General features: G+C 33.3%; 3 protein-coding genes and 1 pseudogene across 3 annotated transcripts; 3 read left to right on the top strand and 1 right to left on the bottom strand.

Moving 5' to 3' along the window:
- Positions 1-31,458: 31,458 nt before the first annotated feature.
- On the bottom strand, positions 31,459-42,191 carry LOC131639494 (uncharacterized; annotated as a pseudogene).
- Positions 42,192-48,295: 6,104 nt separating this feature from the next.
- On the top strand, positions 48,296-52,806 carry LOC131639485 (protein NUCLEAR FUSION DEFECTIVE 4-like). Its single transcript, XM_058909977.1, has 3 exons — positions 48,296-48,871; positions 50,989-51,905; positions 52,031-52,806. The coding sequence occupies exons 1-3, from the start codon at positions 48,536-48,538 to the stop codon at positions 52,542-52,544; spliced, it is 1,767 nt and encodes a 588-aa protein (XP_058765960.1). The 5' UTR covers positions 48,296-48,535; the 3' UTR covers positions 52,545-52,806.
- An 8,086-nt stretch (positions 52,807-60,892) lies between these two features.
- Positions 60,893-61,270, top strand: LOC131639493 (uncharacterized). The gene has a single exon (XM_058909987.1). It carries the CDS (start codon positions 60,893-60,895, stop codon positions 61,268-61,270), a length of 378 nt encoding a protein of 125 aa, XP_058765970.1.
- Positions 61,271-64,525: 3,255 nt separating this feature from the next.
- LOC131639492 (uncharacterized) lies at positions 64,526-65,436 on the top strand. Its single transcript, XM_058909985.1, has 2 exons — positions 64,526-64,621; positions 64,819-65,436. Exons 1-2 carry the CDS (start codon positions 64,526-64,528, stop codon positions 65,434-65,436), a joined length of 714 nt encoding a protein of 237 aa, XP_058765968.1.
- The last annotated feature ends 6,653 nt before the right edge of the window (positions 65,437-72,089 follow it).

Here is a 72,089-nt window from a genome sequence, read left to right as displayed (position 1 = left end):
CCTTTTTCTTTCCATCGGATGTCGTACCAGGCTTTCACCATTTTTGTTTTCAACCCTTGAGGATCATTTCCTTCCTGATAGAAGTAGATTTCCACTGTAGGGCCAATGGGTTTAGTTGAATTTGCATACCCGAGTTGTCGTCGAGCTAGGACCGGATTGTAGTTAATTCCTCCTTGTGTACCAATGAGGGGTACGTTGGCGAATTCTCCACAACTTTCAATGGTTTCTGTACCGCAGCGAGCCAAGGTATACCACTGAATATCATTATTAGTAAGAGACATAAGTCTTTGAGACCACCGTAAACCTTCCCGGTTTTCCGTGAAAATGGGAGACTTAGGTAAGTGTGAAACAATCCATTTGAACAACAGAGGTGCACAACATACAATAATTCCACCACCTTGGTGATTCCTATGATGGACAGAGAAATACATGTCACCAAGCAGAGTCGGAATGGGATTTCCATTCAAAAAGATCTTTATGGCATTGATATCAACAAAGTCGTCGATATTGGGAAACAGAACCACCCCATAGATGAGCAAGGCTAGTACAGCTTCAAAAGCTATCATGCTACCAGTCTCGATGAAATCAAAGGCTCTCTTTATTAGAAACTGTGAAGGCAAACCTGGAAGGTTTCCTTTGGTAGTCCAATTACTCTCTATTTCAGATTTCTTCAAGTGGGTACCTGCTGCAATGACTGGTGACTTAGGAATGGCTTCCAAACCATTGAAAGGTATTTTGTCAGACACAGGAATACCCAAAAGATTGGCGTATTCTTCCAAGGTTGGTACCAACTGATATTCTGGAAAGGTAAAACACCGGTAGACGGGATCATAAAACTGAACCAGAGTTTTGAGAAGTCCTTCATCAACATGAGTGTTCAAGATAGGCAAAAGCTTTCCATGGCTTTTCCTAAAATCAGAAGGATCTTGTACAAAAGATGCTAACTCTTTCAGTCCTTCCACATTAGGCTCTTTGAAACCGTACCTCTTGGTATGCCTTTTTACCCACTCCATAATCTAATCCTATAATGTTTGCAAAGAAAATTCTCTAATTGTTTGGAAAAAATCATGTTTTTATGGAAAAAGATTTTTTTTTATTTTTTATGGATGTATGAATGCATGGATGTATGGATGCCACATATTCAAACATGGTAAAGCGAACATGGTAACGCAAACATGGTAACACAAACATGGTAACGCAAACATGGTAATGGTAACACGAACATGGTACACACAGGTTCAAAGGTCCAGCGTCACGAGCATGAGGTCAGAGAACCAAATATGGGATAGTTCTAGTTAATCACCTGCAAAACATGTTCTACTGATACGTCAGAGTCTACATTTTTCTTTCGGATATTACCGGCTTTCCACAATTAAACTCATGAGCCAGCAATATTCTCAAGAAAAACTCGTCTGAGTGTGGTTCTCCGCATGACAACTAATCCAAGTCTTCACCTGAATAGTTTCTGCACCACAACCTAATAAGGCCAGGATGGGTTGGGGTTCTACGGTCTCTCAGCTTCTACGGTTCAATGAAAGCAACAATGTCTTCGCAATTAACTCGCTAAACATATATTACAAACAAGGAACCTCCACTGAGCGGAAGGATTCTCACGTGCGCCTGCACATGACTATACCCTCCACCTAATTTCTTATGTGTACTTAATCCGGGTTAGGATTTGTCCATAATGTATCACTTGTAACAGAACCACAGATGTAACGAAACCAAAGAACCAAACATGTAACAAGAAAAAAATAAAAACAAAACAAATAGAAATAACCCTTTCTTTGGAAACAATAAAAAGATGGTCCCCAGTGAAGTCGCCATTTTTCTGTCGCGGGCGAAAAATCGTTGTCTTTTTTTTGGGATGAGACACCTGATGCCTTCTTTGGGCTCGAGTGCTCAAAAAATGATTTTTCTTTTGTACCGACCAAACTTTTTATTATTTCCAAAGGAGGAAAAGGAAAAAAGCTGCAATAACCTAAAAGTGGGGGGAGAGATCTTGGGTAAGAGGGTTGGTTATACGAAGGGAAGGTATTAGCACCCAACCTATCTATAGTACTCTATAGGTTTCTTTGTTTTGTTTATTCCATTCTTGTTGTGGTGGAGGTTCTTGTGAGAAAGAGGTGGGACCTAAGGTGTTTGTTTGATTATGCTCGCAAAGATCATTGCGATCCTCTGCATACATATCCCTTAGAGGGAATCAGAGCATCTGTAGCTCGGGTCTACGGGTGCTAAGGTTTGAATGGTTTTTTTGTTTTGTTTTGCTCGCCAAGGATCGACCTTGTGCCTACGTATTCTCAAAGGGATGTTGAGAAAGTCAGAGCAATCGTAGTTCCCACTTATGCTAGTGGAAGCAAAGGAAAATAGACAAATGTCGTCTAAATGCTAGATGTATCTAATCTATATCATCACATACATCTGTTTGTTTTTGTTTGAAAATCTTTTCATTATAAGCCCGGGGCCATGCCACTTAGGGTGCTTAGAATGATAAAGATGTTTTTGTTTGTTTAACCAGCCTTGTGGCAAAAGTTTCAATGAAGTCAGCCTTGTGACAAAAACTTTGATTAATCAGCCAGCCTTGTGGCAAAAGTTTCAATGAAGTCAGCCTTGTGACAAAAACTTTGATTAATCATCCAGTACGGTGGTAAAACAGTTTGATTGATTAGCCAGCCTTGTGGCAAAAAAAGTTTGATTGATTAGCCAGCCTTGTGGCAAAAAAAGTTTGATTTTTGATTGATTGATTGTTTGTGATGATATAGAAGAGATACTCCTAGCATAGAGATGAAAAATGTCTAATCTCCTAGGGTATTTGTTTTGGATATTGGGGATGCTTATAAGAAGCCCGTGGGTCCTTGTACGAAGCCCAAGAGGAGGCTATCCGAGGGTCCTTGCATTGTAAGCCCAAGAGGAGGCTATGGGAGGGACTATCGAGGGTCCTTGCATTGTAAGCCCAAGAGGAGGCTATGGGAGGGTCACTCGTTTGTACAAAGCCCAAGGGGAGGCATGGTATAGCTGGTCTGAGCTCTTAGAGCGATTTCACCGGGAAACCATACTCTATGTCCTAACCTAAACTAGTGGAGATTCTTTGCACGAAGCCCAATAGGAGGCTATGGGGAACCTAGTGTTGTACTAAGTTGAACAAGCACACATATCACACATATGAACAAGTACAAACAAATATGCACAAGTACATGAACAAATATGAACAGTTATACATATATGACAAAGTGTGTGTATATAATGGAGTTTATGAAGGAAATATACCTGTAAGCATGATCCATTTGTATACATGGGGCTCGGGACTCATACTCGGGGAGAGGTCCACTTGAATTTATTCAAAGCTATGTAAACAGGTATTTACAAAGGCTTGGGACTTATACCTACATGGAGGCCCATGGTATATTTTTGGGAAGATTTAAAGAAACCTTCATTTTTGGTTTGTTATTCAAAGTTAAAAATCAAACTGATTGAGATATGTACAAAAAGGTGTATGTACAATGAAATACCTAATTTCATGTACAGGAATGGGTATGTACAAAAGGGGCTTGGGACTTATACCTACATGGAGGCCCATGGTATATTTACAAAACATGGTTGATCGTTTTATTTACAGACGCGTCGTTTGTTGTTTTGAAAACAGTTTGAAAAGTATTGTTTTGAAAGAGTTTTCTGTACAAAGAAAAACTGTATAAAAGGAAGAGGAAAGGGACTTATACTCTCTAATATTCGAGAGGCCCACATCGTTTTGAAAACCCATTGATCAATTAAAAGATTTAATCAAAAGTTTCAAAAAGAAATGGTTTATTGTTTTTGAAAAGAATCGCGATCGCTTGTTTTAAAACGATTTGAATTTTGAAAGAAGTCAATTTAATCAAAAGATCATCCTCAATTAACACTTAGATAATTAGGATTTGCTTCAAAAAATATTTACAAGTTACTAAGTTTGAAAATCAAATGAAAAATAGTATTTAAAAGTATTAAAATTACTTAAAAACAAGTCATTTTAAAACTATTTAAAAATGTATCAAATAAATATTTTTTGATGATTTTTTTTGATATTCTTAAAATATATATATATTAAATGAGAGGTGTGTAAAAAATGAATGAAAAATGAATTGATTTGGTTAGTTAAATAATTAATTGAAGTTTGTTAAAAAATTGAAAGAAAATAGTGATAAAAAAAATGTTTTGGCCCCCATGAGTGTTGAACCCGCGCCCTCTCTCTCACAACTCAAAAACTTAACCAACCAGACCACGCGCGTGGTCTGTTAATCTCTTGCAATGAATTAAATATATTTTGAATCAAGTTCCTAAGTTCAGTTTCAAAATTTGGCGCCAAGAACACAACCCCCAAATTGAATTTGAAAATTCTGAAAACTGAATTGTTTGGATCAAGTGAATAGCCTAACTTGCTCGATTTTCCATAAGGAACACAATGGTATCATTTAATTGCATTTATTTTAACTCTAAGGCTATCAATTTTCTGATGAACACGAAGAACCCTAATTCTGAGTTTCAATCTGAAATCGTGTGTAGTTGATGAATCATGAAATTGATTGAGGGCTATTGATCAGTGATAGTGCAGAAACAAGATGGTAAACCAGTTGTTCATTTATGATGCATGCATGTATGAGTTTGAAGTTGATAGGCACTTACCTCAAAAATGCCAAAGTTGGAGATCGAATTTTGCAGTAGAGGAGTTCCAGTTGTTATTTCTTGATCTGAACAGCATCAATGGACCTTATGGAACATGTTTGAATGCTTGGAACAGTTTGAATTCACTTGGGCAAGGCCATGGAACCTGAACTGCAGCTGCTTGGAGTGAGAATCGAATCTGATAATTCTGAGGTTACAGATCATATGTGAGTGCTTGGATAGTTCATATGTGATGTATATGAGGTGTTGGAAGTGTTAGTTTGGACAGAAATGTTCTTGAATGGATTTTGACATGATAAGGCCATGGTTATGCATATTTGAGAAGTGAGGTAGTGATTTTTAGCTTGAGGTGTTTTTGGGGTGTATGAGTGGTTCAAACAAGTTTCAAATGATGTTTATGAGTTGTGGGAAGCATCATTTTGCTCAGAACTTCAAAGGTTTAGAGGTTGAGCATTTTACCTCTTTGAAACTTAAGAAACTTGCAATTCAAGAAAGAAGAGAGAAAACCTATAATTGTGAGGTTTTGGTGTGATTTTGAATGAAGTTTGGACCTCTATTTATAGGCCAAGGATTCTGAACTCCAAGCTTTGCAAGTTGATCAAAGAATGGTGATTTGGCATTTGGAGATAAAATGGAATCTTTACATTTAATGCATAATGGTTAAAAGTGACTAAACCATGGTTAAACTTCAAGCTTCTTATCCTCTTCCATTCTGATCTTCTAATCAGAAAATATCTTCAATTATTGTCTTGATGCATCATTACTTGCATTATTTGGCAAAATGGTTCATAACTTAGTGAAAATGGCTTGAAATTTCAAGTGAAAATGATCACTAAATGCATAATTCAAAACCATAGCTATGCTCCATATTTTTTCATGCTCTTGGACATTTTGGAAAGCTCATGTTACATACTTCAAAACCCTAGTTGAAAGTTTCTTCAAGACTGTCATACCCCAAAATTTGCCCCCCTGATTGTATTTCTACGGGTTTATGCTTTGCCTATTATTTACATAATTGTGCATTTATTTACACATACTAATTATCATGGTTTATGGGTTTAATATTTAATTCAATCTTAATTTAAATTGAATTTTAAATTAAAACTATTAAACCAGTTTAATTCATTACACTAATATTTTATCATTTTTTGTATTGTTTGTTTTTACTAATGTGTTTAGGTACAAAAAGAAGAGCCCAATCTTAACCTCACACAAGGCCCCTAAGTTCCTTTAAATTTATATTATTTTATTTATTTTATTTATTTTATTTTGAAATTTATTCACTAAAATTCAATATAAGAATAAATAAATAATAAGGAAATATCTAGGGGATGCTTGCATTCATTTTTTTGAGCACACAATTGACCTTGCATCTAAAAATTTCGTATGGCTGGGGATTGAGAAGATTTAGGCCAAAAATAGAAAAATTGGAACTTGATTTTCAATCAAATAATTATTATTCCAATCATTGATTCTGTTCTTTTTTGTTAACCTAGACAGGCTCCTATATAAACATAATCATTCAGCAAGCCAAGGGTTTTTTTTTTTTTTTTTTCAGAAGGACTCGGCAGTTTGGTGAACCCCTAATAGAAGCTAAAATACGTGAAGCCAAAGAGGATTGGCAGACTAAGAAATTAATCGATTCTGACACAACAAAGCATCAGAATCAATACCTTGGCTATTTCTGGACATAACTGTGCCGTCACCATCAATCGGAACACGCTGAATCAATACCATAGCAATCACGGTTTGCTTCACCATATCCAAATTCGTTTTCTTCAATTCACGCAAAATTAATTGATTCCGACTGCATATTCTTGTATTTAGTGATGTTTAGAACGTGTTTGATTGCTTTGATTTGAGTTTTGGTCCAACTATAGTCGTTCACCATTGTTAGGGTTTTAGGACCTTCAATTGGGATCTCTCGGTTTAGGGCGAATTGGCCAAAACCATCGATACCATTGGATTCGTTGGATGATTTTTAGTTAATCCAAGGCCTTAATTATGATTTATAACTTGTTTCGGTCAAGCTTTGATTTTCAGGGGCCTATGGAAACAAAGAGAAACCGTGGCCAAAAAATATTCTTGTTGCAGGTACTCAACGAAGGGGACGAAGATGCTGGGTGCGTGCGTTCTGAAGTTTAAAATTTCGCTTTTGAATATATTACATGACGCACGTATCTTAATCAGCTTGGGAACGTGGTACAGACGATTGAAGCATAGCGCTGGTATTCAAAGAGGCCTGGGTTCGATCCCAGGCTGCGCATGTTCTTTTCTCTATTTTTTTGTTAACGTGTTGTAATGTTTGTTTCGCTGATCCTGCGCTGCGCCTCCCCTACGGATCACGATACATCCTCACACCAGGGCCCTTGGATCACCATCAAGATGGATCTGACGCTCCAGCATTCATCAGCTCCATCATGGACCTTCACCAGCAGAGCACACACGATTCCAGCTAAGTCCTCCTTTTTCTAATCTTTTATTTTATTTATTTACTTGATTATGCAACTTGTGTTTTGTTTTTTTATATAAATTCTTTTAAAGATCAATTTTAAAGAATAAAACTTCTTTTAAATTTCTTTTTTTTTATAAAAAAAAAACATAATAAAATAAATATATTTGATTTAATTACTATCAAATAATTTTATTTTAATTGCTTTAAACTTAATTTAATTTGTTTAAATTATTTTTTTAGTTAGGTAGATAATTTTTATTAATTGATAAAAATAAATATTAGGGTTAGATATTTAATCGAAACTTGATTTTTATCGATTTAATTAATTAGGTTGAAAAAACCAATAATTAATTAAATGGATTGTTATTTATTCTATTAAACTTTGTCAATTCGTACCCTAATCAGGGTTTACGAAGATCATGCCCTACACTGAATGTTTTCTATTTATGCCTTTTCAGGGTTACTCTTCAAGCGCCTTCCGACTACGCGCCCGATTAAGACTCAAAGCTAAGTACCGTATTTATTTTTAAAAGTCTATTTTATTTCCTTTTGATTTTAGGGTTTGCCCTTAACCTTTCTTGAACTGTGCATACATTCACCCTCTTCTTCTGCCTTTGCCCTTTTCAGGGTTAACCCCGAGGCTTCTCGCCAACCATATCAGATCAAATCAAGCTAAGTACTTTTGTTTATTTTGTTATTTTAATTTCTCTATTCTTTATTTTTAGGGTTATAATGTTTGCCTCCGAACCGATAATGCACTCACCCTATTTCTGTTTGCCATTTTTCCGCCTTTTCAGGTTTGCCAAATGTCAAAGCCTCGCATAGTCGGTAACCCTAAATTTTGCCCCTCGTTTTTATTTTATTATTACTTGTGTCAAACCCCATTGGGGATCCGCTGGTTTCATTGTCCCCTTCCCTTTTATTGCTTTATATTACTGCGTGGTTAGTAAAATAGGGAGTGCAACCCTAAATTAATTAGAATAACTAAACACAAGATAATATAATCTGAATTGAATCACATGATTGGTGCACACACGCACGCTTTTGGGTAACCCTCTCTGTTGCCTGTTGCCTGTTGCCTGTTGCCTGTTGCCTTCGTTTTTCTGCAGAATAAGCCATGTCCCTCGAATTCGAGGATACCTCAGTCGTGTTGCCTCGATAAAAAGGTCATGACCCTAATGATGCTGCCTTCGATACACAAATGACCTCGACCCTCGGATGTTGCCTACGGAAAAGGCTGAGGTATCCTCTGGTTGCCTACGAATAAGGCATATTCTGATCCTTGCCTTAGACTACCTGCCTTCCTATGGCATGGGACAGTCTTATGGCAAAGGATATTTCGATGACCCTTCAACCTCCAAATGAAAGGCTTCCTGCCCTCTTATGGCAAGGATAGATCCTTTTACTCTGAAAGGCTAAAAGAACATTTTTCATCTAACCAGGTAATTTGCCCTTAATTGCATGCTCTGGTTTAAAAACATCTTTCTACTATTTTCTAAACACTTTCAAGGCTACGCTCATTTACGAGCTAAAGTCCTTGTTTCTTCATCTTCTATACATTTCTAAACTTTTGGTTTCAAAACGAGCAAAGCAATTAAGAGCCCATGGAAAACCATGGATGCAAAGGGTGCCTTACACCTTCCCTTTGCATAATTACCCCCCGAACCCTATTTTATTTAAAAGGTTTTTCCTGTTCTTTTAGCCTTTCCGATTTAATTTGGATAAAATAAAAGTCGGTGGCGACTCTTGCTTAACCGCGACATTTTTCGATATAAAAGTCAGTTCACCGTGTTACAAAGACCTTTAAGGAAATGGGTGAAAAAGATCCATGAACTTTGAAGAAAATGAGATTTCAAGTGAAGTTTTCAAAAAGTACCAACTTTGAAGCACCATATCTCTTAAATGGTTGATCTTATGGAAAAAATTTATATGTGTCAAAGTTGTTTATTGGATCAAAATCTACAACTTTCATGTTGGAAGTTTTTTTCAGTTTGTAGGTGAAATTTTGAGTTATTCCCTTCCAAAGTTTGGAAAAAACCATGAAAAACACTTAGAAAAATTTTCTAAGTATGAAAGTCAAACTTTTGACTTTTTGATTCTTGATTGATTTTCTGGATTTTTCTTGATCAAATGACTTCTCATATCATATATTGATGATTTAAAACTTCAAAAGTCATGGTTGACCAAAATTCCCAAAAGTCAAAGGTGTTCTTGTACAGTTGACTTTTTCAGACGAATCGCGTCTCTGGAGATTTCAAATGAAACAGGCTATCCTCACCAAATGAATGGTATGAATGGATCACATTGAAGCATTAGAGGATATTGAGCCATGGTTTGAGTTGTGACACCATGTCCTGATTAAAAAGTCAGTTATTCAGTGAATTAGGTCAAAAACCCTAATTGTCGACCTGATGAAATTGATGACTGTAGGTCTTGAATTAAGATACAATTTCCATTGGATGTTGTCATAGGGATTATTTGAAGATGATTGAAACCTTTGATTGACTCCCTGGGGGTTTTTAGGGTTTCCCAAATGTGATCCCTGATTTCAGTCCCTGATAGTTCAAAACCCTGATCTGAGGATTTGTCTGATCAATCTTTGTGTAGGAGATGTTATGAGCCAATGGATTAGGTCAAAATGATGCACTTGAGGTCTTGATATCATGTCCCAAGCCATTAGGTCAAATTCTGAGCAAAAGTCAGGAGTGTGCTGTCTTCAGTCAAAACCCTAATTCAGTCGACTCAAAGCTGTTGAGCTTGTTGAAATGAATTTCTGAGGACCAAATGTTGATTATTGATGAAGATGATTCATTTGAGATGAAGGGAGAACAAAACCCTAATTGAGTGTTATTTGCACTGATGAGTGATTTCCTGATTAAATCCTGCTGAGTCACAAGTAGCAAACACAAGCTATGCAATTTGTTAGAGATGCAAATGATGCATATGCAAATGATATGAGGTGGTATCTTAGGTCAAAAATTGGGGTATGACACTTCCCACTGAGACACAGCTTCTATCTTTGTAGGATCAACAGCAATACCATTCTTAGAAATCACATGTCCAAGAAAACTAACTTCTTCTAACCAAAATTCACACTTCGACAGTTTGGCAAAAAGTTGCTTCTCTTTCAACAGCTCTAACACAGTTCTGAGGTGTTCGGCATGTTCTTCCTCATTCTTAGAATATATCAGGATATCGTCTATAAATACCACCACAAACTTGTCGAGATAAGGATGAAATATCCTGTCCATATACTCCATAAAAACACCAGGTGCATTAGTAACTCCAAACGGCATTACAGAATGCTCATAATGTCCATACCTTGTTCTAAAAGCAGTCTTCTGAATGTCATCATCTTTCACACGTATCTGATGATACCCAGACCTCAGATCAATTTTACTAAATACCCGCGCTCCAACCAACTGATCCATCAAATCATCAATCCTCGGCAATGGATACCGATTCTTGATAGTAACCTTGTTCAATTGTCTGTAATCTACGTACAGCCTCATCGAACCCTCTTTCTTCTTTACTAGTAGCACAGGCGCACCCCACGGAGAAACACTAGGACGAATGAATTTCTTCTCCAGCAATTCTTCTAACTGCTTCTTCAGCTCAGCCAACTCAGACGGCGACATACGATACGGGGCCATCGACACTGGACTAGTTCCCGGAATCAAATCAATAGAAAACTCCACTTCTCTTTCCGGTGGTAATTCATTCACATCTTCTGGAAAACTTCCGGAAATCTAAAGGTGTGCCATGAATGAAACACGTACCTTTAATCAATCTGTCCTCTGGAGTAGTCTCTGACCCGGTCAAAGCAAAAACCTTTCCTCCCGACTGGTTCTTCTTTGGCTTGGGACAACTAGGACTGATGTGACCCTCTTCACCACAGTTGTAACAAGTCACAACCCTCTTCTTACAATCAGCCGCAACATGACCCACTTCCTCACACTTGAAGCACTTCTTCTGGTTCAGCTTACACTCATTCCTACGGTGCCCAACTTCACCACAGTTATAGCACCTGACAAAAGCACTGGAGTCTCCCCCACTAGGCTTCTTCCAACCACCAGTCTTTGGATTACCTCTACCATATGGCTTACCCTTATCCATAGGCCTCTTCCCTTTTCTATCAACTAACTCGCGAGAGTGAGATGACTTCGGCTTGAGATTATCTACTTCGAAGATCCTGCTACAGTCCACCAAGTCTACAAATCTATGGATCCTCTGATGTCTGATACCCTGCTTGATCTCATCACGAAGACCATTCTCGAACTTGACACATTTCGAGAACTCACTGGCAACGTCGTTGTTGTAGTGCACATAGTACTATGCCAGTTCCACAAACTTGGCAGCATATTCTGGTACCGTCATGTTACCTTGAACCAACTCCAAAAATTCCACTTCTTTTCTGCCCCTGACATCCTCAGGAAAATACCTCCTCAGAAATTCCCTTTTGAATATAGCCCAAGTAACCGCTATACCACCGGCATCCAGTTCAGCATTGGTTGTCAACCACCAGTCATCAGCCTCTTCAGACAACATGTGGGTGCCAAACCTCACCTTGAGATTCTCAGCACAGTCCATGACTCGGAAAATCCTCTCGATCTCCTTGAGCCATTTCTGAGCACCCTCAGGATCATGCGTGCCTTTGAACAATGGAGGATTGTTCCTCTGAAAATTCCCCAATTGCCTATCAGCACCAATCCCTGCTCCTACAGTCCCTCCTCCAAGCACACCAGCAATCATGCCTAGAGCCTCAGCAAGAGCATCATCGTTTCTTCCTCCTCTTCCAGCCATTTGTTCTGCTTAAATACAACAATTCAGTCAGAACAAAAGTATCGACAAATAACTCGTATTAGTCGTATACACAGAAAGACTGACACTGACACTAAGACTCTGGTCACAACGACCGACAATGCTCTGATACCACTATTGTAACACCCCTCTAATAACCCGCGGCAAATAAACAATTATTAAATCAGATTAACATGTAGAGAGGTATCACAATTCATAAATAATGAAAACACACGTCAATATAAGTCATGCATTACCGAAAACACCTGAAATCATAACTCATTAATCAAATCCATGTTCTACGCAGCGGAAATACTTCATCAAGTCAACATTATATCCCTAATGTATCAGACTTAAACCAAAACAAATAAATATAGAGTTACAATCAAAATTCCAAAACAAGCGTTCCCAGTGTTACAACTATCAGAGCACGACACCTGACGCTAACTAAAACACTAACTCATGAGCTAATCCTCACCGAGTCGAACAGCCGCTATCCTCAATCTGAAAATGACAACATGTAAGGGTGAGTCTCGTCATAATTAACAAATGTTATAAGGTTATAAAGTAATAACACGTCACAGTTGCATCATTCACCCAATTGTTTCATAAACAGACATTCAAACAAGTCAAACAACAATCAACACATCATTCAACATTTACAACACTAGAATACATCCAATCATGTTATAAATTATGCATATGAATGAACTGACACTATGCATGTGGTACCAACATCATCCAATGGGAATAACCCATGACCGATCCAACGTCGTCCAGATACGGCCCTGCCAGCACAGATTCCACACAATGGGAATCATGCCCTTCACTGATCCAACACACCCTTATGGATACAGTATCATCAATGAATATGAATGAATGCAACATATATAACATACTTATACCATCATCATCATCATCAATATCATCATCATCATCAAGTATGTTCATATATATTAACATCATTCAATCACAATTCTACCATCATCACATAGAAAATATACATGTATTTGCACCAATCATCATCATCAATAAGAAATAATATACATGTATTCTCATCATTCTAAAACCAATCAATCATCATCATATGGATTATTCTATAAGGTTCGTTTAGCTCAAAACGGCACATTAAACGGACCAACGGTTAAAAAGTTATGCATCTTTGAACTTTTCAAATATCTCAAACAATCAACAGCACGCGGCGCCAACTTAGTTCGCGGCGCCAACTGAGCGTCCCAAAAATCCTTGGCTCTCTGCCAAGCTATTTGCGCCGCAAACACCCTCACGCGGCGCGGAACGAAAAAAAGTTACGCCTTCGCGGCGCCAACACAGGTACGCGGAGCGACCTGTGCGTATCACAAATTTCTGGCATTCTGTCCACCTGTTCGCGGCACCAACCCTGTGCACGCGGCGCGAACCGGCGATTTCAGAAACCCCAACCTGCAGAAAACAGCATTCTACACATCCAAACTCACCCAATTCATACCAGTACGAATCTAGGGAAATAGAATGCACAAACAACACACAAAACACCTCATAATACATCAATCACACATCAATTGAGATCACAACAACATAGATATCATGGATTCAGTTATAGGGTCAAACATCACACAATTGGACTCAATCCCTAAATCTATCATATGACTCAATCGACCCGAATTCTACATCTATTCAGCATTATCAACCCCTAACCCGATAATAGATGATAATCAGACAAGTCCCCCCTTACCTTAGACAATTTTCTTGATCCTTGGTCTCTCCCTCTACCGTTCACCTTCACGTTCCTCGTTCCCAAGGCTTCTGTTCTTTCACGTTCTTTCTTTGTTCCCAATTCCAATTGTTTTATGAAATAATAAAGTTAGTAAAAAGGATTACAGAATCACCCCCCCCCCCCTCTTTTACTATTTCCTCATATGGCCCAAATGCCAAAAACCTTATTTATTCATTATTTCCATAATTTCTTTAATAATATTCTTTAATAATTCTAATTATTAATTCAATAATCAAATTAAATTAATATTAAAATTATACGGGCGTTACATGGTGCACGTCTCAAATGTCAAAAGACCAAGTTTTACCCATTATGAGAGTCTGGCATTCGCCATGGAGGTATGGCGGTCGCCACACACTAAAACTCGCTTTAGTTAAATTGGTCCTCCAACTCCCTTCTTTCTCTCCTAAAAAGTCTCACACGAATCCAACTGTTGGTTCAACATTTTTAGGTTTTAGTTTCACTATAAATAAGACTTTATTTCTCACTTTGAAGGCATCCAAGCTTAGTACCTTAGGCCATATATTTTCATCACTTGTAAAGCTTTAATCATTCACATCAGAGGGTTATAGCAATTGATCGTGTACCAGAGCTTGGAGTATTTTATTTCCGGTATTTTATTTCGACCCATTTACTTTAAAGCCAATTTAATCTTCATGCCATTTACATTCTTGAAGTTATTTCCATTGTACCAGATTCAAGCCTCCGTTGGGAGCTGATTCTTACGATATTCTGCATTTATTTATTTTACAATTGCATTATTTTATTTCTCGCACTTTTACTTTCCTCGCACGTTCTTCATCTTAATCAAATCGCTTAACATGTTTAATTCTGATTTCGAATAAAACATTTTGTTAATTGTTATAATTATGTTAAGCTAGTTTATATTTTTTTGAAATGTGAGAACATCGATTCGAATGTGCTCTATATATTTGTTTAATTAAGGAACTCTATTGAGATTCTTTTGTCTTTAATGATAACTTTTCTAATTCATAATTTTGTCGATTGCTACGAAAATAGAAACCTTTATAAGTCGGGTAAGATCGAAAGGCATCCGGTACAAAAGATTTAAGTTAATTGATAATTAATTAATAAAGACCACGAAAGCAATTTGTTATTTAATTAGGAAGATAATTATTTTGATCAAATACGATTAAACATATTTTCTAACGCGTTTGTAAATTTAAGGTACGATTTGTCGATGCTAACATCGGGAATTCTTTAAAATATCATTTTCCAATTAAAATCACTTTTCAATCAAGTTAATAGTCTAATTACTTAAAATATGTTTATTAGTTTTACGAAATACGAGCCATCCACCGTAACAATGAATGGTATAATTTAAAAAATCAATCTGGTTCTGAATACGCGGAAGCGAAAATTCCCGTTTAATTAGTTCTTTTCAAAATAGAAAATACAATCCCATAGGTACTTAATTTGTAAACAACAAGAGTACCATCGAATCAATGCGATTCGTATTCCAACATTGTTTTTCTTATTAAAATCTTTTATTTACTTTACTTTGCATAACTCCAATCCTATTTTATCAGCCTTAGATAAACATTGTAACAATAGGAAACGATAGAATGACGATTAGGTCTCTGTGGATTTGACACTCTTTATATTATTCTGATATTATTCGTATACTTGCGGAAAATACCGATCAAACATGTATGGGAATGATTTTGAGAATAGGTATATCAAAATCATCTTAACTTCTCCCCCTTTGTCAAAAAACAAAAAGACTTTAAACTAAATCTCCAAGAAAGATAAACTTTATTGATTAAGAAGATAAAGTACACAATATTGAAATAGAATAAAATCAAAGGTAAAAATATGGCTAAGATTTCAGCTTCTCAGACAGCTTTTGCAACAAATTCATAATCTCGACATTGATTGCCATCTCTTCTTGATGCCTTTGATCTTGCATATCCAACCATTCTCTAACTAGAGCTTTGTCAGTTCTGAACTCATCCATGAAGTTTTTCCTAATTCGTTTGGTATTTCTGAAATAACCAAGGGGTTTGATTGAAAAACAAAAATATAGATTTTTACACCTTTTAGTACCATATCAAAATATCAACCACAAAACATAATTTCATCACTAAGATTCATCGACTCATCAATTAACAATGTCAACATTAATTCACCATACTCACGAGAGAGCAAATCAAACTATGCAATTAAATCCAATCATGAGCTACAAGAAGAAGATTCATGGCTTAGGGCTCATGGAATCCTCATCCCCATGGGGATCCACATAAAAATTAACTTCAAATATAATTCAATGATTCAGCCATTCATCCAATTCAACAAAACACCCTAACATACACATTTTACCTCAGTTACGAAAAACCTAAGGATCAATTTCATGATCCTTTATGCCCTAGGATTTACAACGAACCCTATACTATGGAACAACTTTATAGGGGAATATATGTACCAGTGTTTAAGGAAAACACCACTACCTTACATTTAATATACCCTTTGTAAACCAATATCCCCGCTTACGTTGATTTTGAGTTTTCTCGAACAGTTCTACAATGACAGCTCTTCGTTCCCAAAGTCAACCTTGCAATCTCTTGATGAATTTAGGTTCTTGAGTTGAATTTATAGATTTTATCTCATTTTATAGATTCCTATGATACCTTTTCTCTTCTCAATTTTCTCTGATCTATTTTCCTTAAATTTTTCTTGTTCTTTTTTTTTCTGTCCCTTCTCATTCTTTCTCTCTCTCTCTCTCTCTCTCTCTCTCTCTCTCTCTCTCTCTCTCTCTCTCTCTATATATATATATATATATATATATATATATATATATATATATATATATATATATATCGCGTGGAGACAAATTCTGATCGGTGGTTTCTCCGTAAAATCCTGTTATAATCGTTTCAAGGACAAACTTTTAGGGCTTCCTCTTAATAATAATGTGGTTAAGGCTTTGAGTTTTTTGTGGAAGATTAAAGGACCTTCTAAAATTATTTTTTTCGGTTGGCGGTCTATTCATAATAGAATTGCAACTAAAGATCAATTGTTTAAGAGGGGTATTTTGATTGATAATAATGAATTACTTTGTGTCTTTTGTTCAAAGGAGGAGGAATCTTTATCGCATTTGTTTGGAGATTGTGAGATAACGTCGCGTATTTGGAGGAGGGTGTTTGTTTGGATTGGCCAAATTCCAGAGTTGTCTTTTGAAGATTTCGTCAGGCTCTTCTTCTTTTGTGATAAAGTGAAGAGTTTGTCCAAGAGGACCATAGTGGAAGTGATTTGGTTAGCCACGACGTGGTGCCTTTGGTTGAAGCGTAATGCAATTAATTTTAAGAATGAGGTTTTTAGTTCTCCGAGTGTTTGTCGGATATAATCCTTTTTTTTTTTTGGAATTGGATTTTATCCTTCTACAAGTTAGGGGATCTTTGTAATTATCATTTTTGAAATATTCTTCCGCTCGAATGTTTCGAGGTGTAGAAGTTTTCCGTTTTGTATTTGGGTGGAGTACCCCTTATACTCCTTTGCTTAATCCCATTGCCTATTGAATATATATATATATATATATATATATATATATATATATATATATATATATATATATATATATATATATATATATATATATATATATATATATATATATATATATATATATATATTCTCTCTCTAAATTTAAAAAAAATTCAATAATAATATGATATTAATATTAAAAATAATAATGATAATAACCATAATAATAATAATAATAATAATAATAATAATAATAATAATAATAATAATAATAATAATAATATCAATAATAATCATAATAATAAACATAATAAAACCATAAAAATATAATAAAATTGAATTAATAATATTGTTATTATTTTAATTATTTTTAAGGTGTTATATTTCAACTTCAAGCACTCTCCTAAAAAGACCACCTATTTTTTTTAAGCCATATATATTGTAAAGAGAACTAAATGTTCTCAACCAGATTATAAAAGATAACGAGACCAAGTTCGACAAAAAGAAAAATTACAAACCAATCGCAACTTAAAATAAATAAAACAAAAGATTTTTGCTAAATTCATAAAAACTGCAATTTGGATGAGTAATCTTTTCGATGAACATCCATCTCCAAACCGTTGCTTTAATGCTCCACACAATATCAAGGACGTTCCATAAATCTTTTCTAAAAATAATCTCATTCCGCAAAATCCACATGCAACAACATGTAGCCATCCAAACCAAACCCTCCTTCCCATCCCTCACCTTGGCGCCATGACAAAAGGAACTCCAAAATAAGTAGCTCTCTTTGAAGCACTGGAAATCAAAATACTTAAAACCTATCCAATCTCCAATCTCCCTCCAAATGAGACTAGCGACATTGCACTCCAACAAAGAATGATGCAAGGACTCCATGTAACTACCGCAAAAAGCGCACTTGCGATCATCGGTAGGAATAGGAACTCCCCTTAAGAGAAGAAGATCAATAGTAGGAAGCCTATTGATACAACATCTCCAAACAAACACTTTAACCTTAGTCGGAATATCGCCCATCCATAGTAACTTGAAAACAGAATCAAATTTGTTAACCAGCACTTCCTCAGTCCAAGCATGGATAATTATGACTGTAAAGGACAATCAAACTTCCTTCTTGATGAAGAAGAAATAAGGAGACCATGTATTTAGAGAAAGGAAAAATTGAGACTATAACACCTCCTCATTTAACTTGAATAAATCCAAAAAGTTTTCATCCAAAGAGCTAATGAGAACATAATCACCACCAAAATTTGAGAGCTTAAACATAGGAAATCAGAGACTATAAAGTTGTCTAACACCTCTTCGAGAGAAACATTTGGTTTCAATGTGCCCACAAAAGAAGGTGAAAGTCATAAAATGTTTGAATCAGCTTATACATACACCAACTTGTGGAACTACCATGATACTCAGCTAGAAATTTTGAACCACATGTGTAGGAGTCTTTAAAGTTTAAACAACACATCCTTGAAGGAAACCTTCCTTGCAAGTTGCAACTAAAGCATGATTAAGTTGTTAAGGACCATGATTTTCATACTTCCTAATAGCCACCACTTGTAGCAGCAGAGTGAGATCTAGTCGAATATGTTGTTAATGAAAAGTCCGGAAGGAAAGGTTCGCATATGGATCTTGTGTACGAGGTGAATTGGTTCTGTTTTTGCTTTGGAAGCTGTATTATTATGGTAGCCTGGTAGGAATTAGTCTGTCAAAATACTGCGCAATAATTTAAGCAAGAAACAGTTATTGTTGTTCGGTTCTGTTAAGTTAGGGCAATATTTAGGTTAACTTGGTGATCAAGCAACACTTGATAACTTGAGTATATAGTAAATTGTTTCCAGTTTATATTACTCATGTAATGTAATCACCCAAATAAATAAATAAAATTACATTGAAATACTTTAACATAAACTGAAATTTTATTAAAGAAAAAATAGAGAATAATTCTCATGAATACAAACGATCACAACACTCATGTTCATGTTATTGAAATAAAAAGTAACTAAAACCATAATCTTCTATTATTAATTTTCTTTTTCTTTAACAATCTTGAGTCTCAACACCAACTTATTAATTTTCTTTAACAATCTTGAATCTCAGCACCAATATCCATCACTGTTTCATCAATGCCGCATTGCCGCTAACATGACCGGTAATTGGCTTCGTTGAAGCTTGTTCCTTGATCTTCGCGTTAACCATATTTCCGTGAAGCTTCAGCCTTTTCCTGTCACCATGATCGTTATCAATAGTATTGATATCATAGTTTCTCTTGGAGCATTTATGCGATCTTGGTGGCAAATACTTTGATAAGTCAATATTGTGAGGAGATGAAATTGGTGGCGGAGGAATAGCCTTGTTATCTTTTTTGTGTATTCTCATGTGTCCATTCAAAGCCTTTTTAGACAGAAAATCTTTACTGCAAACATGACATGCATGTTTCTCTTTATCAGAATTCTCATTGTTGTCACATTGATTCCCTCTTAAAGGTTGTGTGTGTTTATCATCATGGCACCAAGATGGATATTGAAAAGAACAATATGGAATACTTTTCTTCCTCATTTTGTTGTGTGGAGTGTTAGGATGAATGAAGGATGAGCATTTAGAACAATTCTTGCATGGACACGACCCTAAATCTATATTCTTAGGCACAACCAATAAGAAAGAATCTTTTTTAAATTTATTTTAATTTTAATTTTGGTTTTAATTGGATTCATGGGGTGGTTGAGATTATGAAGGAGAAAGAAAAATTAGTATTTATTTTTTTAATTAATTAAAATTCTGTGATTAGTTGTGTGTAAAACAATTTCTTAAGAATGTGTCCACCTAAGAATTTTCTGAGCATTTATAGCAATTATGTGAAAATTTATTTCACGTCAAACAGGAAAATACTTACATGGACACAACCATAACACATGTACTTACACACAACCAATCACATTTTTTTATTAATTAAAAATTAAAAATAAAATTGTCTATCTCCTCTTTTATCTCAACCACCCCATGATGTCAATTAAAAACGAAATTAAAATTTAAATAAATTTATATTCTCTCTTTTCATTGGTTGTGCCTAAAAATATGGATTTAGATTCGTATCAATGCAAGTATTTCTCCGTCAAACAAATCTAGATTTGTTTTTCTGTTGAGCAAATCTAGTGTTTAAACATATATAATTTGATTTGATTTACTTTTGAAAATTCAATTAAAACCGGTTTACAAAATCATATCTAAATATATTTATTAATATTTAAATTTATATTTATATATTTTTTATTCTATACCCTATTTTAATTTCAATTGTTTTGAATTTAAATTTTTCTAAAATTTACTTATAAATATGAAAATCTCCGTGAAAAAAACAAGTAGTAATTTTATTTATTTTTTAATTATTTTAAAATACAAGTTAGATATATTTAGTTATGGAAGAAAAAACCAAACATTATAGTTTCAAATGACTTGGTCCAATTAAAAGATAATTGAATGTATATGCATTTTTGTTTTAGCAGTACCACATTGTACATATATCTTTCAAACGACTTAGTTCGATTGTTAACTCACATCCTCCAACTAAGTTGTAAACATATTTGCTAGAGTATAACTAATTAAATATTTAGATAATTAAGATATAGGGAGCGTATCCGGTGAGAACTGATATCTTTTGTGAAAAATGAGAACTATCGATGTCAACCATTTGATTTGATTAATGCTTAAGATTTAATAATTCCATATAAAGAACACTTTATAGAATCTTTTTCTTTTATTCTTAACATTTAAAATTTTCATAAAAATTGAATCTTACCAAAATCATTATTCTATATGCTATTTAATTTTGTATCAAAAACATATCAATTTTAATTTTTCCATGTTATCTTGAACTTTTTTTTAAACTCTCTTGATTCTTTAAATTTATTATAAAAAATAAATCATATTCTATATATTTTTTTATTGTTAGGGAGTTTTGATACTATTTATTTTATTAAAATAGACATTACTGTAAAATAGACATGTCTAAGGTGTAGAACTTTATTTAATTTTTGTTGACTAATAATTTTATTTATTTATTACCTATATATTTATTTATTAAAAATATTGAAGAATTTGAAATTATAATCTATATTTTACTTTGGATGATTTTGTAAGCAAATTTGCAAAAAAGCTCACCCTTTAAGGAGAATGTCTCAATGCATTTAATTCTTACTTTCTTTTTAATTCTACCCCTATTTTTTACTTTGGAAATTGTTGCAAACAATTAAAATGTGAAAAATTGTAGGGGTATATTTGAAATAGTGACATTAAATGTAATAAATATTGATTTCTTTTGCTTATATTTAAGACCATAGAATTTTATTTTTTTTTTGCTTATATTTGAGATCGGAGGGAATATTATTTTAGCAAGTTCTACTAAATAAAAATACATTATTGATTTATCATCTATATTTTTATTTGAATAAAAATATTTCTTTTATAAGAAAAAAATATTTTCATTTAATTTATTCTTTATGTTTTATTAAAAATATTAAAAAATGTAAAAGTATTACCGGTGTATTAATTTTGTTGATTTATTTATTTGCGTGTTTGAAAATTTTAATTTTTACAAATTTTACCATTGTGACTATTTTAATAATTTATACTATTGTTATAATATTTTAATAATTATGATCCCTCTTAACTATTGACAGATTATAAATTTTAATCTTATTATTTATTTTTTTATTTTCAATATAAAATTATCCTTCTTGCAAGAATGAAAATATTTTTCAATATGCTACTTGCAGGAATGATAACTTCATATCAGAAAAAAATCAAATAAATAATAAGATTAAAAATTCTAGTTTGTCAATATCAAAAAGAGGCCACAATTATTAAATATTATAACAATAGTAAAACTTATTTAAAATAGTCATCATGGTAAAATTTGTAAAGTTAAAAAAATTGGGAAATAAATAAATCAAACAAATTAAAATATCCAAAAACATACTCCCTCCGTTTTTTATTATAAGTCGTTTTAGACTTTTCACACAGTTTAAGAAAAATAATAATTGTTGTATGAAAATGAGAAATTATGAAGGTTTTTACAAAATTATCCTTCATTAATGACATATGGAAGATAAATTTATATAATTGAAACGAGAGAGAATAATAAATATTTAAGGATATAATAGGAAAAGTAGCATTAATTATTCATTGGAATTGTAAAGCGACTTATATTTAAATACAATTTTTTTTCCAAAACGACTTATAATAAAAAACTGAGGGAGTATTTAACAATTCAAAAATATAGAATATGATTTTTTTTTTTATAAATAATAATATCTGGAACTCACTAACAATACAATAAATAATAATATAAAAAAATTTGTATATTTCATACATGTATATTTTATGTAAACTTTAGTAACATAAATAATATTATAATTCCAAAACAATAAAAAAGTATGAATTTATTTTGCAATAGATATAAAGGATCAAGAGAGTTAAAAAAATTGTACGAAAAAAAAATTAAATTTTATATATTAATGGTAAAATTAAATAGCATATTGAAAAATATTTTTGGTAAGATTATATTTTTATGAAAATATTAAACATAATAGAAAAAGATTCAATAAAGTGCCCCTTATGTGAAATTATTAAATCTTAAGCGTTAAATAAATCTGATGGTTGATATTGATAGTTCTCGTTTCTCATAAAAGATATCAGTTCTCACCGGATACGCTCCCTTAAGACAGGGGATAATCAATTAATTTTTTAGATAACTATGATAGGGTAATGCTAACTTGTGCCCCAAGGGCACATGTTAGGAAAATATAAATGGAATGTTTGTATTGAAAAAGTAAATAAATAAATTAACTATGAACTTTTAATCAAATCAATACACAATTTTCAAACACAAAGTTTCTATATCCAACACAAACATTCCATTTATAGATTTCTAAACATGTGCCCTTGGGGCACAAGTTAGCATTACCCACTATGATATTATATGTCATAACTAAACCACAAACACTCATAAGCATTAATAAATTTAATTTCTGAAATTACTTTGTAAGCATTAATAACATAAATATATTAAACAATAATTCTTAGTAAAATAAATAGTATTTTGTGTCATTCACACGATTCATATATAAAGGTCATAAGGCCAAACCCAAAAGGCGAGGCAGCAAGCGTGGAACGTGTGAAACCTCAGACTATCATAATGTATATGATTCCTTTGGCTTATTTCTCATCATCAAATCTAATCAAAGAATGATGACGCATACAATCTTTCGGGCTAATATGAAAGGTTTTAATCACTCGCCGTATATAAGCTTCACACACGCGACTTTGATATATCTGACTCTCACCATTAACTCTCATCAAATCTAATCAAAGAATGATGATGCATACAATCTTTCGGACTAATATGGAAGGTTTTAATCACTCTCCTTATATAAGCTTCACACGCGACTTTCATATATCTGACTCTCACCACTGCATTGAAAGATCTCCTTTCAATCTCGTTTCCTATCCTTGGTTCCACCACAAAACAATGGCCTTATATGTGGGAATCCACATCTAATTTTCCTCCAATCTCAACAAGAAACCATTGTCGTCTCTTTACCACAATTCAACAAAAACAAATATTTTTCTTGTTCAAACAATCAATCAATCTCGTGAAAGTCATTGCAACATAAAAATCTACTCGATTAATCACCAAATGAAGTGTTGCCCCGGTAACTACCACGATAGTTAATGCTCTTGATCTCATGAGGGAGATTCCATTTCCTCCAACGATCGAGGTTGATCTAGTGTTGGTGACTTCTCCTCCGGTATTTACTCCTCGGAATCCAGTTCCTCCAATGATCTGCCAAAGCATGTTCCAAGTTCTCTCGAACTTTAAGTCTTCTCAACAACAACTTCAAGGTCAAACTTCAAAGTAACCTCGTATGAAACAATAGATCCCCTTATAAGAGATGATTCAGAGCCTTCAAGAACTGTAAAAGAACTTTAGCATGCAAGGGGAGAATATTATGCCTAACAGTGTTTACAACCTCATACACAAACATAAATCATAATTCTTGGCTGAAGACTAGTCTAAATCAAAGAGAATCTACGGCGTGCTTTTCCAAGAAATGATCCTCGTCGACATCGTCTCTCATTGAAGACTGGATTTTAAATCACTAGATTGTATCCACCATCAAGGACACCTGACTCCTCCATATTATTCTGGAGGAAAGGGTGGAAGTCACACTCCACCGAAGATTCATTGTCTCCATTGATCGACATCACACTGTTCCTAAAGAGAAGACATGTGTGACATCAAAGTACAAGTTTTTAATTTTAAGAGGAACTCGTTCTCTAAGTGCATCCTTAACAGTGGGATCCCATGGTTTCTCGAAGTTGGATAACTAGTACTACTACAAAAAAACACATTACACCTCGGTTGTAAAATGCATTTAACCTCAGTTATAGAAGCGAGGTAACGAATGACATCATGAAAAACTGCCACTTTATCCCTTGGTTAATATAAAACCAAGGGGGTTAAGTTATCTTCACATGGGTTCGAACTCCAACATATGCATTTTTATTATTTTGAAAATTAATGGGTCATATTTTTCGCTTTATCGAAAAATCCACCAACAAGTTAGTTTAGAGTTTGTAAGTTAGGTATTTCATGGTTGCTTTTGCTACAAGTTTCTTCATTGTGTATAAATTATGCTTGTACTTACTAAGACTAAGACGTACTCCATGGCTTTTCTTGATTAAACTTAGTAGTTTCCACTAAATTACAAATTGGTACGTATCTACAAATAGGAACCCATGTCATGGTGTCATTTTAAATGCACCAAAGAATGTCTTAGTTTCATTCATCTCTCAATTTCATAGTATCTATCAATCAATTTTATTTCATTTTGAAGGGTCAAAATATATTGATAATAAATAAATTCTACCTGTGGTTGTCGTTTTTTTTACCTCCCCGTTTCACTTGGGAGGACGCCACGCTAGACCCTTCACGCGAAATTTGGAAGGAGAATGCGCCCGTGGCGGGAGGAATTTTATTTCAGTTCTTCCTACGATATCACACGAACTTTCTTATTGTCCTACGAGTAGGAAAGGGAAAAAAAGATCTCAACTAAACCCTAAGAGTTTGCTAAGTGTGGGGATTCACCTAGACTAGAAATTCTGGAGTCCGGGAGGTCGGTTATACATAGGGAAGTGTTTAAACACCCTACATATCTGTAGTACTCTACAGGAACCTTCTCTGTGTCTAAAATGTGTTTGTGCTGCTAATGATTATTGGGAAAGTTTCTCCTTTGTGTTAGGAGAAGGAATTGAATTGAATAAAAGAAAGACAGACTGACTGACTGACTATTTTTGGTATTTTATTAGCTCGCTGAGATTCCTTGTGAACCTCATGCCTACATATCCCTAGTGGAAGTCAGAGCTTAATGTAGTTCGGGGAACTAACTAGGGAAATTAATTATTTTTTTGGTTCCCTGCTTGAAGCTCAAGGTTGAAGCTTTGAATTAAATCTCTGTTTACAGTAAAGAGACATGAAATCATCTTTATAGAGAGGTATTTGTACTATTCTACCACAAACATTTTGAACGAGTGACAGAATAACTGGATTCATTTCATTAAGAGAGTGACCTTACTTGTGTGTTTGCAAGTATGCTAGTATCTCTTGAATGAAAGAAAGATGCTCGTCCAAATTAGGGAAAGTTACCACATGTCTGGGTTTTACTGCCAGCTCATGCCTTTCAAAATCCTAAATGGGAGACTTGATTGAAATTGAAATTGAAATTGAAATGTTGAAATGTTTGTTTGTTTGAATGTGGTAGAGTAGTAAAAATATCTCTCTATAGAGATAACCTATGTCTATCTACTGTATAAAAGATTTGACTTTAGCTGGCTTGCATGAGGCCCAAGCTTGAGGCTTTTTGATTGATTTATTGACTTATTGAAATGATAACTCTACTGGAGAGAAATTAGACTAAGGAGTTTTTCCTTGGTGTTCTGTACAAAGCCCAGAATTGAGGCTGACTCTTTTGAGGGAATGTTTATTTGATGGATTTTATTTGGTGTTTTGTACAAAGCCCAGAATTGAGGCTGACTCTTTTTGGAGGTTTTGACTTAACTGGAGAAATTGTCTGTTAAAAGACTGATTCTTTGTCATGTTTTTGGAGGCTGACCCTTTCCAGGGGTTTTGACTCTTTTGGGGAAATTATCTCCTAAGAGAAAGAATCTTTGGTTTTGAAAGACTGATTTTTGGAGGCTAACCCTTTCCAGGGGTTTTTGTTAAAATGAAAGAATGTGTTGGAGGCTGACCCTTTCCAGGGGTTTTTGTTAAAATGAATGGCACAAAGATTATCTAGTGGAGACTTCTTGTTTAAAGCCCAAGATGAAGGCTGACTCTTGCTGAGGATAAGCAAACATGGATCCTAGACTCTGCTAAGGAAGATTGATGAAGATAAGGGTGACAGAGACTGTCCATGTCTCTCATTCCAAAAGGTGTACTCAATGTGAAATTGAGACAAACTTAGCTTGTTTAAAGTCTGGTTTTAATAGGAAGAAACTCACCAGGGTATGTTAAAAGGTGACTAAAGACCTGTTCCTATGTTTATAAGAAACCTGATGGGTCCTTGTATACAAGCTCAAGAGGAAGCTGGAAATGCTTTTAAGAAGCCTGTGGGTCCTTGTACAAAGCCCAAGAGGAGGCTAATCGAGGTTCATCGAGGGTCTTTGTTATAGCACAAGAGAAAGCTATGTAGTTTTGAACTTATTTTGGCTTTAAGCAAATGGGTAAGAGGTTTCACCGGGAATAATTCCTCTTTGGGTGGATGTGTCCTATTTTGGGTTCTAAGGTTTTTGCCAAGATGTTTCACCGAGAATAATTCATCTTGGGGGTTTGAACTACAGATCTCTAATTAGGAAAGAGCCTTCACCGGGAAGACATTCTCAATCCTAGGTCATATTCCTATAATATATATATATATATATAGTTTAACTGTCCTAGGGTTTATACTCAAACGTAGTTCTAAACTAATATATGCACAGTTTATATTTGACAGAAATTAAAATAAAGACTGTAAATTGAAAGCTTGTAAAGCCTAACCTGGATGGAGTGGAGGCCTTTGAAGAAGTATGTACAAATTACCAGTAATTTTTTGTTGTTTTGTTGATAACAGTTGAATATTTATGATAAACAATTAAGGGTTTTGAAAACAGAAGAAGTGAAGATGGACAAAGGTCACATAGGTATCTGAAGAGTTTCACCGGGAATAATGCTCTTCAAATACCAGAAGAATGTTTTGAAAACAGAAAGGAGATTTTGAAAATACAGTTTTGTAAAACAAACTATGAAAATAAAGAAGGTGTTGGGTCTTACACTCTATTAGAGGCCCAGATATTATTTACTGTTTGTGAAGCAGTGAAAATGAAGATTGGAATGATGTAAGTTTTTGTTGTTTGAAAACCTTAATCATCTTGTTTAATCGGAGATCGAAAACAATTTTGAAAATTGACAAAAGTCAACTTAATTAAGGTAAAGATAAAGCTCTTTACCTAATTAAGACCTAAACAATTAGGGTTTTATCATAAAATTATCCACAAAATAATTAGGTTAAAACAAAATGAGCATATATATCTAAAGTATTTAAGAAAACACTTAAAAACATACTATTTTAAACCTAATTAAAATACATGAAATAAATAATATTTTTTATGATTTTTTGATTATTCACAAAATAGATATATTAAATAATAAGTGTGTGACAAATGAAGTGAAAATAACTTAATTTGATAAGTGAATTAATTGTGTGAAGTTTGTGAGAAAAATGAAAGAAAATGGGTGTTAAAAAAATAGTTTGGCCCTTGGAGGATTTGAACCCACGCCCTCTAGGTCACACACTCAAAACAAACACCACTGAGTCAACGCGCGTGTGGTTATAGTAAGCTGGTTTCAATGCAATTCATATAGTGTTCAAGTGTATAGAAGCAAAAAAGAAAATAAAATCAAAAGGTCTGAGGCGAGGGGGATTCGAACCTCAGACCTTGGGCATGAGGAGACTAAGAGCGCATGTGTGGCCACTGGGGCAAGTTATTCATTCGTTTATGAAACACATATCATTAAATATAAAATAAACTCTGTTCAGAGATTTGAAAAATGGCGCCACCCTCCATCTTCGTCTTCAACCTCAAGCTCCAACATTTTTGAAATTCTGATTCTCTCAAATCTCAACCAATGGCCCAGGTGTAAACATGAAACTTGTTCTAAACTCACTCACGATTTTAAATATGTAACTAACATAAATTTATATTAACTACATCTAACTAATTTACTAAAAAACGTGAAGAACCCTAAAATTTGAAAATCAAATTAAATGACTATACTGAACGATAAATGAATGATGATAGAGGGTTTTCAATCCTCTGATGATGCTGAACAAGATAGAATCGAGCTTTATCACAAAGAGTGCTTAAATTAAAGAGATGGAGTTCAGAAACTTACCTCTGAAAATGGAGGTCGTGAGGATGATAGAGAGCACCTGGGCTTGTATGAATGATCCCAAAAGCTTCCTTGGGACTCAGTGATGCTAATTGGATGCTTGTTGTGTCCTCAAACCTTCTGAATTGCTCTACTCGACTCCTTCGATTTGAGCTTGCTTGGAACCTCCTGAATTGTTCTGTGGTCCTCCAACTGCAAGTGCTCCAAATGAGAGGTGAAGATGATGATTCTCGACGCCCAGAAGTGTTCCAGAGGTTTGGATCACCTCTAAATGCCTCCCTCAATGTGTTTGAATACTTATTTTCAAAGAGAGAGCTTTGGTTTGAAGAATCCGAGTCTTCTTGCCAAAGGACCTTTGAAAAAACTAAGTATGAAGAAAGAAAAGAGAAAGCAAGAATTCTGTTGCTTTGGTGTGTTTTTCTACTGAGGTATGCTCTCGTATTTATAGGCAAATGGTTCAGTATAGTTGCAGAGGAGTGAGCTTGCTTAGTGAGGTTGATTTGGTTTTCTTGGCCATGAAGGAAGTTTGCAAATATCTCTTATGCAATGATGAGAATTTTGATTCCATTTGATCAATCCCCTAGCCCTCGATTTTGCTTGATCTTAGGGTACAATTCTGAGACAGAAATGAGCTCTAATTGGTTGGTGAGAAGATTCCTTGGGTGATTCATCAATTTGCCATAAATTCCCAAATGTAATCATTACATAATCACATGTTCTTGTTTTGGGAATCTTCCTCAATTCTTATGCTATGGTGAAAATGAATGCATGGCATGTTTTCAGATGTGGTATGGGTCGTGTAGCATCCATAAATGAGGTCATGTGCACAAAATTTCAAAGTTCAAAAATGAGGCATGACCTATAATTTCACTTCATGAGGCCAACTTTGAACAAGCATAACTCTTAGCTCAAAATGAATTTGGAGAAGGTTGAACACAATTTGGAAAGCCCTAAACATCTACTTCAAATCATTAGTTTATGGTTCCTTCAGAATCATTAGGGAAATTTGTGAAAAATGAGCCCAAAGTTGGATGAAAACTAGGTTAAAAACACTTAGAAAAATTTCTAAGTTTTTATAACCTAAAGCTTCAAAATTCCAAAACTCTTAAATGGTTGATCTTTTGAAAAAAGTTCCTATGTAAGATGTTGTTTTATTTTGCAAGATCTACAACTTTCATGTTAGAAGTTTTTTGAGTTGTGTAGGTGAAATTTTGAGTTCCCACAATGCCCTCAAAAACCCTTATTCCCGACTTTTTGCTCCTTGGTGAATCTCTTTGAATTTCATTGGTCAAATGACTTTAATATCCATATATTGATGATATTGATCTTTGAAAGTCATGGTTTGACCAAAAATCTTAAAAGTCAAAGGTGAACCCATACAGTTGACTTTTTCCTGATAAAGTGAAAATTTGGACTTTTGTGTAGAATCAAGATCTTCTCCTCAAATGAGTGATGTAAATGGGTTATATTGAGGTAGTAGAGGTTATTGAATCATGTCTTGAGTTTTGGATCCATGCCTCTGATTAAAAGTCAACTATCCTGGTGAATTAGGTCAAAAACCCTAATTGTCGACCATATGAAAATAATGACTGTAGACTTTGAATTGAGGTGTGATGTCCAGTGGATCTTGTCATATGAGCTATTTGAAGATGATTGATGTCTTTGAATGATCCCCTGGGGCTTTTTAGGGTTTCCCAAAGGTGATCCCTGATTTTAGTCCTTGATAGGCTCAAAAACCCTAGTCTGGTGACCTGAGTAAATCTGTACTCAGAGGACTGGGTGTCTAATCAATCATAGGTGAAAAAATGAAGCTCTTGAGTCTTATGATTATGTTAGAGACTAATCCTTCTACTGATTGATCCTTTGCCTGAGTTTTCTTGTCTTTGAACATCCTCGATTAAATGCCAGATGAAGAAGTGACTGCTCTGGGTACTTGCTTTGACCTGATGAAAATCCTGAAGATATGTCATCTCAGGGGGGTCAAAAATTAGGGTATGACACTACCCCTCGGAAGTCGGAACACACAGAACAAATGCAATAAGACCAAATCAAGATTAGAGTAGATAGATAACAAAGCAGAGGGAAATCAGAAACAAACGGTAAATTATTAGGTACCTATGATAAATATAAGTAGTTGGGTATCGGTACCTTTAGTGCAAATTAATTAAAAATTTTAATTTATTTTAAAATAAAAATAATTTAAAACATGACATGGTAATAAATAACCTTGTTTGATTGGATGAGGGTACTGATACCCAACAAAACTCTAGAGTACCGGAATGTCCACCTTAAAAACGAACACATCGAATGCTAAAACTTTTCCTCCAATACCTTCCCTGTCATTGGTTCAGTTTAGTTAGGGCAATATTTAGGTTAACTTTTATCTTAAATTTTGAAAACAACGACATAAATAAACTGAAACTAGGTGATCAAGCAACACATTATAATATTTTCTGCAGTTTGTACAGAATGCATGCTTGAAAAAGTTAAACTTGAGCCTACAGTAACATTACAAGATATATCACATATATAATGTACTGGAACCACCTAAATAAATAGAGAATAATTCTCATGAATACAAACAATCACAATAATCATGTTATGTATATTGAAATAACAAGTAACTATAATAACTATAATCTTCTATTACTAATTTTCTTTAACAATCTTGAATCTCAACACCAATATCCTTCACTTTCATCTTCACTCTTTCATTTCATCAATGCTGCTAATATGAACAGTAATTGGCGTCGAAGCTTGTTCCTTGATCTTCTAGTTAACCATATTTCCGTGAAGCTTCATCCTTTTCCTCTCACCATGATCGTTATCACAAAATAAATGTTGATTATCACTATTCCTCTTGCTGCATTTATGCGATCTTGGTGGCAAATACTTTGATAAGTCAATATTGTGAGGAGATGAAATAGGTGGCGGAGGAATACCCTTGTTATCTTTTTTGTGTATTCTCATGTGTCCATTCAAAGCCTTTTTGGACGGAAAATATTTACTGCAAACATGACATGCATGTTTCTCTTTCTCAGAATTGGTATTGTCGGATGGATTCCCTCTTAAAGATTGTGTGTGTTTATCATCATAACACCAAGATGGATATTGAAAAGAACAATATGGAATACTTTTCTTCCTCGTGACCAGCTAACAACAGTATAGTAAAAAAAGAAATCAATGAGTGTTAAAAAAAGAAAGAGATTACGTGGAGATGATGATTAACGCAGTGAGGGAAAAACAGGTACAAGATGAAGAAAATAAATGCTCTATTATATTGTGTTATTTGGAGTGGAGAGTTGTTTGTTATATCTTAATGAATCCTAAGACACAGTCAAAACAAATAATCAAATCAAATCTTTGTGTTTCAATATCGGCTCTTAAAAAAGATTCAAAATAAAGTTTTATTTTTTATTAGCACTTGATAATCTAAAAATAATTTATTCAAAATTAGATGACAACAATAAAACTAAAATATATTGAATCAACTCTATATATCTAAAGTATAAGTTACTTTATACCTGCAAATTAATATATTACTTTTACATCAATTATTTGTATTATAATATTTTATTGGGTTAATAGTCATTCACCCCCCTTCCATATAGGCGAGTTTTGATTTTCCCCTCTTTAAAATTTTTTTTTTGGATTACCCCCTATAATTTTCGGGCACCCCCTAAGCGTGTAAAAACCAAGGGGTAAATCAAAAAAATATATTTTATAGGAGGTAATTTTTCCTCTTAGGGGAAAAAGACTTAAAGTTTTAAAAATTTTAAAATTATAGGGGGATAATTCAATTTTTTTTAAAGGGGGAAAATCAAAACTCGCCTATATGGCAGGGGATGAATGACTATTAACCCTATTTTATTTTAGACTATCATCAATTTCAGTTTTTCAACCGTCAATGCTATAAAAGATAATTTTCAATAGACTTTTGAGTTAATTATCCCCATAAAGAAAGGAGTTGATAACATGTCATCATGAGTTAATTAACTTCATTTATCACTATTCTTCTCCTCAAAATAATATGCTTTTACTTAACTTTCTAAATTAAAATTTCACATCATAGATATTTATGCAATTAATAATCTATCTCTACTTAACTTTCCTATATTAGAGAATTAAGGTAGCGAATCATAAGTCTATAATAAGAAGGATATTGATTTATGAATTGACACTCGTCTGAAATATAAAATTAAATATTTAGATTTAGTATTGCACGTTGATATTCAGTTTATGCAAATTACTAAGGTTAATTAAATTATTCATGAAATCAGTTGAATCATTTCTCACAACTTATTTATTTTGTCTTCACAAATTTTTGAATTCATTTTGAAGATCAGCGTGTTATTTGATAATGCTATTGTTGATGAACTCATTTGGACATGATTTACAAATGGTAGTCTATCTTTAAGAGATGCTTACGACTATACCAAGAGAAATCACACTAAGCCTTCTTGGATTAGAGGATTAAATATCGTACATATGTGTTGGGTAAGCATATGAATCGTTTCAAGGTTGCTTTCGTCCATTTGTTTCCTTAAAATTGCCGAAAAATGATTTGTAAAAGTAGACAGTTGGGCAGAAAATCCCTCCCATGGGGGTTGGGTGTTTCGACCCAGCTTATTAACGGTCGGTCCCTGTAACACCTTAGACTACTTTCAGGATTACCGACTGACTCCACAAACCAACACGGGTCTTTTCAGCATGCTTTGACCTCACTCCCACGCTTTCCAGGAAACTCCCCAGAAGGTCACTCATCCCAATACTACTCAAAGTCAAGCACGCTTAACTGTGGAGTTCTTATGGAACAGACTACCAAATAGAAGATGCTTCTTGTTGGTATAGGAAGTACCAATCAATCTTTATAAGGTTTCCTTCAACTATGCAGTATGTTTCCTACATAGCCTCTGAATCCCTCTCATTCGGATGTGACGAACACTCCTCGCCATCTTTGGCCACGAGTGTTACATGCGGTGCAACCACCCTCTGCACTCTTTGGCCTCGGGTGTTACAGTCCCGACCCTTGTAATGCTGAAAATATAGTCTCAGGTGGATCAGCAAACGTTAACGTACTATTATGTAAGACTTTCCATTATGGAAGTTGGCATGTCATATGGTTGTTCGCGACTACTCATTGGCATTATAAATTCATGTGCATAAGGCCTAATATTACTAGTCCCCACTGTAACACCCCTTTTCTAACCCCAAATTAAATAAACATTCACAGAGTATTGACATGCATATAATAAAAAGGGCGTCACATGTTGTTTTCAGCACAATGAAAACTCAAAACAAACATACCAAACATGCACTAATCATCTTGTAACACAATTTGATACCTCATGTTTTCATAAATTATGCACATCACACGTGGAATAATAAACATCAAGAAATTTCAATGAATATATCCCATACTATATTCATCTACCAATTATAAATAACATAACCAACTATGCTATTTGAAATTCCAAATATCTAAGCAACATAGCCTTTAAACAACATATCCAAATTATCGTATCAAGTACAAATAATATAGCAATATTCAAACATAAGCACAAGTTCAAATAAGATTCCCCCAAGTGTTGCATGATCAGAGCATATGACTCGCTACCTAATCAAACAACAAACTCAGAAGCTCCTCAGCTAAATCCTCGGACAAGCTCACTACTCGTCGGAACCTGCACGATGTCACAATGAACATCATTCAAACAGATGGGTGAGAATTCACATCATAATGAATACATACAATATGACAATGAATATAGCATACAATAGCATTATCACATCCGCATACTTCATAATTGAACGAGTTCCACCATTATTGCATACAATATCATTCTCAATTATCACACAATGCAATCACATCGATTCAAAATAATCACATAGCACACAATGTGACTCGAATATAATGAATGTGGCTCAATGCATGTGGTACCATATGTGAACCCGAAGTTTCACCGCTTTCCGATTCCATATCCAGAATCCAAGCCACGCTTCCGATCCGGACAAGACCAAAGCCATCATTGTGAACCCAAAGTTTTACCGCCTATGTTTCAAAGCCACCTATTGTGAACCCAAAGTTTCACCGCCTATGTTTCAAAGCCAATCATTGTGAACCCAAAGTTTCACCACCTATATTTCAAATCCTACCATGCATGCATGTACAATTATCACTAAACATATGCAATTAAGATTATCATACAATCTTAACATACCGCATACCACAATAATTCACACAATGAATAATCCACTAATTGTGTACAACACACATGTCAAATATCAATCACAACAATGTACAACAACTAGCATATATTCAATCACACTCATTATGAATATCATACCACATATCATGCCACAATTGTCATTCATCATTTATACACTCATAGAACACATAACGATAATTACATGGTTTTCACACAACAACACCATAATTAATTCATCAAGTGCTAACCAATCTTATCATATCATAAAGAATGTCAAATTAGCTTGCTAAGGCTTCGAACGACACATAAAATGGAGTTACGAATCCAAAGTTATGACATTTAGAAGTTTCAAAAAATTATGCATAACAGGGTTCGCTTAGCGGCCTCCCATCGTGCTTCCCCTGACGTAAAACAGAAAGGTTCAGTTTTCGCAATCTCACTTAGCGGGCCAAGTTCACTTAGCAGACTCGCGATTTCTTAAATTTTCTCCCAAACTTCGTTTAGCGGCTAAGAACTCAGTTCTGCGAAATGGGTACTTCCACCCCTCTAAACCACTTACAAACAACGATATATGGTAAAAACAACCGGTATTTAGCACATACTACCAACAATTTATACCAAAACATGTTCAAGCATTAGATTTCATGGATTTCTACTCAACCCTAACATTTTGAAAATTATGAAATAGAGAGATGAACACATATCATAATACTACATATTGCATAAGTATATAAACAAGATAATGAGGATTCTCCCCCTTACTTGATTCAAAACTCCTTCCTCTTCAAGATTCTACACAATCCTCTTCTCTTCTCTTCTTTCTCTACTCTCTTTGATTCCTCTTATTCTACCCAAGCCAAAGTTATGAAAATGAGAATGACCTAATTCTCTCTTACTATCTCTTTTTCTTAATTTGGGCTTAACTTAAATATTGTCCAACATTCTTATTTCCCTAATTAGGCCCAATAACATATTATCTCATTAATAACTCTATTAAACCAAATAGCACAAATACACATATAATTAAATATTTCAAATAATCATTATACCACATAATAATAAATTAAAATAAATAATTAATAAAAATTGGGATGTTACACCCACTAGTCTTGGGGTCACTAGTTGACCTTGCGTTTGAATGAGGGATAATATTGGTCCATTTTGAGCGTTTGACGGTGTCTACGTCGTACTCATTTTAGAGGGAATTGCCTTGGTCACAGTCGTTGCAGGCTTATTTTCCTCGGTCGAATGGGGGTTGTTCTATATTTTTATTTAGTGGATTAACCATCCTTCTAACATACTTCCTTGTTGGTATTGGTTCGTTATTTCTGGCCACCCTACCACTTCTCAATCACATGAAATAAAGTTTGAGAGGAAGATATATGCATGGCTAAAAAAACAATTTTCAACACCAAAACCAAACAATTCCAATGTAGATTTGAGATATCAATATTACCATTGCAAAAAATTATTTACAAGAGTTGTCAAGCAATCCAACCCTACAAACCCTACGTTTGATGTTTATCCTTGCACTTCTCTTTCCTTGATCCGGGTTTGATCAAGTTACCCAACAAAAACCAATAGATTCATTGTCACACATTACTCCTTTGTAAGAAACCATTATTCTTCAAAAATTCCACTCGATCGAATCCAAATTATGAGTTTTTGTCACCCAAGATTACGAATTAATTCACCGTCTCACGCTACTCCTTTGTAAGAACCACCTGTTCTTCAAAGCTCTTTACTCGATTGAATCCTATTGTATAACTATTATCAAAAACCCTTAAATCAACACCTTGATCTTGGAGTAAAAACCCTCACAATTTTATAATGAAGACCCCTATGATTCTCAACCCAATATTAAGTTACAAACAACCTAAATTGAATGTTATTAACCAAGTCTAGATGGCACCCAAACAATGAATTATTATGAATACTTTGTTTGTGTGTATGCATAGAGGTTGAAGATGATGAGAAATATTATGTATTTATAGTTCCATCAAATTGAAAATGATGCATGTATGGTATATTTACAGTGGTGCAAGTTGGAGGTAAAAGGGAAACCTAAAAATGTGAAAAAGAATGCAAATTTTTCTAAAAAATAGCAACATGTGTCACACATGTAAGTCATATGTCGACCTGTATTAATGCATGTTTCGACCTGTATCAGGTTATGTGTCGACTTATTCAAACAGAAGCTACACGCTTTAAAACTATAACACATGTGTCGACCTGAAAATCGTATGTGTCGACACATAAAAGTAATTTCTTCAGTATGTGTCGACCTAAAATGTTATATGTATGGACCCATGTAAACAGAAGCTACAGGCTTTAATACTGAAGTACATGTGTCGACCTATACCCTGTATGTGTCGACATGTACACTTGCTTTTTGAGCAAAAACTAATTTTTCAAGCATGAAACCTATTTTTGATTCTATGTAATCCATTTTTGATGCATGGTATCTTTTTTCAAATATGTTTTGGATGCAATCTAAGATCCCTAATGCATAGGAACACATAAAGACTTTGAGATACCATTTAATGTACATAAATGCTTAGGTTTTCCAAAGTTTTTACATCCTGCAAAACATCTAATTGTTAATTGCACTCACACAGACATATCATTAATGAATTGAGGTTCCCTTACTTTCAATTTTATATCCTTCACTTCATGTTCCATATAAATGTGACCATCAAGCTTTCTTACATAAGAATATCCAGCAAAATCATATGCATCATCATCATCATTACCTAAGTGAAACTTTTTTGGATCTATTTCAACAATTCTAGTCCAAGCCCTATAACTTCCTATTTCACAACCCTAACCCTTCACCAAGTTATGAATTTCAAACATAGTCCATTTCTAAATGTTTTTCCCGAATACTATGGTTTGAACCCCACCTATGTAGAACCAGTTCTTGTTGTTGTCCCTTACAAATTCACCTCCAATGTAAAAAAACTACATTAACCTCCATGACTTAATAAGGAAAAACAAAAGAAATACTGAGATCGAAAACCTAACCTCAAACATTACAATCACTACAGAGAGTATTGCATTCAATAAATATTATAGTCACTATAGAAAATTTTGCATTCAATAAACATTATAGTCACTAAAGAAATATAGTTCAAAAAAACTAACCTCAAACATTGCTCTTCCTTCGTCTTCCTTATTTGTCTCCTTCGTCTTCCTCCATCTTCCTTTTTCATCTTCGTTCGCTTTCATTCGTCTTCCTTCTTCGTCTTCATCTGTCTTCATATTCGTATTCCTTACTTTGTCTTCCTTCCACCCATGTATCTGTTTATCCTCCACAGTCACTGCAATTGGGGAAACCCTAAATTTTAAAGGGGTAAAAGACAATTTTAGCTAATTACAATATGACATGTCAACATAAATAAAGCAAAAATCAAATAAAAAGCCATCTAGATGGTCAACTAAGAAAATATCAAAATTCTATAATCAATTGGTCAATAAAGTGGTTAAACAAACAAAATCTTTACATTACGAAGGAGAAATCAATTTTTTTTAAGGATAAACCAAATGTCACTCACTTTGCTGATATTTTTGTATATTTAACCCTAAACATATATTGAACTTATTAATTATCTACATTAAAAATGCTATTTTAATTATTGGATGCATAGTCTGCCCATTTTACTGAGTGTTGTAAATAACATCAAAGACCTTTGTAGAACATTCATTTGGACTGGAAAATCTTATAAGAGTATGAAAAGCCATATGTTCTGGTATACTGTGTGCAACCCAAGAAACATGGAGGTCTTAACATTTTCAATCTAGAAGTGTGGAATAAGGTAACCATTTTAAAGTGCATATGGAATCTTTGTAGAAAATCTGACAATCTATGGGTCAAATGGGTCCGCGTGCACTATTTTAAAGGCAAGGATGTTATGGAATTCACCCTAGGTACAACTAGCTTTTGAGTTATTAAGATAATTATGAACCTGAGGGAGACTATCAGAGTTGTTCCAAATATTTAGAGGCAATTACTTGATAACCAAATGTTCAGAATGAAGTCTCTCTATGAAGATATAATTGAAGATGAGCATAAAGTTCAATGGAGATATCTAATTACGGGTAACAAAGCCAAACCAAGAGCTATCCATATTACTTGGCTTGCTTGTCACGACAAGCTTAGTATTAAAGACAAACTGATGAAGTTTGGGATGATTAATAAGTGGCTTTACAGCCTCTATAAAACGGATGATGAAACATTAGACCACATGGTTTTTAACTACATGGTGTTTTAGAGAATCTGAAAATAGGTCATTGATTGGTTGGAAATGCCACATGGTCCAAAGCATTGGCAGGAGGAATTGAGGTGGACCTTGGAAAGAATAAAGCATAAAGGTTGGAGGACTAATATGCTGAAACTTGCCCTCACAGAAACCATCTATGAAGTGTGGAGCTATCGAAATGACATTATGTTTGGAAAGAATAGACAGAATAATACTAATACTTGAGATATAACTATATACATAGTGAAATTGATGTTATAGCCAGTGGCGGAGCCAGATAAAAAAATTTGGGAGGGCCGTTAACGTAAAATAAAGATTATAAATAAAATATAAATAATATTTTAAATAAAACATTAAATTTAAATAAATATAAAGTCTTGTAACTGTTTGTCAATGGTAGTGAAAAAGATTTCAACTTTAAAGTAATGTTGAATTATGACATGATTCTCTTCAAGGCGGGAGCGTCCAAATCTTGTTGTTGAGGGGACATCATTAAGATCAGGAATCTCAATACCATGCTTTTCACAAAAATATATCACTTTAGTAAACAATATATCCCAACCATTTTCTCTCAAACCTTGAATAAGATGTTTTGTTGAACGAACCAAGTTCATAGCATTAACTAAATCTTGATTTTTTTTGTAAAGCTTGACAAAGCATATCTATTATTCCCATTATTTATTTCATCAAGTGCTAAATAAATATAAAATCAAATGCCTTCAAGTAATTGTAACAACTATCTGCATCCCCACATGTAGCATAACTTCCTCTATCTTTTGCAATTTTTTTTAAAACTGAACAAGTTTCTTCATACATGTTTATCAAGCTAGAAATAGAATCGTAATGTGATCCCCAATGAGTATCTCCAGCTCGTTTCAATGTGCCAACTTGATTTGCACCTTTACCAGTTACAATTTCATCAATCTCTAACAAATAAGAAATTTATTATAATTGGGCAGCTTGTAACTCATCATGGCACTTTGTAGAAGAAAAAACAACATTTACAATAAAGATCAGTTTCTCAAAAAATTTATGAACAGGTTTTACTTCTCTTTATGATGTAACTAATGCAAGTTGCAATCGATGAGCAAAACAAAGAACATAGTATGCATAAGGACAATCCTTCATAAAGAGGGCTTGTAAACCACTCCATTCTCCTCTCATATTGCTAGCACCATCATACCCTTGGCCACGAATGTTAGAAACATCAAGGTTATGTCGAGAAAGTATATCACATATTGCTTCCTTAAGAGTTAAAGATGTGGTGTCTTTAAGATGTGCCACATCAAAAAATATCTCTTGTATTAAACCAACTTTATCAACAATTCTTAATACAAGAGCCATTTGTTCCTTTTTTGACTCATCACGAGCTTCATCAACAACGATACAAAATTTGGAATCACCAATTTCCTCACGAATACTCTTTTTTACCCTACTAGAAAGAATTTGCAAGAGCTCTTTTTGAATTTGATGTGAAGTATACTTGTAATTTTGTGGAGCATTTTCCAACATAACTTTTGCAATTTCATCATTGTAGAATGCTAAAAGTTTCAATAACTCAAGAAAGTTACCTTGATTTCTTGATTTGCTAGTTTCATCGTGACCCCTAAAAGCACAAGCTTATAGTATTAACCAACGAACAATGTCAATTGAAGTCTTGAGTTGTAACCGATTATTGATTGTTTGACTTGAACTTTGCACTTGAATAACATTTCTAATATGACCATCTTGATTCAACAAGTCTTGACAAGCTTTCAATGATTCCTTAAGAGTTAAAGATGTGGTGTCTTTAAGATGTGCCACATCAAAAAATCTCTCTTGTATTAAACCAACTTTATCAACAATTCTTAATACAAGAGTCATTTGTTCATTTTTTGATTCATCACGAGCTTCATCAACAACGATACAAAATTTGGAATCACCAATTTCCTCACGAATACTCTTTTTCACCCTACTAGACAGAATTTTCAAGAGCTCTTTTTGAATTTGATGTGAAGTATATTTGCAATTTTGTGGAGCATTTTCCAACACAACTTTTACAATTTCATCATTGTAGGATGCTAAAAGTTTCAATAACTCAAGAAAGTTATCTTGATTTCTTGATTTGCTAGTTTCATCGTGACCCCTAAAAGCACAAGCTTGTAGTGTTAATCAATGAACAGTGTCAATTGAAGTCTTGAGTTGTAATCGATTATTGATTGTTTGACTTGAACTTTGCACTTGAATAACATTTCTAATATGACCATCTTGATTTAACAAGTCTTGACAAGCTTTCATAGCATTGTTGTGTGGTGAGCAAGGATCCTTCCCTATGTGTTTAAGAAAGGAACAATGTTTTTCATTCCTAACTTTCTTCCAATTTCTAAAACCCACAGAAATAAAGACATGTAATCTGGGACATCCACTTATTTTTTTGCTAAAAAGGTAACATGGTAAGCAATATGCGGCATCTTCGGATGGTGAATATTCTAACCATGATGGAAAGATGCTAAACCAAGTATGTTGAAACCTTCTTGGATGATCCTCGTTACCGGACAAAGGATAGTTTTCTAAATGAATTTGACATGGACCCCATTTTAGATAAGCTATTCGTATTGCATCCACTTGATTTGGTGGATATTGCGAAATCGGAGGACGCTTTCCAGGATCGCGGTCCAAAGAATTTTCAAAACCATGATGCTCTTCAATTGTTGGATTCTCAATAACTGTTTCAGATTCGGATGTCGGGATTATAATTTCTTCATCTCTCTCTTCTCTTTCAATTTCACATGCTTTCCTTTTGAAAAAAGAATCAATTTTCCTATTATTCATCTTTACTTTTCCTATAATATAAGATCAGATCAATAAATCAATTTAGAGAACATAGAAATTAAAAGAGAAAAAATTAATAAACTTAAATAATCAACTTTGATCCGTTTTCAAATACCGGTAACTTCACTATTATAAATTATCAGCAACAATGATTAAATAAACTCTATTACAGTGTATAACTATATTTGTAAATTACGGTGTTATGAATTGACTTAATAAACCTCATATAGATCATTATTGATTAATGATTTAATGTGTTGTTCATCTAATTTAACACATCAAAGAAGAAAAACCCTAAAAATCTCAAAAACACAAATCAAGCAATCACTTTAATTTGTTACATTTTATAAAAGAAGAATGAATAAAGCTTTTTACCTGTTAGATGCCAATAACTTTAATCTGTTCCGTTTCTGGTGCCGGTAGCAAATGCATATGAAAAGAAACGAATGGTAGAAATTTTTTACCTAATCTGTATTTTAACCTAATTGTGAATGAGAAAGAAAAGATAAAAATTAATTTTAATTTAATATAAGAATATTTTAGTAATTTAAAATATATGAAATAAAAAAAATAAAAAGTTGAGGGGTGGCCGTGGCCTTCCCACGTCCCCCAATTCCGCCACTGGTTATAGCTTGTGTCTTTTAATCGTTCTAAAGGGATGGATCATTTGATCACCTTATAGACTTGTTTTTTAAATTAATATATATTTCTTGATTAAAAAAAACTATTTTAATTATAAAGTTATTTCAAACCGTGTCTCCCACCTATTGACCAGAGAAAATGAAGGAAAATATATAGACTACTACAATGTTCAATAACTGTAATATGCAGGAAAATTAGAAGATTATTAGAAGATTAATATCATTGATTTGTTTCAATATTAAGTAGAAAACCTATATGTTGAAAACCTATTAATGATACGCTCAACAATAAAATTGGCAAAAATGCTATTCTTACACCAATTCTTACACCTACACCGTATGTACGGACGACACTGTTCATGTACGGATGACACTGTTCATGTACGGACGAATACTATTCATGTACGGACGAATACTATTCATGTACGGACATTTATTTTTAATACCTGAAAGTGCATTAACCAACTTCATTACTGCATTAACCAAATTTTTACACTGCATTAACCAAGTTTGATGACTGCTAAAAATTAATTTTAATACCTGAATGTTGCATTAACCAACTTTATTACTGCATTAACCAAGTTTTTACACAGCATTAACCAAGTTTGGTGACTGCTAAAAATTATTTTTAATAGCTGTATGTTACATTAACCAACTTCAGTACTGCATTAACCAAGTTTTTACACTGCATTAACCAAATACGGTGAACAGTGTTTGGTGTAAGTATTTGGTGTAATAAATGGTGTAAGAATAGCAATACTCTAAAATTGGTGGCAGGGAGAATGTCACATTTGTAGGCACATTTTAGTTAAGAATACCTTAAGTATATTTGTGTTCTATTTAATATATAATTTTGGTAGCAAAAGGGACTCGGTCCCACCGACAATATTCAATTTGTCCATATTTTTTGCATCAAAGTTGTATGCTCATATTTTAAGACTAACTAGTCAGAGACCCGTGCTTCCGCACGGGTGATTTTTTCCCTGGTGTACTATTTTTGTAATGATATGAATAATATAAATAAAAGGAGTTATAAGCAATATGCATAATTAAAAGGAATTGTTTTATTTGAATCGAGTTAGAGTTTTATTGATTGCTCTGTTATACTCCCAATTCTTTGAAAACCTAATATCCATAGGAATCGTTTTGAAATTTGAAAATAAATACTTTAGTTTTCAAATAAAAGTCATTATTGTTTAAAATAAAATAGGCATTGTATTGAAATTGGCCCTTAAGATTAAACATTATTATCTTATTCATGTGCTAATTTTGTGTGTAATAAAGAACCATATAAAAAAGGACATGTGAGTTGGAGAAAAAATAAAATTTTAACAAATGCAAATGTAAAATTTTAAATATAAATGAAAAATATGAAATAATTTACTTAATTGTAAATTTAACAATAATTATATAGAAAACAATGATCCACAAAAAAATGTTTAAGATAGGTTAAGAACACAATAGCAAAATTGGGTCAGGTAATTTAATAATTGACGGTCCAACAACAATTAAAAGAAAATGATATACTCCACTATGGTTTAATTATAAATGAAAAATGATCATATAAATTCAATTATATTAAATAATCATATAAAAAATACTATAAGATGGAGATAATAAAAATAAAATATTAACATTTAAAAATAAAAATTATCTCTCAATTAATAGTAATTGTTGATTAAAATAAAATAGCTACTATGTTGATAATGACCCGTGAAATAAAAAAATAATTTGATGCGATATAAAATATATTTAAAAACAAATGTAAAATAAACAATAATCATGGAAATTTAATTGTATTAAATAATGATAAAAAATCGTGAGATGGAGAAAAAAATAAAAATAAAGATATTATCTCTCAAATAAAGACAATGATTGATTAAAATAAAATAGACATTATGTTGATAGTGACCCGTGAGATAATAAATAAATAAATAAATAGAGAAAAAAATTAAAATTAAAGTAAGAAAGTGTGAAAAAATGTGAGAGAAATTTGAAATTTTAATTAAGATAGAGAAAATGTGTAATGATCGATTAAAAAAAATTAAATATTGAGTTGATAATGGCCCGTGAAATAATTAAATATTTTTGGGAATAATAATTAAATGATCGATTATTAATATTTTTTGCGATAATAGATAAATGTTGAAAAATTAAAATGAAAGTATGGAAAAATGAAATGCGAAAGAAATTTGAAATTTTTAGTAAGATTAAAATTTAAAAATAGATTATTAATATTTTTTGTGATATTAAATAAATTAAGAAAAATTAAAATGAAAGTAAGAAAGTGTGGGAAAATGAAATGTAAAAGAAATTTAAATATGACTTCCATCATCCATAGCTTACATGTGATGTCATCATTCATGCAATAAAGTTGTAGGGAAAATGTTATTTAATTCGGACCAATGAAAAGCTAACACTTGGGGCATCCATTCAATAAAGTTGAAAGAGTGAATACTTAATTTGCTAGTTACAAAAATGACCTTTTATTAGTGCAAATAAATTTTGGTGAAAGGGTAATTTAGGCAATTTGGTCAATCTATTATTAATGAATAGATAGTAGATGTTATTTTTCCTTTACACCAATATTTACATAAATTATCAATTTATATATGAATAGTATTTTTTTAAATAAAATAATATTATTTATAATTTTTTAAAAAATTATTTTTTAACACGAATATAAAATTAGTCATTAATCAATTTTATTATTCTATTAACTAAAAAATAAATGTTATTAACTCTATGTATATTTATAATTTATGAATCAAATTTACTATTTTATTAATCAATAAATTATCGACATTAAAATATAAATATAATAATCAGTTTTTACCCTTTATTAACCAATTATATTTTATATATTTCATAATTTATTATCAGAACTTTGACTAATGACAAATTTTATATTTGTGTTATAAAAATAATTTTAAAAATAAAATATTTTTTATAAATATTATTATTATATTTAAAAAACAATATTCACTATATAAATTAGTGTGAAAAGTATTTATTTAAGTATTGGTATACAACGTGAGTGCAAAATTAATATTACTCTATCTTTTAATATATTTATCCCGTCTATTTCTTTTCATTTTTGCGGGATTTTATGCATGTAAACTTGTATATACAATTTTATAATTTTTAACCTTAGAAAATTCAATGCTCACGAATCACAGATCCGTTCTACCGCGTGATTACATTTTTTTTAGAATAGGTTAAGATAGGGATGTTCAAAACTAAATCGACCTAATAAAAAATCGCAGAACCAAATTGAACCAAATTGAAACCGCGAAAAATCGCATTTGAATCGGATGTGTTTGAGTCATTTTCTAACATAACCGTGCAGTTCAGTTTGGTTTGCGATTTGTATTTTATAAACCGAACCAAACCAAACCACATTATGTTATAAAATCTTACTAACTATATATATATATATATATATATATATATATATATATATATATATATATATATATATATATATATATAATTTTTTAGAGAAATCAACTATTATGTGTATATTTTATCATATACCAAAATATTTATTTTATATTATATATCATCAAAAAACAAAATATTATTCATTTATAAATACTATTTTGATAAAATATATTTTATCGGATTATTTGTATAATATTTATTTACAAATGTAATTTCATATATATCATTCTTTAGACCTAAGATAAAATTGTAAGCCGCATTTTTATATATTAAACTATAAATTTATTTTGACAATCAAACACTTTTTTATGGTAATGTATGAACTATTAAATACAAAAAAATATTTTCCCCTATATATGTATGACTCAATAATTAAAAAAAAATCGAATCAACTCAAATCACATTAATTTGGTTTTTTTTTTTTTTTGTGTAAGCAAGATTCAATTAAACGGAGAACTAAATATTCTCAAAATCTGATTACACAGAAAACGGGAAAAACCCGCCAAAAAAAGAATGTGATTACACATTAATTTGGTTTGGTTTGATTTTAATTTTAAAAGCTAACTGAATCAAACCAAACCGTACGTTTTTTCTCTTATGATCCAGATGATTTTTAACGTCAAAACCGACAAAACGGCATCGTGAGCACCCTTGGTTAAAGTTTTAAAACCATAATACTCTTAAATATGTACATCCCATTCTTTATTTTGGGGAGTTTTTGTAAAACATACCTAAATGTAATGGAAATGAATCTTTGTAACTCCTGATCCTAATTTATGTATTGGCCAATTGATCTGAACTAATTGTACTTTCCCATACATGTTTGTGGGTACTAGGTTTATTAATGAAAAGTCATCTTTACTTTTGCATAAAAAAGACAAACCAGTAAATATAAATGCATATTTAAGAAGATACATGTGGGTGCATATAACTTTTTGGCTTAATTTGGTCTCCAATTATCCATTTTTTAGGTTTTGGTCCCTTTATTTTAAAATCTGAAATTTTAGTCCTTTTATTTTAGTTTTTTTTTAGGATTTTGATCCCCATACAAACTCGAAGGCAATTTTTAATGAAATAGAACTCACATTGATGACATGTTCATCATAAATCTTAAATAAAATTAATTTTTTTAATGCTAAACTGACACTGACAAATCATCATTATGAGTGTTATTTCATTTAAAATTACCTTCGAATTTGCAGGGGGACCAAAATCCTCAAAAGACTAAAATATAGAGACTAAAATTCCAAATTTTAAAATAGGGGGACAAAAACAAAAAAATAAATAATAGGAGGACTAAAAATGCAATTAAGTCTTTTGGCATCTAAATAATATGCTATGAGAAATAATAGTGACAAAAGGTGATTCCATTTTAGAGTATTTATAATTATGCTATATAGAAATACATCATCATGCATGTTCAATAATAAAACAATTATTTTTACTGTATAGAGAGAAACATACTTGTATAGATTTTATTGGAATTTTTACATTGGTTAGATTGATGGTCAAAACTACTTTAAGTGTGGTTGGTTATGTGATAAAAAAATTGATTTTGAATAAATTGGTTATGTAAAATTGATTTTGGATAAAAAAAGTTAAAATTAAAGTAATTAATGTCTGAAGCAATTTTTGTAAAAGTGAGTTGAACAATAAATTCAATTGTAAAAATCACGTTTAATCAAAAGCTATAAATTATAGTTTCAAGTATAATCAATTTTGAAAAACACAATCAATTCTACTCGAAATCAACCAAACATGTCAAAATCAATTCTAAACATCCATAATCAATTCTAAATTTCTCAATGGAGAAACCAAACATAAACTAAATAAATTAGTTAACATAAAAAAAATCTCTGACAATTAACCTACTTTTATATTATTTGGCTTAATACTGTCTTAGTTCTTTAATTTAATTTTTTTTAATCCTTCAATTAAAAAACATTATAAATTAGTCATTTCAATTCATTTTATTATTCTATTTCATCTCTTTCATTAATTTTTGACAAAAAAAAATATTAAATTCCAATACCATAAATCTATAACAACCCTCAAAGTCCAAATACAAATTAAATAAACTAATAAAGTTACCACACGGTTTTTTAACTAGTTAATACGGTAAATCAGTCTAGTTACCCCATAGTTTTTTTAACTAATTAGCTGGTAATCCAGTAAAGTTACCTAAGATAACACTCATGAAAACACAAATCAATTGTTTTTAGAAAACAAGTCGTTGCCACCACCTCCCTACATTAATATATAAATTCATGTTCCACGCTTACGTAAACAATTCATTTTTCCACAAATCGTCCCAATATTATACAATAAAACCATCGCCGCCAGCTCATCCATCTCAATCCTCCTCATCTCACTCATCACCTCCCCATTCTGTCACCATCTCAATTTCATCAAACAAACACTTTGTTGTATTTCAATAAATTTCAATTGTATTGTATATCGTACTAATTTGTTGTGATTTCATAAAATGGGAGAATTCAAAGAGAAATTAGTAACCCTATACAAGAGCAGATGGTTTGTTTTTGTGGGAGCAATGTGGTTGCAATCGTGGGCGGGTATAGGGTACTTGTTCGGGAGTATTTCGCCGGTGATTAAGAGTTCGCTTGGGTATAATCAGAAGCAGCTTGCTATGTTGGGTGTGGCGAAAGACCTTGGGGATTGTGTTGGGTTTGTGACGGGGATTTTGTGTGAGGTTTTGCCTATTTGGGGAGCTTTGCTTGTTGGGGCTTCGTTGAATTTTGTTGGGTATGGTTGGGTTTGGTTGATTGTTACTGGCCAGGCTCCTTCTCTTCCTTTGTGGGCTGTGAGTATTTTTATATGCTTTTATTTTTTGGTCAAGTTTTATGGTCAAGTAGGCTTGTGGCTAAGGTGTTTGAATTTACACGGTTATCAACTCAGTTGGCTTATTGGAACTAACTTTTAGTTTTGAATATATTGTTTGTTTCATGTTTGACTTTTTTTACTGTTACTTTCATTGAAAAGATGGCATTTTCCTCTGAATTGAATTTAATTGATTTTGTTGTTTCATGCATTGATCCTCAAATTAGTTGTGTTTATTATTATTGTACATACTCTAATATGCTGTACAATTAATGCAATTTTGAATTGTTCCGTTTTTGTTTCTTTTTCTTCCTTCTTTGTTGAGTAGCAATGAGTTTTTGTGTGGCTGATTTTTGAGTATTTTCATTTGAATTGGTGACACTGTGATTTTGTTGATGCTTCAAAATAGAACTTTTGTTAAAATCATGGTGGCACACATCGCGATTATGTGAAACTCGTTGTCTGTTCAAACAAGGTTTAGGTATAGGCTATGTTCGAGTATCTTAAAATGAACGGAATGAGATGGAAAAGAATGAAGCGGAATGAAGATTCCGTTCCATCGTAAACCAATTACTTTTTTTGATTTTGATTTATCATTATGGGTTGGGGTAGCACCTATAGTAAATAAGATGGTAAGAAATAGACATAGGTGGTTTGTGCATGTACAGAGAAGATCTGTATATTATGTGGTAAGGAGAATATATCAAATGGAGAGAGGAAGACATAGAAAGAATATAAGAAAAGTTATTAAAAAAGATCTCGAGATTAACGATTTGGATAGAGATATGATCATGAATAAATATTATGGTGAAAGTTGATCCCTGTAGCCGAGGGAACCGATCCCTCTGATAAGGCTTGGCTGTTGTTTATCATATGGGTTTTATGTCCACCTAAATCTACCATTTATGAAATGTAACTTTTTCAATAAAGAAACTTTTGAACCTTAATACCTGGAATAAAGGGATGTTTTGTTTCTTCAATATGGAAAAGAAGGGACTTTAAATCTAAAAGTGACAGGAAGGATCCTTTACAGCCAAATCCTCTTAAATGAATATTCTATTTCTCTTTTACTGAATTTTTGCTTTTCCCATCAGTTTGTTTTCATCTTTATTTTCCCCCCTCTTTTTTTATGGAATCTCTTCATCTGTAGATTCCTGTTTATGCTTACTTTAATTTGACAGTTTCACATTATTATACCAATGTAGTGGTTTACATCATACTTTTGAAAAAGTTAAAAAAAATGGCATGTTGAAACAATATGTATCTTAAGCTGACCAAAACCTTTAATAATTAATTGGTTGTTGGCTTTATCTGTCAGCTGTCTCCCATGTGAGCATGTGAAATGATGCAAAATCTTGGTCACAAGATAGATAATTATTCTTCTTTTGGATTATTCTAGGATGCCTCTCTTGTGTTTTTTTTTGGTAACTGCAATTGGGAAATTGATTATGCAATAAATTTTAATGAGTTATGTCTTGATCAGTTTTCAAGATTCCTTTAGAAAGGTTTGTTTTAATATGTCACACTTGTCAACATTGTACCTAAAAGTTGCATCTAGGATCTATTTAAAATTTGGACTCTAGTAGTGACCTCATTTTAAAATTGAAGATGTGAAAATTTTTTGGGGAAGGCTTGTGGTGAAGGCATGGCTTGCTGATTTTGGTTTTGACTGAAGATCTAGTTTGGTGGTTGGTCCAAAAACTCAAAATAAAGATCGAGTTTATTTGACCTTATCTAGTTATCTGCTTTGAAACACTAGCATAGGCATGGACACTAGACATGACATTGATACCGGCACTAGAAATTGCTAATAATTTAAGAAAAGGGAAGTTATTGAATGTCATACACATGTTAGTGTCGTGTCGGTGTCACACACTGAATACACCTTCAACCGGAGGTGTTGGTGCTACCCAGATTATGCCTGGTACCGACATCTTATATTTGACGTCTCTTTAGGACCATAAGTTAGTTAATATCCATCACTTTCGGGAAAATGGAATCATCATAAGATACTAAGCATTTTAACTATATTAAGAGGCGTCTTTTGATATTTATTTACCTTGCTGTCCAAGTTATCTGATTAGTTGTTATTGTATGCAGGTCTGTATTCTTATATTTATTGGAACAAACGGTGAAACCTACTTCAACACAGTTTCATTGGTGTCTTGTGTACAAAATTTCCCGAAAAGCCGAGGTCCTGTCGTCGGTATTCTAAAGGGCTTTGCTGGTTTGAGTGGTGCAATATTGACACAGATATATGTACTTGTACATTCCCCTGATCATGCATCACTAATATTTATGGTTGCTGTTGGTCCATCTATGGTAGCAATTTGTCTTATGTTCATTGTTAGACCGGTTGGAGGTCACAAACAAGTGCGTCCGTCCGACGGAAAATCATTCACATTTGTCTATAGTGTATGTCTCTTGTTGGCAGTTTATATGATGGGAGTTATGATTGTTCAAGATGTAGTTGATGTGAGTGAAACTGTTATCACAATTTTGACTAGTATCCTCTTTCTGATTCTCGTCACCCCAATTGTAGTTCCTCTGTCGTTGGCATTCGGACCAGATGAAAAACCTCTAGAGGAAGAAGCTCTTCTAGAACCACAAGGACATTCTCAACTCGATTCTGATGAAGTAATATTAAGTGAGTTGGAAGATGAGAAGCCTAAGGATATGGACTTGCTCCCTGCGTTGGAAAGGCAGAAACGTATTGCGCAATTACAATCTAGATTACTACAAGCAGCTGCAGAAGGAGCTGTTAGGGTTAAGAGGAGGAGAGGACCACATAGAGGAGAAGATTTTACGTTGATGCAAGCTTTGATTAAAGCAGATTTTTGGCTTCTTTTTATTTCCATGGTCTTAGGTTCTGGATCTGGTTTGACCGTCATTGATAATCTCGGTCAGATGAGTCAATCTCTAGGTTATGACAATGCACATATATTTGTCTCCATGATCAGTATTTGGAACTTTCTTGGACGCATTGGAGGCGGCTACATATCCGAGCTTGTTGTCAAGTAAAAATTCAGTTCATACTCTTATTAAATATTTATATCTTGTTTGGTTCCATGCTAACAATTTTTGTTACATAAATCTCAGTTTGAAACAAGAACTTATCTAAACATGGCCATAATCTTTTCAGGGATCATACATATCCAAGACCAGCTGCATTGGCTGCATTTCAACTAGTAATGACTGTTGGTCATCTTTTCATTGGTATGGGATGGCCAGGTTCGATGTACGTTGGTACTTTACTCGTTGGACTTGGTTATGGCGCACATTGGGCGATTGTTCCAGCTACAGCCTCTGAATTATTTGGCTTGAGAAACTTTGGTGCATTATACAATTTCCTCACACTAGCAAACCCTGTTGGAACTCTTGTCTTCTCTAGTCTCATTGCTAGCAGAATCTATGATCGGGAAGCCGAAAAACAAGCTCATGGCGGCCAACACTTGAATTTAGGATCGATTGTCGCTCGGGCTCTTAATAATAGCAGTGAGCTAAGTTGTGAAGGTTACATATGCTTCTTCATGACTTCATGTATCATGGCAGGATTATGCGTTCTTGCAACTGGTTTAAGCATGTTTCTTGTGTACCGAACAAGGATTGTTTATGCAAGTTTGTATGGAAAATCTTCTATGAGAAACCTTCTATAATTTGAGATTTTTGGACCAAGTATTTTGGTGTCCATTATTATAACTTTGAAATCAAAGAAAGATTGAAGATGTAGAAGCAAGAATATGAATATGTTGAGAGTATGAAAACCAAGTGGATTTGCTAGCTACTTCCTCATGATTGAGTGGAAAACCAAATGGATTTGCTAGCTACTTCCTCGTGATTGTGTGTATTTTTGTAAGTTATTTTCAATGATATTATACAATAAATTAAGAAATAGTAATTATTATATGAATTTTAAAAGATATGTTTTTCTCTTTCTATTGAAGATCGATACATAGTCGAAATTGCAATTTTTTAAAATTGTGTATTTCAAAAATGATTTTTATAAAATAGCTTCAAAATTAAGTGATTTTTTATAATTTAATTCATTAATAAAATTTTTTATTTGAAGTTTTTATTATGAAAAATTTATTTGTAAATTTTTTTTACATAAAATTATATAATATTATAAAAATTATTTTAAAAAAAAATCAAAATAAATACGCGATTTGTTTTACAATAACGATTAAAGACAAACGTCACGATAATTAAAAACTATTGCAATTGACAAAGATTCAATTTATCATTTTTCAATTTGTCCCTTTTCAAAATCCTTTATTTATGATTATTTCTAAGAGCCTTAGAGGCATCTCCAATGGAGATTGGTTATTGTCTAGGTGGAGGCTTTAGTTCATCTTTTAAGTTTTTAACCAATAGAAAAAATTTAGGTGGAGTTCTTGTTGCATATATATTGGTGTCAGTTGTCTATTGAAGTAACACAAAAAACAAGTTGTTTATGATTAGAAAAATAATATAACTTGTTCAAATGTTATGAGAAAAGAAGGGAAAAAAAATCAGATTTTGTGGGGTCAGTTAAGAGATCAAATTTAAGGGATCAAACAGTGGAATAAAATTATTGTAGATTGCTAAAAAAATGATGTGGCACATGAAGCCACTTAAAATATGCTAAGAGACCAATTTAAAAAATATTGCATTGGAGATGCTCTTAGTGCAATAGTGTTTATGACTCTCATGAAGGGACTACTATTTATACACATTTTCATTTTATTTGCATAATACCTTTACAAAAGCATGCATTCATGTTACTTGAATAACAAGTATCTTTTTTTTTTTGTATTTTTTTTTTTTAACATTTCCCACTTATGTGATTCAAAAATTAGACATCGGTTCGGGCCCAAAACTCCAAACCGGTCCAATCCTCGGGTGAAAAAACATGGCCCAATGCAGTCCAATTAAGTCTTCATGTTTCACGGGTTCGGATAGTTTCGGGTTCGGTTATAGAGGTCTGATATTGTTGGGCTCAATTCCTTTTTTTTGTTACGTATTGGGCCAATTTTAAAAATTTTCAAATACTTTTTTTTACATACTTATTAAAAATTATAAAAAAAATCGAATAATTTAAAGTCATAATCCCTTTAAATATGAGCTGAATCATGAGTTCATTCATTTTTCAGTTTAAAATTCAACTAAATTCTTATACATCATAAGTTATAAAAGAACCATATAAAATATTAGTTTTTGAGTCTATAAATATTTGTTCAACTTTAATACAACCAATATTACTTTAATATAACAACACAACCAATCAAAATTATTCAATTTCTTTTTCTCTTAGAGCTCCAATTTCTTTTTCAATCCTGCAACATATATATTCAGCAAGTCAATCCTGCAATTCCAATAGAGAATTTTATCATTTTACCATTAACAGAGTTTAATGGAAGAATCAAGATAATTGTATTCTCACTTTCAATATACAAAACTACATGAACTATAAAGACCAAATTCCAAACAATGAAATAAACAAAATTCTTATGTAGCAGTAGCTGAAGATAAAGAAGCTGGAGTAAGAGCAGCACTAAGAGCTGTAGTTGGAGAAGGTGCAGCAACAGATGCAGGCCTGCCATGTTGAAATGAAGATTTAAGTTTAAATAAAACACAATATGTAAAGATAGTTTAAACAAAACTTATCTAAACAACTCAAGAAAGTGTCATGTAAACATAACTCACCTTCACTAGTAGATTCTTGTAGAAAACATCCACAACAGCATAAATAAGACAAACAATTGGGTCATGTTTAAATTAGAAATAAAGAAGCGTACTAACCATGAACTGGGTTTCCCACATTGCCTAATTGATTAATCCCTTTACTACTTGTTAAAGCCAAGTGAGTTCCATGAGCATTAAGGCGCTGACCCAAATCAGATTTTTCTGCAAAATCAATGGTCAAAATAACTTAAGTCACAAATAACTAAATTCATCAATAGGCACACTAATTAACCAGCAACAGTCCTAAAAATTTCACAAATAACTAAATTCATCAACAATCACAAAATAATACACATAATTAATCATCAAATAATCGTGCATCCAAAAGCGCTCGTTACATACTCAGTAATCAGAAACTAATATGAATGCTACTTACTATATGTTTCATCATTATCATCTTCATCCAGCATCTCATCTTCGTAGTCATCCCGTCCAAGAGTATCAATTCCTTCAAAATTATTGTCGTCATCTTCTCCATCTGACAACTGATACTTGCTTTTCAACTATAATTTCAGCAACCATAAAACAACCATTAATCCACAAAATTTTCAAAGCAAACATAAACATCAATGGTAATGTAAACAAAGTACACAGAATCAGAATTAGAATCAAGTCTTACCAAAAGTGTGCATATCAGACCATTTCCTTTCATTGTCTTCTTCAAAAGTGTGCATCGCTTCAAAATTATTTCAAAATGGGGCTGGTTGTGATGTGCGTCGCTTCAAAATTATGAGTCATTTATGACTCTAAAAAATTAAGCAAGTGACTGCTGCAAATTCAACAGAAAAACATTAGTGTACTGCTGCAAATTAAGCAAGTGACTGCTGTAAAACATTAGTGTACGATAAAAATTTACCTTGCTTTGTTTCAGGCACAGCCAGAAGGCTGTGACTGAGTCGAAGAGGATAACGAAGCTCCACCCCCAACTGAAATTTCATTAAATCCTATAAAACATTTTAAAAAACAATAAGCAACATATTATAAAACAAACTAAATAATTACACTTAAGACATATATAAACAATATACCTTCTAAAACATCTTCAGAAATCTCATAGTCTTCATTAAATTCAGAGTCTTTGAATTGATATAAGGAAGGCCTGAACCAGTTCTGAGCACAAGTAAGAGCCTCAGACATTTCAGGTTTGAGAGAGCTTATATATACCTCTAAAACCCTCCCACCCGTGCTAAAAGCACTCTCAGAAGCCATAGTTGAAACTGGTGTAGGCATTATATCTCTAATAATTTGAGACAGAACTGGATATTTGCTAACATTATATATGTTTCCACCAACATAGAATGTCAAACTTATCTTTATCCTTTTCACTAAAACTTATACATTTATATTTTATATAGCTCTGTAGCTCAGTTTCTTCTTCAACCGAATCCATAGACTGCAAATGTTGTTGACATGCATTCTGTCTAGCTACATGTGTCGTTACTTCGACACTGGCAGCAATTTCACCATGAGAAACAATGGTTGCCATAGACGGGACAAATCCTTCAGCATTGTCATATGCTTGTTTGTAAAAACATAAATTGTATGCAAAAGAAAGAGCTTTGTTTGATTTTAAAATTATGCTCGAAAAAACATACATCTTGTGCCTACATATTAGTGGAACTATTGTTGTTATTAATATTTTAATAGTAATAATAATATGGTTAGTAAATAAATAAATTAGATTTAATTAAATAATAAAAAGAATAAGGAAGGGTAAATTGGGATTATCATATTATGGGTTGAGGGCTTATATTGGGAAAACAAAAGAGAGAATACAATTGTATCGATCGTGATACCAAAGAAAGGGAGAACAAGGAAAAAGGGAGAACACGAAGGTTAGGGCAAGGAGATTTTGTAGAGAACCAAGAATACTAAGGTAAGGGTGGGGTTCTAACACTATAAGGGATTATATGATGATGGGTTATGGTAGAGATAGAACATAGTTTGGTTCTACATCTTTGAAAGAGTTTTGATGATAACAAAGTTATAATTTTCAATAAGAAAAAATATGCACTCTAATCGTATGGTTTAAATTGCAGAAGTTCTGAATAATGTAAAAGTGATTTCTTAGAAGCAGAAGGCTACATTGAGAGAAGTTTACAAGAATAAGAAGTTCTAGACATTGATTTCTCATAAGCAGAAGGCTGCATTAAGAGAAGTTTACAAGAAAAAAAAGCTCTAGACATTGAGAGAAGTACACAAGAACAAGAAGTTCTAGAGATCGAAGGAAGTTTACAAGAACAAGATGTTTTGAAGACAAATAAGAAAAGTCGTAAACTCTGATACTTAAAATGCTTCAAGCACCAACAAGCTGTAATATAATCATCACTTACAATAAAATAATACAAAATATAAATTTAAATAAATTTTAAATTAGGTCTAATTGCAAAGAGGGGAAAAGTTGTTACAAATAAGATTTGAATAAAGTCTAATTATATTTTAATTATTTTTTTATACAAAAAATCATAAAAACGGTGTCGTTTTATACAAGAAAAAAGAGCATTCATTTGAACCATCGTTTTTTAAAATCGCCGGTTCACCGGTTTTAGCCGTTTCTCACGATTCAATAGTATACCTGGTTCAACAATCAGACCAGACCGATGACCCCTCTAGTTCCTGGTCTGACCGGTCCGACCGACCAGTTCGATCCGGTTTTTAAAACGAGAGCATCCAAATTCTATTACTTTGCATCAAAGCCAATCCGCCTTACATATCACCGTCAAATATTTTAACCTTTTAAACCTAATTACCTAAAAAAATAAACCTCCTGTAAAGCTGAAAGTTAGAAAGTTGGATCAATCCTATTTACTGATAGGAGAAAGAACAACATTTATAAAATTGATCTTTCTGAACTTAAATCTCATAAAGCAACCTGTCTTCTGTCTGTTAACGATGAGCAATGGGTTTGGCACAGAAGATTGGGACATGTTAACATGAGGAGAATATCTAAACATAACCAACTCGATTTGGTTAGAGGTCTTCCCAATCTGAAGTACAACTCAGAAGCTCTGTGTGAAGCATGTCAGAAGGGAAAGTTCTCAAAACCTTCTTTTAAATCAAAGAATGTTGTCTCTTTCTCTAGGCCATTAGAAATTCTGCATATTGATTTATTTGGTCTTGTGAAAACTGCATCAATCAAAGGCAAGAAGTATGGATTGGTAATTGTTGATGACTATAGCAGGTGGACATGGGTTAAATTTCTAAAACACAAGGATGAGTCACATTCTGTGTTTGTTGACTTCTATAACCAAGTTCAAAATGAAAAAGAGTTTAGAATCATAAAGGTTAGAAGTGATCATGGTGGAGAATTCGAGAACAATCTCTTTGAAAAGTGCTTTAATGAAAATGGAATCTTTCATGATTTCTCTTGTCCTAGAACTCCTCAACGGAATGGAGTAGTTGAAAGAAAGAATAGGACATTGCAAGAAATGGCTAGAACCATGATCAACGAAACCAATATGGCTAAACATTTCTGGGCAGAAGCAGTAAACACAACTTGTTATATTCAAAATAGAATCTCTATAAGACCTATTCTTGAAAAGACTTCTTATGAATTGTGGAAGAATATAAAACCCAACATTTCATATTTCCATCCTTTCAGATGTACTTGTTATATTTTGAATACTAAAGAACATCTGAACAAGTTTGATTCTAAGGCACAAAAGTGATTTCTGCTTGGATACTCTAAACATTCAAAAGGATATAGAGTATACAATTGAGAAACTCTAATTGTTGAAGAATCAATAATTGTTAGATTTGATGATAAGCTTGGCCATCAAAAGCCAAAGTAAGTTGAAAATTTTGCAGGTATGGAAGTTCTACCTTCAAACTCTAAAGACTCAGAAGCAAAGGACAATTCAGAAAATCCTCAGACTGCTACATCTATAGATAATTTGAGAAAATATGAGGAACACTCAAATAAAAGATCTTCTAGACTCAACTCAGCTCATCCAGAAGATGTCATACTTGGAAAGAAAGATGACCCCATCAAAACTAGATCATTTCTCAAAAACAACGAAGAATCAGTTTTTGGATTAGTCTCTATGGTGGAACCAATTTCTATATATGAAGCTCTTCAAGATACTGATTGGATAATTGCTATGCAAGAAGAACTGAATCAGTTTACAAGAAATGATGTATGGGATTTAGTTCCAAGACCTGATGGATTCAACATTATTGGAACAAAATGGGTATTCAAAAACAAATAGAATGAATAAGGAGAAGTCGTAAGAAACAAAGCATGATTGGTTGCACAAGGATATAGTCAGCAAGAAGGTATTGACTATAGTGAAACCTTTGCTCCAGTCGCCAGGTTAGAATCAATTAGATTTTTAATTGCCTTTATTGATCAATATGACATTACCTTACATCAAATGGATGTTAAGAGTGCATTTTTAAATGGTTACATAGAAGAAGTTTATGTCCATCAACCTCCTGGTTTTGAAGATTCAATATATCGAAAACATGTTTTTAAACTTAAAAAATCTTTATATGGTTTGGAACAAGCTCCTAGAGCTTGGTATGAATGACTAAGTTCTTTTCTTCTAGATAAACATTTTACAAGAGGAAAAGTGGACACAACTTTATTTTGTAAGACATATAAAAACGATATTCTAATTTTTTAAGTGTATGTGGATGATATTATATTTGGAACCTCTAATATCTCTCTTGGAAAAGAATTTGCTAAATCTATGCAAGCTGAATTTGAAATGAGTATGATGGGAGAACTTAAATTCTTTCTGGAAATACAAATTAATCAAACTTCTGAAGGAACTTACATACATCAAACTAAGTATGTCAAGGAACTTCTGAAGAAATTCCATCTATCAGAAGTTAAATTTCATCGAGATGATAAATAGCAAGGTAATTATCAGAGTGAATATATATATTTAGCAGAGCTAACTCGATTAATTGTTACAGAGGTAATTTGTTATCGAGTTAATGTAGTCCAATTAATTTAGTAGCAGATAAATAATAATGATATTACAGAGTTAGTTTATAACAAAAAAATTAGTAATTAAATGCATAGTAACAACAGAGGTAATTAGTAGCAGAAAATTAGCAGTTTCAATAATTTAGCAGGAAGAGATTGGTGAAGATTATCAGTAGGATAATTGGACAAATTGATTTAATAGAAATAATAGAATTTTTAGCCGATAATTAATAAACCAGATATAGTCAAAATAGTCTGAATAATTATGTTGTTTGTTTGTAGTTTATTTAGGAGATTCGATGTATTATATACTTGTCGTAGATTGTGAATTTGCAGGTGATGAAACTGGTTGTGTTACTATGTGTAGTTGTTTTTCCTTGAGTTGTGTTGTGATGTTATGATGCTGTGATAAATTTTGTTGATTACAATGTTGATTGCGATGTTGATCACGATGTTGATTGAGATATTGATTACGATGTTAATTGCAATGTTAAATGTTTTTGTTGTTGTTGTTGTGTGTAACGTTGCATTCATTGATTCGCATACATTTGCATACTTTGAGATGGCCTGGATTGGCAACACGAAGTGAGCTTTGCTCTGTTTACGATGGCCTGGATTGACAACACGATGTGAGCTTTGCTCTATTTACGATGGAAAACATGATGGGAGTTCTGTTCCAATAGTACCACATGCATGTACATTTGAATAAGTTATTACAACACATGTTGCATATTTGAGTTGTTATGACGGTAAATTCTTCGTTGTATTGCGTTGATGAATATGTTGTGATACATGTGGTGGTATCGATAAATTGTTGTCGTTATATTACGTTGATGAGTATGTTATGATTGTTTGTTGTGTGAATAATTTGTGAAGCGGTGATTTACATTATCTAAAATCTGTTATATTTACTTATATGTTGAAGTGATAAGTTGAGATGGCTGGAAGAAATGACGTTGCGATTGCTGCTACATTGGAGGCTATAGCTCAGGCTTTGGAAAATCAGCCGAATATGGGTGAGAATGTTGGATCTCACAGTTTGGCTACCTTCCATATAGAGGATACGCCTGTCTTCAAGGGTACCTAAGATCCTGATGGTGCAATGACTGGGTTGAAGGAGATCGAGAGGATCTTCCGTGTGATACATTACACTTCAGAGCACAAGGTTTGGTATGGTACTCACATTCTAGCAATGGAAGCTGGCGACTAGTGGTTAGAGACTCATCAGTTGCTGGCGAGGAAGTGACGTGGCCTGTGTTTTGTAGGGAGTTCCTGAGGAATTACTTTCGTGAGGATGTTTGTGGCAAGAAAGAGATCGAGTTCCTATAGCTGAAACAAGGAAGCACGATGGTCACTGCCTACGATGCGAAGTTTGGCGAACTTGCTAAGTTCTATCAGCATTATGATGGACCAAATGGAGAATTCTCGAAGTGCATCAAGTTTGATAACGGGTTGCGCCCAGAGATCAAGAAGGCTATTAGCAATCAAAATATTCGAGTATTTGCTGATTTGGTGGATAGTTGTCGAATCTATGAGGAAGACAACACTGCTCATTGTAAGATGATCAGTGAGAAGAGGAATAAGAATTACCAGAACCGTGGCAAGTCGTATGATGCTCCAGCTGGCAAGGGTAAACCGGAAGTTGCTGAAGGCCGTCAGGACCACAGATCTAGTGGGGGAGATGCTCCTGCTAATGTGACTTGTTTCAAGTATGGGAAAATTTGAGCATTAGAGGAATGTGTGCACTACCGAAGTGAAAAGGTGTTTTTGTTGCGGAAAATTGGACATGCACTGTCAGAGTGCAAGCACAAGGAAGTGATTTGCTTCAACTGTGGTGAGAAGGGACACATTAGTAGTCTGTGTCAGAAACTGAAGAAAGCGTAAATCGGTGGAAAGGTGTTCACGTTGGATAGGGATTCAGACAATTAATGAGGACAAGCTTATAAGAGGTACATGTTTCCTTAATAGTGCTCCTTTAATTACCATTATTGATATCGGTGCTACTTGTTACGTTATTATTACTCGTTGTGTAGAAGATGTTGTTAAGGTGATAATGCGATGTTGGATATTCAAGAGTAAGTATGTTATGGTTGTTATTGTTTTGAATGTTGATATGTTGGAGTAAGTTGGAGGTGGGGGTGTTGGGTAAATTTTCGAGGATGAAAATATTTTTAAGTGGGGGGGAGTTGTAACGCCCGGAAAAATGATTATTTGCTTAATTTAGTCATTTGTGATATTTATTGAAATTTTTGCATTTTGAGACGATTTAGTCGGTATTAGTTCGGGATAGCAGAGCGATAGTTAGTCAAGAATTTTAATACTTTTAGCATTAGAAATATTACTAGAATAATATTTAGCATTTTTGGAATTTTCCGAGTAATTAAAATTAGACCGAGAAACTGAGACAATGAGTAAAGGAGGTACACTGAGAGTAATTAAGTGAGCTTGGTGAGGTACCGTGCATGTGTTATTGTTTAAGCCCAATAAGAGAAATAGGTTTACTAGTTATAAATAGTAAGAAATTAGGTTTTGGAGAAGTTATTAGAAAATAAGGAAAAGAAGAAGTGGTTGTACGTGAAGGGTTCGACAAGAGAGGAACAAGGTTTGGGAGAAAAATTGCCGTCGGGAGAGAATTGCATACCGAAAGCCAAACCGAAATTCGATCGGAACTCAATAGAAAGATCTTCAATCCAAGGTAAGGGTGGGGTTCTAATTTCCTAATGGATTGTATGATGAGTAGTATGTAGGAAATAAGGTAATGGGGATACTATGCATTCGTAGTTGTTCTGTTTGTGAAATTAGTAATTTTCTGTGTTGGATTTGTGTTTGAATTGCTTGCCGAATTGATGTTGTGAATGAAAAATTATATTTGGTGGTATTCGATTAATGGTATGATGAAATTATGGTTGTTGATGAATCGGTAAAAGTATAAAATTATTCTGAGAAAAGTTACAGAAAATTGGATACAGGAAGAAGACGGTGCCGAATGGCACACCCTGGAGGCAACACCTTGGAGACAAGGGGAGTGTGCCGAAGGTCACACCATGGGAAAGCGTGGCATGCCGAACGACATGCATAGAATGAAGAAGTTTTGAACGACACTTTTTGTGATATTAAAAACTGACATGTTTCTTTGTTTTGTTTTCTAATAATATACTTAATCTTTAGGTCAATAATAATAATACCAATAATAATAATAATAATAATAATAATAGTAATAATATTTTAGTATTATTAAATATAAATGGTTTTTAGGAGTTTTGAGTTAGTAGCAATTCCAATAATTAAATTGCACCGAGATGATAAATAGCAAGGTAATTATTAGTGGGAATATATATATATTTAGCATAGCTAACTCGATTAATTGTTATAGAGGTAATTTGTTATCGAGTTAATGTAGTCCAATTTATTTAGTAGCAGATAAATAAGAATGATATTACAGAGTTAGTTTATAACAGAAAAATTAGTAATTAAATGCATAGTAACAGCAGAGGTAATTAGTAGCCGAAAATTAGCAGTTTCAATAATTTAGCAGGAAGAGATTGGTGAAGATTATCAGTAGGATAATTGGACAAAATTGATGTAATAGAAATAATAGAATTTTTAGCCGATAATTAATTAACCAGAAATAGTCGAAATAGTTTGAATAATTATGTTGTTTGTTTGTAGTTTATTTTAGGAGATTCGATGTATTATATACTTGTCGTAGATTGTGAATTTGCAGGTGATGAAATTGGTTGTGTTACTCTGTGTAGTTGTTTTTCCTTGAGATGTGCTGTGATGTTATGATGCTGTGATAAATTTTGTTGATTACGCTGTTGATTGTGATGTTGATCACGATGTTGATTGAGATATTGATTATGATGTTAATTGCAATGTTAAATGTTGGTGTTGTTGTGTGTAACGTTGCATTAATTGATTTGCATACATTTGCATACTTTGAGATGGCCTAGATTGGCAACACGAAGTGAGCTTTGCTCTGTTTACGATGGCCTGGATTGACAACACGATGTGAGCTTTGCTCTGTTTACGATGGCCTTAATGGCAAACACGATGATGATGAAGGCTTATTCCTTGGCCTTAATGGCAAATACGATGGGGGTTCTTTTTCAATGGTACCACATGCATGCACATTTGAATAAGTTGTTACATCACATGTTGCATATTTGAGTTGTTATGACGGTAAATTCGTCATTGTATTGCGTTGATGAATATGTTGTGATAAATGTGGTGGTGTCATTAAATTATTATTGTTATATTACTTTGATGAGTATGTTATGATTGTTTGTTGTGTGAATAATTTGTGAAGTGGTGATTTACATTATCTAAATTCTATTATATATTATTTATCATACGATTTATTAGATTGTTAGATATCTCACCCCTTCTGTTTGAATGTTACCCTTTGTTGGTAACGTGCAGGTAACCAAGATGAGTAGCCGTTACCATTAGTAACTCGAGTAGGTTTCCTTTGCTCTGATACCTAGCACCTGGGGGTTGAACGCTTGACTATTTTATTTCGTTTTAATGAATTATCTTTTACTTGAGGATTAGTCGGAATTATTGTGAACTCTCTTTTATTTTAAGTTGTTTTTGATTTTGATGAAGGTGAATATGTTGGAAAAAAAATTACGATTTTCTTTTCGCTGCATTATTAAAGTGGAGTTTGAGAACCACGATTTAAGTCTTTATGTTGGTTTATCCTAAAGTGTGCTATGTATCAATTTGTTTAACTTGAGCATGTTTTGTTGTTTTGAAGAAGATGTGACATCCTATGATGGTGTTTTAATTACCAAGGGTAGAAATGAGGTGTTACATTAGTGGTATCAGAGCAGGTCGGTCGGTCCGGCCAAGTGTCGTGTCATAGTTTAGTTTAACAATCGAGTATTGTTAATTGGCTTCTAATTGCTATTTATGTTGAAGTGATAAGTTGAGATGGCTGGAAGAGATGACGCTGCGATCGCTGCTGCATTGTAAGCTATGGCTCATGCTTTGGAAAATCAACCGAACATGGGTGAGAATGCTGGATCTCACAGTTTGGCTACCTTCCAGAGAGAGAACCACCAGTCTTCAAGGGTACCTATGATCCTGATGATGCAATGACTTGGTTGAAGGAGATCGAGAGGATCTTCCGTGTGATGGATTGCACTCTAGAGCAGAAGGTTCAGTATGGTACTCACATGCTAGCGATGGAAGCTGATGACTGGTGGTTAGAGACTCGTCGGAGGTTGGAGGTTGCTGGTTAGGAAGTGACGTGGTCTGTCTTTTGTAAGGAGTTCCTGAGGAAGTACTTTCGTGAGGTTGTTCGTGGCAAGAAAGAAATCGAGTTCCTTGAGCTGAAACAAGGAAGCACGTTGGTCACTGCTTACGATGTTAAGTTTGGCGAACTTGCTAAGTTCTATCAGCATTATGATGGACCAAATGGAGAATTCTCGAAGTGCATCAAGTTTGATAACGGGTTGCGCCCAAAGATTAAGAAGGCTATTAGCTATCAGAATATTCGAGTATTTGCTGATTTGGTGGATAGTTGTCGAATCTATGAGGAAGACAACACTGCTCATTGTAAGATGATCAGTGAGAAGAGGAATAAGAATCACCAGAACCGTGGCAAGTCGTATGATGCTCCAACTGGCAAGGGTAAACCGAAATTTGCTGAAGGCCGTCAGGGCCAGAGATCTAGTGGGGAAGATGCTCCTGCTAATGTGACTTGTTTCAAATGTGGGAAACCTGGGCATAATAGTAATGTGTGCACTACCGAAGTGAAGAGGTGTTTTCGTTGCGGAAAATTTGGACATGCACTGTCAAAGTGCAAGCACAAGGAAGTGATTTGCTTCAACATTGATGAGGAGGGACACATTAGTAGTCTGTGTCAAAAACCGATGAAGGCGTAAATCGGTGGAAAGGTGTTCACGTTGGTTGGGGATTTAGACAATTAATGAGGACAAGCTTATAAGAGGTACATGTTTCGTTAATAGTGCTCCTTTAGTTACCATTATTGATATCAGTGCTACTTGTTACGTTATTATTACTTGTTGTGTAGAAGATGTTGTTAAGGTGATAATGCGATGTTGGATATTCAAGAGTAAGTATGTTATGGTTGTTACTGTTTTGAATGTTGATATGTTGGAGTAAGTTGGAGGTGGGGGTGTGGGGTAAATTTTTGAGGATGAAAATATTTTAAGTGGGGGAGAGTTGTAATGCCCGGAAAAATGATTATTTGCTTAATTTAGTCATTTGTGATATTTATTGAAATTTTCACATTTGGGGACGATTTAGTCGGTATTAGTTCGGGATAGCGGAGCGATAGTTAGTCGAGAATTTTAATATTTTTAGTATTAGAAATATTATTTGAATAATATTTAGCGTTTTGGGAATTTTCCGAGTAATTAAAATTAGACCGAGAAACTGAGACAATGAGTAAAGGATGTATACTGAGAGTAATTAAGTGGGCTTGGTGAGGTATCGTGCGTGTGTTATTGTTTAAGCCCAATAAGAGAAATAGGTTTACCAGTTATAAATAATAAGAAATTAGGTTTTGGAGAAGTTATTAGAAAATAAGGAAAAGAAGAAGTGGTTGTACGTGAAGGGTTCGACAAGAGAGGAACAAGGTTTGGGAAAAAAATTGCCGTTAGGAGAGAATTACAGACCGAAAGCCAAACTGAAATTCGATCGAAACTCAATAGAAAGACCTTCAATCCAAGGTAAGGGTGGAGTTCTAATTTCCTAATGGATTGTATGATAATTAGTATGTGGGAAATAAGGTAATGGAGAATTTACTATGCTTTCGTAGTTGTTCTATTTGTGAAAGTAGTAATTTTCTGTGTTAGATTTGTGTTTGAATTACCTGTCGAATTGATGTTGTGAATGGAAAATTATATTTGGTGTTAGTTGATTAATGGTATGATGAAATTATGGTTGTTGATGAATCGGTAAACGTATAAAATTATTCTAAGAAAAATTGCAGAAAATTGAGTACAGGAAGAAGAAGGTACCGAACGGCACACCCTGGAGACAAGGGGAGTGTGCCGAAGGGAACACCATGGGGAAGCGTGGCATGCCGAACGACATGCATAGAATGAAGAAGTATTGAACGACACTTAGTGTAGAAATGGATGATCGTCTGGAAGACATGATGCGTGATATTGGACAAGATTCGTTTAAGAGGGCACATGCGTATGATAGTTTATGCATTGACAAGGATACACCTTTGTATCTGGGATGCACAAATTTTACACGTTTGTCAGTCGTGTTAAAATTGTTTAATATGAAGGAAATTAACGAGTGGACCGACAAAAGTTTTACTGAATTTCTTGAATTGTTGAAACAAATGCTTCCAGAAGGTAATGTACTGCCAAGTCGTTATTACGAGGCGAAGAAAATATTGTGTCCGATGGGTTTGGAGTATGAAAAGATACATGCATGCCCTAATGATTGCATATTATACACAAAAGAGCATGTAAACTATAACCATTTTCCGAAGTGCAAGGCGTCACGCTACAAAAAGAGACATGGTGAATCTAGTGATGATGAGGAGGTCAAAAAGGGTTCTCCCGTAAAAGTGGTGTGATACCTACCAATAATTTCAAGGTTCAAGAGATTATTTGCTAATGCAGACGATGCAAATAATCTTAGATGGCATGCAGAAGAAAGAAAATGTGATGGACAAATTCGCCATGTAGCTGATTATTTGCAATGGAAGAAAATAGATTCTTTGTTTCCAAATTTTGGTAGAGTCGAGAAACCTTAGACTTGGACTTTCTACTGATGGAATGAATCCGTTTGGTAATCTAAGTACTAACCATACTTCTTGGACTTTTATTCTGATGATTTACAACCTATCTCCTAGGTTGTGCATGAAACGTAAATATATTATGTTATCGATGATGATTTCGGGCCTAAAACAACCAGGAAATGACATAGATGTTTATCTAAGTCTATTGGTTGATGATTTAAAAGTTATGTGGGAGGAAGGGGTGGAAATTTTTTATGTGCATTCTGGTGAACAGTTCAATATGCGTGCCATGTTGTTTTGCACCATCAACGAATTTCCGGCATATGGTAATTTGTGTGGGTATAAAGTTAAAGGGCATAAAGCGTGTCCTATATGTGAAAAAGACACATGTTTCCATCAGCTTGAAAAAGGAAAGAAGCCTGTTTATCTCGGGCATCAAAAATTTCTAAATCGTTATCATCCATATCGTAGATTACGGAAAGCTTTCAACGGGGAACAAGAGCATGGTGTTGCTCCAAAACCCTTAACTAGAGAGGAAGTTTATCAACGACAACATGGAATTACTTCTGGCTTTTGAAAGTACCAAAAGCGACCTTTTGTGAAAAATATAAGGAAAAAGAGGTCAGTTTTCTTCGATCTTCCATATTAGTCTAGTCTTGAGGTAAGACATTGTATTGATGTGATGCACGTGGAGAAAAATGTATGTGATAGTGTAATCGAAACATTTCTTAACATTCAATGCAATACAAAGGATGGTATTAATGCTCGTCTAGATTTGGGCGTGATGGGTATACGAGAAAAGATAACTCCACAATATATAGGTACCACCTATTTGTTCAAATTAAGTTATCCTTACTTTTTGATATTAAAATAACATGTTCATAACTTTAATTGTTGAAATTCTTGATGATAACATTATATAGGTAACAAGACATATTTGCCTCTTTCCTGCTACACTTTGTCTAAAAAAGAGAAAACAAGTTTTTGTGAGTGTTTAGAAAGTATCAAAGTGCCGCATGGTTACTCATAAAATGTCAAAAGGCTTGTATCAGTTAAAGATCTCAAATTAGTTGGCTTAAAATCTCATGACTGTCATGTCTTAATGCAACAAATACTACTAGTGGCTATTCGTGGGATATTGCCTAACAATGTTAGGAAGACTATAACTAGGTTGTGCTTGTTTTTCAATGCAATTTGTTGCAAAGCCATTGATCCATTAAAGTTAGACGGTTTGGAAAATGAGGCTGCAGTTATCTTGTACCAATTAGAGATGTTTTTTCCTCCTTTATTTTTAGACATTATGATTCACTTGATTGTTCATCTAGTAAGGGAGATTAGATTATGTGGTCCAATTTTTTTACGGTGGATGTATCCAATAGAGCGATATATGAAGATCTTAAAAGGGTATACCAAAAACCCACACCGTCCGGAAGCATCGATTATTGAGAGGTACATTGTAGAAGAAGCAATTGAGTTTTGTTCTAACTATTTGTCGGAAGTGGATGCTGTAGGGGTTCCCAAGTCTCGTCATGATGGATGATGTGAGGTTTTGGGTACACAAGGTTTAAAGGTCAAGATCTTAAGTATTGATGTGGTTGTTCAAGTGCATTTGTATATATTGAATAACACGGATGAAGTTCAACCTTACTTATCTGCTCACAAAAGCATCATAAAGAAAAAGTACCCCAAGATGAATGAAAGAGGGTTGTTAAAAGAGCATAATAAGAGTTTCTCTGAGTGGTTTAAAGAAAAAATTGCTAGTGATGATAGTGCTTCAAAAACAATTAAGTGGTTGTCCTATGAGCCTAAATGTAACATAATAACTTGGAGTGGATATGATATTAATAAAACTTCCTTTTATACAAAGTCAAAGGATGACCGTAGTACCACGCAAAATACTGGGGTTATGATTGTGGCCGAGTCCATGCACTTCTCTAGTGCTAAAGATAAAACCTTGGTTATGGCATCTACACCCTACTTTGGGGTGATTGAAGAGATTTGGGAAGTTGATTATGTTGTGTTTAAAGTTCCTATATTTAAATGCAAATGGATTGATATCAATAGTGGTGTAATAATCAATGAATTTGGAGTTACACTGGTTAATCTTAGCAAGTTAGCTTATGTGGACGAACCTTTCATCATGGCATCTCAAGCAAAACAAGTTCTTTATGTCACAGATCCTTCTAATAAAATGTGGTCAGTTGTTCTACAAGGAAAGGTTCATGATAGTGATGAAAATCAAGATGCAAATCTTGATATTTCCGAAACTCCTCCTTTCTCAACAAATGTGCCTACCTTCATTGAAGAAAATGTAGAGGATGATGTGCATGCTATTCGCATAGATCATAAAGAAGGGATATGGGAGAACTAGTAAGGTGTTTTTTATAAGTTAATTTGAATTATTTTTATTTTGTGTTTAATTTTATGTCTAATTGTTTTTATCTTGTGCTTAGTTTTATGTCTAATTGTTTTTATCTTGTGTTTAATTAATTTGATGTCTAATTATTTTTATTTTGTTTAAACAGATACATGGCTGATTCAACAGACAAGTCCTCTTCATCTAGTAATCCTAATAAACAAAGTTAGAGGTCCAATTTTGATGACACAAATTGACAAAGTGCATCAAACAGGTGAAAAGATGAAGGTCGAGTTTGATCTAAAAACCTTTGAATGTACTGGTTTTGGTGAAAATGCTGTAAATTTTAAGAGTTATATAGCATCTCTAACTCGGCAGAGATGTTGTATTTTGAAAGATGAGTGGAAAGACATAGATAATGGGATAAAAGACGCTATATGACATGATGTTCAGGTATTTTAAATTCAACACGTTATTATATTTTATAATCACATATATACTAACAACATATGCCATATAATGTATGTGTAGGCTCATTTCACTATTCTAGATTGTTGTGTTAAAGACAAGGATGGTAAAATCAATGATCCGTTGAAGAAGGAATGGATTAAATATGTGGGAGAGAGATGGATAGGTTTTAAGACATAACTCACAGACAAAAATATTAATAATCCCAAAAAAGATCTCGCTTCTGCACATGTTAGGTATAATTTTATTAAAGAAGAAGTATGGGAAGAGTTTCTGAAGTCTCGAGATACCCCCGCATTTAAGGTTAGTATGAGTTATATTTGAGTTTTTTTTTTAGTAACATTTTTATTATGTTTAGTGATAACTTTTTGATTTTATAATTAATAGGGAAAAAGTCAAAAGGGTAGGGAAAATGTGGCTAGGAATGTATACCCACATGTATTATCTCGTGGAGAGTATTGCATGCTCGAGGAGACAATTAAAAATGAAAGGATATCATCCAGAGATGATTCTACATTAGATGATAATGGTAGTCCATCTCCACCGTCACGCCATGAGTTATGAAAGATAGCACGACAAAAGAAAGAGAGCACAACATTTCATTTGACGATTAATCGAGTAGATTTTAATGTTTCTACGACTTTCACGAGATGGATTGATTGTTTGAATAGGAAAAATATCTATTTTTGTTGAATTGCGGTAAAGAGACAGTCGGTTCTCGTGGAGATTAGAGGGAAATTAGATGTGAATTCCCACATATAAGGCCATTATTTTGTGGTGGACTCAAGGATAGGAAACGAGATTGGAAGGAGATCTTCGAGTACAGTGGTGAGTGCTTCTAGTACAATGGATCACGGTGAACCTACAAGATTAGCAATCAAATGCCTAAGTTATTGAAATGTTCCAAAAGAAATTTAGAGTAAGACTCAAATATATGAAAGTCGCGTATGTGAAACTTATATACGGTGAGTGGTTAAAACCTTCCAAATTAGCTTGAAGGATTGTGTGCATCATCATTCTTTTATTAGATTTGACGATGAGAAATAAGCCAGAGGCTGAAATCAAATGCATCATGATAGTATGAGGTCTCACATGTTCCATGCTTCTGCCTTAGCCTTTTGTGTTTGGCCTCATGATCTTTATATATGAATCGTGTAAATGACACAAAATACTATTAATTTTACTAAAAATTATTGTTTAATATATTTATCTTATTAATGCTTACAAACTAATTTCAAAAATTGAATTTACTAATGCTTATGAGTGTTTGTGGTTTAGTTATGACATAATATCATAATTATCTGAAGATTTAATTGATTATATATCTTAATCATCTAAAGATTTAATTGGTTATACTCTAGAAAATACATTTACAATTTAGTTGGAGGATTTGAGTTAACCATCGGATTAAGTCGTTTGAAAGATATATTACTATGTGCTACTGCTAAACAAAAATCATAAACATTCAATTATCTTTAATTGATTCAAGCCATTTGAAACTATAATGTTTGTTTTTTTCTTCCATAATTAAGTATATTAACTTGTATTTTAAAATATTTAAAAAATAAATTAAATAACTATTTGTTTTTGTGCGGAGTTTTTGTAAATCAAATCAAATAAAAAATAACTATTTTAAAAATCAATAAAATTTTCAAAAATAAATCAAATCAAATTATATATGTTTAAACACTAGATTTTCTCAACAAAAAATCAAATCTAAAATTATTTGACCAAGTCAAATAAATGTTCATATATTTTGCTATAAATGCTCTCATCATTCACTCACTCTTGCACATCACTCTCTGTCCTTCAAGAAACAAGGTCACAACATTTCCTTTTTTTATTCTTTAACCCTTCTATCTTCCTTTCCTTCCACACAGCATCATGAGGAAGAAAAGTATTCCATATTGTTCTTTTCAATATCCATCTTGGTACTATGATCTTAAACACACAGAAGCTTTAAGAGCTGATCAATCTCACAATGACAA

This window comes from Vicia villosa, unplaced genomic scaffold (assembly GCF_029867415.1).
Source record: "Vicia villosa cultivar HV-30 ecotype Madison, WI unplaced genomic scaffold, Vvil1.0 ctg.002659F_1_1, whole genome shotgun sequence".
Classification (NCBI taxonomy): domain Eukaryota; kingdom Viridiplantae; phylum Streptophyta; class Magnoliopsida; order Fabales; family Fabaceae; genus Vicia; species Vicia villosa.
Note: the sequence above shows the minus strand (reverse complement) of the source record. Positions and strands in the feature narration are given on the sequence as shown.

Coding starts and splice junctions, on each gene's coding strand:
- LOC131639493 (XM_058909987.1), top strand. CDS start 60,893: ATGGTCACTGCCTACGATGCGAAGTTTGGCGAACTTGCTAAGTTCTAT.
- LOC131639485 (XM_058909977.1), top strand. CDS start 48,536: ATGGGAGAATTCAAAGAGAAATTAGTAACCCTATACAAGAGCAGATGG. Junction 48,872..50,988: donor CTTCTCTTCCTTTGTGGGCT/GTGAGTATTTTT, acceptor TATTGTATGCAG/GTCTGTATTCTTATATTTAT. Junction 51,906..52,030: donor ATATCCGAGCTTGTTGTCAA/GTAAAAATTCAG, acceptor TAATCTTTTCAG/GGATCATACATATCCAAGAC.
- LOC131639492 (XM_058909985.1), top strand. CDS start 64,526: ATGGCTCATGCTTTGGAAAATCAACCGAACATGGGTGAGAATGCTGGA. Junction 64,622..64,818: donor AGAACCACCAGTCTTCAAGG/GTACCTATGATC, acceptor GTCTTTTGTAAG/GAGTTCCTGAGGAAGTACTT.